The sequence below is a fragment of the Sphaeramia orbicularis genome, chromosome 12 (assembly GCF_902148855.1).
Source record: "Sphaeramia orbicularis chromosome 12, fSphaOr1.1, whole genome shotgun sequence".
NCBI classification, from domain to species: domain Eukaryota; kingdom Metazoa; phylum Chordata; class Actinopteri; order Kurtiformes; family Apogonidae; genus Sphaeramia; species Sphaeramia orbicularis.
The window spans coordinates 9,112,076-9,173,023 of NC_043968.1; the positions used below are offsets into that span (position 1 = coordinate 9,112,076).

The window sequence follows — 60,948 nt, forward strand, 5'->3', positions numbered from 1 at the left end:
ATCAGATCTACAAAGACACTAAACACTGAGTAACAGGCAGAAAATTGTCAAAATTGTGCTTAATTCTCTTTAGACATTTCAGGTTGTTCATCTTTGTTCAGGTTATTCACATTTTATTGGTGCAGGACAGTTTGTAAATGCAAATATTTTCATAGGCAAGGCAGGTTTATTTATAGAGCACATTTCATGTACAAGACAATTCAAAGTGCTTTACATAAACATTAAAAGCATTACAGCAGAAGCAATAAAAAGTACAGGCATGAGAAAAACAAACTCATAATTCAATGTTATTTTTTGCTCTCAAACAAAGACAAAAATTTGAAGTTGTAAATTCAAAATTTTTTGCTTAATTCCAGATTTTTTGCTAAATTTGAGATTTTTTTTTGGGTTTAATTGAAGATTTTTTTTAATTTAATTGAAGATTTTTTTTTTTTTATTAATTCAAGATTTTTCCTTAATTCAAACAATTTTTTTTTTTTTTTGCTTAATTCAATTCAAGACTGGAATTTTTGCACTTTGCAAAAACATCCCAGGGGCCGGATTGGAACCTTTGACGGGCCGCATTTGACCCCTGGGCCGCATGTTTGAGACCCCTGGTTTAATATCTGTTCATCCATTAATCTTATCAATACATGTAAATAATTGGGGTAAAATACAGTTTGTCATCTTTTCATAGTCATCAGATATGACCCATTTGGACGTTCAGAGGCTCTGTAGTTACCATGGAAACACTGTCATCTTCTACATCATTGATTCCCCAGTCAAACCCATGGAGTTGGATCAATGACAGTGGATGGACACACTTGTTTTATGTGCAGTTATTGATGTATTTGTTGAAAATGCCACTTTTTGTTCTTTTTTTTTTTTTTTTTAAATAATCTTTGAATTTACTCTGAACTTTAATGGACATCAACATGATCAGTAAATTAAATACAGGAAAATACACGATTTATACTGAAAAAAATTGACAAAATACAGAGGATAATGTTATAATAAGTGGTGATAAATCACTAAAGAAACGTTAAATAGAGAGAAATACTCATTTTGGAAGTGCCACAAAGCCATACTGGGGTTTTAGGGGTTAAAATCATGTATAGCTGCAACTGATCGATGCTTCACTTTTTTTTCTGTCTTTCTATTAAGGGAATGTGACAGTTGTCCTATTTCTGCTGTTGCTTTGATCCTATTCCATTTTTCATCCTTTGCTCTCATTCATCTCTTTTGCCCAGGGACCGGTGAAAGTGGCAAGAGCACTTTCATCAAACAGATGAGGATCATCCATGGCAAAGGGTACAATGACACTGACAGGCAAGGTTTCACTCGCCTGGTGTTTCAGAACATCATGACGGCCATCCAGGTGCTCATCAAAGCCATGGAGGACTTGGAGATCGTCTACGTCGACGACCACAACATTGTAAGATTTGTCGTTACGTGGCTTTTGAATAACCTGACAGGTTAAATATTCACCACATGGAGGTTTATCAGTCCAAAAAAAAAGAAGAAAAAAAAAAAGGTCTAGAGCAGGGGTGTCAAACATGTGGTCCGGGGGCCAAATCTGGCCCACCAAAGGGTCCAGTCCGGCCCTGGGGCTTAATTTGTGAAATGCAAAAATTACACTGAAGATATTAACAATCCTTTTAGTTCAGGTTCCACATTCAGACCAATTCAGTCTCAAGTGGGTCAGACCAGTAAAATACTATCATAATAACATAGAAATAATGACAACTCCACATTTTTTCTTTGTAAATGTAAATGTTTTCATGTATTTACACTAAAACAAAGTAGAACTTCACAAAAAAATGTGAATAACCTGAACAAATATTAACAACCTGAAATGTCTTAAGAGAAATAAGTACAATTTTAACAAGATTCTGCCTGTTACTAAATGTTTTGTGTGTTTGTAGATCCACTGTGATCTGTAAGTTAGAATGTACATGTGGAAATGATAAACTGAGGCAGAATATTGTTAAAATAGCACTTTTTTTTCCGTTTGTCACATCTTTTGAAAGGATAGCTTGTTGATGTAAACCAGTGGTTCCAACCTTTTTTGGCTCATGACCCCATTTTAACATCACAAATTTCTGGCGACCCCAGACATTCAAAACAGAGACATTTTTTTGCTCAAATTAATTTGTTTTTGATCATGTAATAGTTTGCTATACTATGTTGCAAATAAACGTTAATTTTAGTCGACATTTAGTCTGTATAATGTATATTATTATGGACGGAGGCAGTAAATCCAGGTTTGTCTTTTATGTACTGGGATTGTCTCTGTCAAGTCACCATACATTTTTTTTTTTTGTAAGTTTTTATTTTTATCAGTTACTAGAAATTCCAGGCGACCCCATGTGGGGTCCCGACCCCAAGGTTGAAAAACACTGATGTAAACCTTCTCAAATTGTAAATTTACTTTTTTCGCTTTAAAACATAGAGAAAAGTTTGGAGTTGACATTATTTATATATTATTATGTTATTATTTTACTGGTTCAGTCCACCTCAGATCAAATTTAGCTGAATGTGGAACTGAACTATAATGAGTTTGACACCCCTGATCTAGAGGAAGTCGTGTTCCTGTCAGTTTGAAGGTCTCTACAGGGTGTCCCATAAGTCTCCATACATAGGAAAAATAAACGTTTCTTGACATAAACCATTTTTGTTTCTATAATATGCTCTATATGACTGCCATTTTGTCGGGAACACATTTCAATGCGTGTCCTCCACTGCTGAAGAACTATAAAGAAGAAATATAAAGAAATACATGTTAGAACCATATGTATTATGTCTCCTATGTATGGAGACTTATGGGACACCCTGTATATAGGTCAGTCAAAGATGAAAAGTTTGTGTTTGGTATAATCCCCTGTGGATATTTTGTTTGTATCAGGAACATGCGCGGAGGCTGAGCCAAGTGGACGCAGACCAGGTGTCCACTTTGGACGCCTGGCAGGTGGACGCCATTAGAAAAGTGTGGAATGACCACGGGGTTCAAAGCTGCTATGACCGCAGGAGGGAATTCCAGTTGTCAGACTCTGCGAAATAGTAAGACCTAAATATATGAACCCTTGTATGGTGTTTGGGTCTGTGGGACCCGTTTTCATTTCTTATTAAAAGACAAATGATGAGTAATTTTTAAAAAAAAATTCATTATTCCCTCTCATTTCTTGATTATATTACATTACATTACATTTATTTAAAAAAAAAACTAACTAAAAATGAGTAGGCTTTAATTCATAAATGTGATCCAACAAAGGCAAAAGGAAAATATTAAACATATATGGGTCAGTGATGTGACGCCCATTTTTCTTTATCCCAGCAGTTTAAATACATTTGAAGTAGAGCTGCAACCGATTAATCGATTAGGTGCTTGAAGTGAATGCAAAAATTCACGATTCAATTAATCAACTCAAATTGATTGAAGGGAAATATTCTATTGCAGTTTTCCTGAACTGAAGCTTCTTTGTGCGTCACAATAAGCGTCCGTGTGAAACAAAACAGTGGAACCAATGTTTAACAGCAGAGAAATGAAGGAAACAAAGCTTTGATTCAGGAGAATTGTGGTTGAATGATTTTTTTTTTTTTTTTTTTTATCACTTTGAGTCGATTAATCGTTTCAGCTCTAATTTGAAGGACTTAAAAGTTTAAAATAACTTTACAGAATGGTCAAAGACATCTTTTAAAAGTAGTCTTGAATGGAAAATATAAAGATTTAATCTATTTTGGGTGTATGTTTAACATTTTTGCATGAAAATGTCTAATTGGTGTATCCATAAAAATCTTGCACCAAATAATTTACCTTTATTAAAAAGTGCAAAATTTTTATTAAAATGTGGCAAAATATAGATTGGCATAATCTGACACTGCATTCATGTCACAGGAATGGAAGACAGTTTTAAAATAATTATTTAAATTTCACTATTTATTTGGGGAATGTTGACAGCCAAGTAAACTTTATTCTTTAGTTAAGATTAGAGGCCATTTTGTTAATGCATATGAACCACCTTTAGAGGCCATTTTGTTAATATTCCAAAATAAGATCATGCGACAGGAAATTACATCATCAAGAAGGACACTTATGCTGCGTTCCAGTTCACCCATAACTGGTGTTTTTCCAGCCTTCTACCAGTGAAAAGGCACTGGAATGTCAGTCAAACCTGTGACTTCCCACCCGTGAACTCGTACAATGACAACAAAGGGCATTCTGTTCTATTCTATTACAACTTACGGATCACATCAGATCAACAAAGACACAAAACATTTACTAACAGGAAGAAAACTGTTAAAATTGTACTTAACTCTCTTATGACATTTCAGGTTGTTCATATTTGTTCAGGTTATTCACCTTTTTTGCGAAAGGATAGTTTGTAAACGTAAAGATTTTCATGTAATTTAACTGTTTTACTCTAGAACAAAGAGAAAAATGTGCAGTTGTCAGTATTTATAGGTTATTACGATAGTATTTTACTGGTCTGACCCACTTAAGATTGAATATGATTGTGACATACTTGACTGTTATGCTGTGTTCCAGTCCACCTGTAACTCGTGGTTTTCCAACCTTCTACCGGTGAAAATGCACTGGAATATCAGTCAAACCTGTGACTTCCCTCCCGTGAACTCGTACTGGATCGATGTTCTCCCAGTTCCGAGTTCTGACGTCACGTAGCAATGACGTCCCCCATGGGTGTGGTGTTTATGCAGATTATTTATTAACGCTTTCATGCACGAATTATGAGAACCTTAGTCAAGAATTTTTTCCTTTGTGTTTTTATTCTTCTTTAGGCATGAAAAAAACAATGCAATTGAAAATTTTCTTATGAAAAATAAATAAATAAATAAATAAACAAAAACTAGATAAAAAAACAAAAAATAAAGTTAAAAAAAGACATACTACTACTACTACTAATAATAAAAATGATCTTATGAACCTATTTTACATGAAGTTGCAAAAATGTGCATTCAGCTGGACACCTTGCATTTAATTTTTGAAACGAAGAAACATGTATTTACAGATAAATTGTGTGAAAACTGGGGGGGGCTTGTAGTTCTAGGGGTGAGAGTATGCTCAGGGGAGATCTACACAATGTTACCAATTCATGTCAGAAAAGATATGTAGTGTCTCAAAACTTTAATAAAGATATATGCAAAAACAAAGAAACAAACAAAAAAATCCATGAATATATAAGAGATCAGCTGTAGAATAGCTGTCCACTGGAGTGACCAGTATACATGAAAGGCTTAAACAAGGTATTGCTCTAACATTATTTACCTGCAAATGTTCTGCATTATCAGCAGCTGCTCTAGTGTTAGCTAGTTTTCAGTTCAATGAGTGCAAGAATAAATTAAGACCAAATACGAATCCAAATATACAAATAACATAAAAGGTAGAACAGCTTCTCTTGCCTTATATGCCGTTTTTCCTCCTCTGTTTCCCTCAAATAAGCAAAAAACAATCACCTTTGGGTTAGAAATGATTGTAAATGACCATAACACACAGTCCACCATGCTGGTTTGTTTACATCTAACTCCCACAATTCCTTGCGCTCAGGCAGTTTGGTGTGATTTGCTTGGAATGTTACAAAGTCGGTAGTTGTGGTTTGAAGTTGTGACTTACGGGCTCAAAAAAACGGCCTCGAACGCAGCGTTACTGATCCTACTTAACCTGTGTCATGGTCATGATCTCTCTTATAAATATGAATTATTTGGACATTTTAGGACATGATTTTTGCATGTAATTGGGATGAAATAAACCATCTGTTGAGTATTTTAACAGAAAATTGTTTGATTATGTTAAATTCAAAACCCACAAATGCTCCACCACACCTACAAACACTGACTGAATATATATGAGTATATAAACATGGGAGTGCAGACGTGTCTGTACAGTGGTAGACAATAAACTGGTGTGTATGCATGTGTGTATGTGACTGTATGTGTGTATGTGGAAGTGTATGTGACTGTATGTGTGTATGTAGAAGTGTATGTGACTGTATGGGGGTACAGGTTGGTAGGGGTGTGTTTATAGATAATCACAATCTTATGTTGTATATCAAGTGATTCAGCACTAACAGTCTGAGGACTGGAATTAGGGGGTAAGACTGGATAAGCAGCGGCTTCTTCCTACTCCCTTTCAGGCACAACAGTTGTTCTTTTTTTTCTATTATTTGATTTTTTGTGTATTGTTTATCATTATTATTATTATTTTTCTATTGTTTGATTTTTTATTTGTGTATTGTTTACTATTATTATTATTATTATTTTTATTTTTGTTCCATATGTTTTGTATTATGTCTGTGTCTGAAATAAACTTACCTAAATCTAAATCTAAATAACAAAAATCTGAACACCACTCAAGGGTTAAACGAGACACATCTGATTTCACACATGATGAACTAAATCTATACATACCTTTATTTTGTTGTGCTGCATGAAAATATAATAAATCGGATGCATTTTTGCCAACTTTTCAGTTACCTCAGCGACTTGGACAGAATCACAGCTGCGTTTTACATCCCCACCCTGCAGGACATCTTGAGGGTCCGGGTACCCACCACAGGCATCATCGAGTACCCCTTTGACCTCTCCAAAGTCATCTTTAGGTAAGATGTTCTACTTTATAACCGTGCATGTAAAAATAGGTAGCATGTTACAGTATAGCTTGATAATAACATGGTAATAAATAAATAATAATAAAGTAATAACTCTAGTAGTTATTACAAATGAAAATAGTTGAAAAAAAAAAAACATGCTAAAGCTGATAGCGTGCTAGCATTAGGCGGCTAGCATGGTTAGCAAGAACTAGCTAACAAGAAACTTTAAAAAAAATATCAAACTTGGCTGGATTTTGTCCTGTTGTTCCTGATGAGACTTTTTTTTCTTAATAAATGTTTTGTTGAATTACCTTTTCTCATCATCTCATACAGTATATTGTGTGTTTTTTCTTCTTTTCTCCCATCTGTTCTTTAGCACTGATGACATGATAAAGAAGTACAATCTGATTGGTCGTCTTGTGTGCATTCTAAGTGCTGATTGGCTCTTGATGTTTGCCCGCGTTTAATCTAAAACCATAATATATACATAATAGATTTTTGCGATTTGAAGTACTACCTGTGACCGAAAAACCTCTGAGGGCAAATATCGATCAGGTTTGGGGATTGTATGCAAAACAACAGGAGAACTGTTTAACCCTTTAACCCCTGACATGTCTGTGGTGAGCATTCTGTACATATGATTTATTTTAAATATTCCTAAAAATTCAACCATTTGCTAAATAGGAAATGTGCTGATAGAATATTGGAATTTTTTATTTTTTTTTTGCCATGTTTTCCTTGTCGTTTTTTGTTGTTGTTGTTTTTACTGTTGTTTGCAGCGTTGTTGTGATTTTCCTTCATTTTTACCTCCGCCAAGGAGGTTATGTTTTTGCCAGGGTTTGTTTGTTTGTTTGTTTGTTTGTTTGTTAGCAAGATAACTCAAAAAGTTATGGACGGATTTTTATGAAAATTTCAGGTAATGTTGATACTGGCACAAGGAACAAATGATTAAATTTTGGTGGTGATGGGGGGGGGGGGGGGGGGGGGGGCAGATATGCCTTGGCGGAGGTCTGTGCCCTCTGAGTGTTTTTCTAGTTTATTTTACTTATTTATTTATTTATTTATTTATTTATTTATTTATTTATTTATTTATTTATTACCTCTGCCAAGGAGGTTATGTTTTTGCCAGGGTTTGTTTGTCTGTCTGTCTGTTTGTTTGTCTGTCCGTTAGTGTGCAACATAACTCAAAAAGTTATGGACAGATTTTGATGAAATTTTCAGGGTTTGTTGGAAATGGGATAAGGAAGAAATGATTAAATTTTGGTGGTGATCAGGGGTGGGGGGGCCCACGGGGGGGGCCACTGATCAGCCTTGGCGGAGGTCTGCGCTCTCCGAGTGCTTCTAGTTTATTTATTTATTTATTTTTACTGTGTTTTTACTGTGTTTTTACATTGTAACTGCTTTTTGGAGTTCACATGCCAAAAAGTAGCTGCACTGATTTAGAAAAAAAAGAGCCTCAAAGCCAAAACTACTGGGCCCAAATTCAAATCCTTGTTGTTGATCAGCGTGTTCCAGTTCACAGTTCATGTTCAACATCCTAAACCTCTTACAGATGTACATTCTGAGCGCCTTATTACCTCCGCCAAGGAGGTTATGTTTTTGTCAGGGTTTGTTTGTTTGTTTGTTTGTTAGCAAGATAACTCAAAAAGTTATAGATGGATTTTCATGACATTTTCAGGAAATGTTGATACTGGCACAAGGAACAAATGAGTAAATTTTAGTGGTGATGGGGGGGTGGGGGTGGGGGGGGTGATCTGCCTTGGTGTAGGTCTGCGCTCTGAGTGCTTTTCTAGTTTATTGGTAAAAACCTGTCAAACTTCAGTTCCTCTCTTTGTCTTTTTCTGTTATTCCACTCTGTTTTTTGACCCTAAACCTATGCACTGCTCTCTCTGTTTCGATAATGTTGTTGTATATTACTAAGGTTTCTTCTTCTTCCCTCATATGTGTCTAGGATGGTGGATGTGGGCGGCCAGCGTTCAGAAAGGAAGAAATGGATCCACTGTTTTGAGAATGTCACGTCCATCATATTCCTGGCGGCCCTTAGTGAATACGATCAGGTCCTCTATGAGAATGAGAACATTGTAAGTTCAGATGTTCAGATCATAAACAGATGTTGTCATTTCTGTGTTGTGTAATCAGATGACAGGTTTTCATTGGCTCACATTATTATCTGTTTTCTACAGAATCGGTTAAGTGAAAGCCTTGCCTTGTTCAAGACTATCCTGTCCTACCAGTGGTTCCAGGAATCCTCCACCATCCTCTTTCTGAATAAAACCGACTTGTTAGAAGAGAAGATCACAAAATCCCATTTGGCAACATACTTCGAAGCTTACACCGGTAATGGCTGTCTTTTTTTATATATATACATCTGGGTGCTTCTATGAAACTGGGTACACTTTGGTTCCTGACACTTTACCAGCTTTTTAAACCCAATAGTAAATGACAAATTTCGACATATTCCCCCCAGGATGGATCTAATGATGACCTCAGATAAATGCAAAAAAAAATTATACTCTTGCTCTGATCCATCCCAAAATTAATGAATTTTTAATCAAATATTGGGGGTAAAAATAGGACCAAAATTGGGACATGAAAAGTTACCTAGGTGTCAGTGCATTTTACCTGGATCACATGGTTGTAAATGGCTTTATATAGACTATAAATAAAGACACTGTGTTAAATTTGACGATCCTAGTGGTTTTTCTAATCCAGACGTGGGTTTTTTTCATTCCAGGTTTTGTATGTAACCCATCGTGTCCACTTGCGTTACATGCAGAACCTGCCCAGTCAAACGCATATAAATTGCAAATGATTTTGCAACAGCAGTCATTTTTGTGAAACACTCTGCCTCGCATAATTAGTTCAATTCCCTAAATGTACCTGAGAGAGAATAAAAAAATATTTTAAAAAAAATAGTAGTGCGTAATTTTCATGTCCTTTTGACTGTGTTAGCTGTGGATTTTTGTATTAAATATGTAAAATAATACAAAAATGTGTTTTATCTGAAAAATAGTTTCTCTTTTATCTTAATAAGTATTTATTATTAAAACAGACCCAAAGTGCTTCCAAACTTGCTTCATAACATTAGTCTACATCTGGTTTGAATTTTTAGCCCCATGTCCTGTTTTTAGGACCAGTTTCACAGAAGCACCCGTTCATGTATAGGGCTGTGTTTTGGCAAGAATCTGACGATATGATATGAATCACAATACAAGGATCATGATACGATATATCATGATATATCATGATACTGTAAAAAAGACAATTTTTTTTGTTTGTTTCATTTTTTCAAATGATTATTTCCTTGAAGAATTGAATTACACCAGAAATCTGCACAAATACTTAACACATTTTTATTTGATCAGAACAGGATTTGATGCTATATCACAAAATGTCCCTGTGTTAAAAATTAAATTCTGTTTTACAGACATTACAGTTTCAGATCCTGTTCAAATGTTCATATTCTATTAGTTCGGAACTAACATCAGAACAGTATTTTAGTTCAATCCCAACAAAGGAACTAACATTATTTAATAAAAGTGTTAAATAACAATAAATAAAATAGAAACACAAAAGAAAACCAAAAATGAACCCCCACGATATCTGCATTTGAATAAATACCTAAAAATATTGATTCAGTACTTTTTAATGTCGATACAGTATTGTGAAATGAAATATCATGATATATTGCAGAACCGATATTTTCTTACACCCCTAATCATGAACAGTGACACATTTTTTGCTGCCATTTAGACTCTTTTCACTTTCACAGGACCTAAAGGTGTAGCTGAACCTGCCAAACAGTTCATCCTAAAAATGTACAAGGAGCAGCACATTGGACGCCACAAACCCCTGTACCCACACTTCACCTGTGCCACGGACACAGAGAACATCCGATTTGTCTTCAAGTCCGTCAGAGACACACTGTTTAGAGACAACCTGGAGAAGTTCAACCTGGAATAAGAAGATTTGAACACAGCGATTCCTGACAGACAGCTACACTTGAATGGACCTTGTATGTGTACGTGCTGTTTTAAAAAGCATCAAAGCGACGTCATCAGTGTCATGTGAGGTTTATTTTTCTACGAACTGTTCCATGTAACATGTGCCACTTTCCTGCAACATTACACATCCGTTTTCTTTATTAGTGAGTGCAGTTTTAATTGATTGTCATAGCGAACTTTGTTTCTGTTTGTAATCACTTTTTGTGCTGGTATCAAACTGGTTTGGAAGTCTTATTTAGTAAGAATGCAGCCTACCCTGCCTGACAGGTCTGAGGAGGAAGTGAAAGAAAAGCCTGCCAGGAGCGCCAGTGCCTTAGATTGTAATTTATACTTACGGGGAATTTGTTTTTGTTTTGTTACCTCCGCCAAGGAGGTTATGTTTTTGCCAGGGTTTGTTTGTTTGTTTGTTTGTCTGTTTGTCTGTTTGTCTGTCCGTTAGTGTGCAACATAACTCAAAAAGTTATGGACAGATTTTGATGAAATTTTCAGGGTTGTTGGAAATTGGATAAGGAAGAAATGATTAAATTTTGGGGGTGATCGGGGGTGGGGGGGCCCACGGGGGGGCCCATTTCCAACAAACCCTGAAAATTTCATCAAAATCTGTCCATAACTTTTTGAGTTATGTTGCACACTAACAGACAGACAAACAAACAAACAGACAGACAAACAAACCCTGGCAAAAACATAACCTCCTTGGCGTGGGGGGGCCCATGGGGGGGGCCACTGATCAGCCTTGGCGGAGGTCTGCACTCTCCGAGTGCTTCTAGTTTGTGGGGTTTTTTTTTTTTTTTATGTGTACAAACCATTGCGTTCTGAAATGATTTCTACATTAGTTTTTCACTGTCGAACAACTTCAAATATAGATATTTGTATTTCTTTCTTCTTTGTGCATGGGACATTACTTTGGACAGAGAGACAAAGTTTCAGACAAGAAAATTATGATCCATTGAAAAAGCCTAAATAAATGATAAACACTACTAATATATAACTAACTTGTAAAATATAACTTTATACTTCTTCCTACTCCTTTTTGACCATGTACATACTTGAAGATAGATTCTGTTCATTTAAATGCTGTTTTGTTTTTGTCTTAATTTGCTTTGTTTTATTTTGTTTCTTTGCATGGTTGAAATAAATAAATGAATAAAATAAAATAAAATATAACCCAATAGTTTTGTATTGAAAGTCCAGTGTAGACAACCAATGCAAAAATAGAAGATTCTTTTAGAGAAATGAAATATTAATAATAATTATAGGTGGATAGCACTCGTGCCTCACAACAAGAAGGTCCTGGGTTTGATTCCAAAACCAGTCAATGGGGAAAAAAACAAAAACAGCCCAAAAAATTAGCATTAGCCACATTAGCTGAAGGTCTCAACATTTTCAGCCTATGCTTTTATTTTTTGTGGTGGTCTTAATTTTAGAGCAAGAGACCTTTTGGGTCTGAGAAGGTGGATGATGGGGTTTTTTTTTCTCACAGTGGAAAATTTTTTGGGCTGTTCTCTTTTTTTTTCTTCGTGTGGATAATTTTTTGGGTTGTTGCACCTCTGGGCCACCGTACTATCTGCATGATGAGTAAGTTAAATATAGGAAAATATCAGATTTTTTACTTAAAAATGCTAAATACAGTGCATGATAATAGAATAAATGGTGATAAATCATTGAAGAAAAGTTAAAAATAAAGAAAAATTCATTTGGGAACTGCCATAAAAGAAACACTGGGTCTTTTTGGATTAAATGTCTTCTCTGTAAGATTTAGGAGGATCAGAGTGTTGAAATGGAATTTAGGCTCTGTAGTTACCGTGGAAACACACTCATCTTCTGCAACGTTGATTCACCAGTAAAACCCATGGAGTTGGATCAGTGACAGTGGATGGACACACTCGTTTTTATATTGAGTTATTGATATCATTGCTGAAAAAGTCTACTTTCTCTTTTTTTTTTCTTATACTGGATCATTTTTTGGGCTGTTCTCTTTTTTTCTTATAGTGGATCATTTTTTTTAGCTGTTCTCTTTTTTTTCTTATAGTGGATAATTTTTTGAGCTGTGCTCTTTTTTTTCTTATAGTTTATCATTTTTTGAGCTGTGCTCTTTTTTTTCTTATAGTGGATCATTTTTGGGGCTGTTCTCTTTTTTTTCCTTATAGTGGATGATTTTTTGGGTTGTTCTCTCTTTTTTTCTTATAGTGGATGATTTTTTGAGCTGTTCTCTTTTTTTCTTATAGTGGATGATTTTTTGAGCTGTTCTCTTTTTTTCTTATAGTGGATGATTTTTGGGGCTGTTCTCTTTTTTTTCTTATAGTGGATGATTTTTTGGGTTGTTCTCTTTTTTTTCTTATAGTGGATAATTTTTTGAGCTGTGCTCTTTTTTTTCTTATAGTGGATAATTTTTGGGCTGTTCTCTTTTTTTTCTTATAGTGGATCATTTTTTGAGCTGTGCTCTTTTTTTTCTTATAGTGGATCATTTTTGGGGCTGTTCTCTTTTTTTTCCTTATAGTGGATGATTTTTTGGGTTCTCTTTTTTTTCTTATAGTGGATGATTTTTTGAGCTGTTCTCTTTTTTTCTTATAGTGGATGATTTTTTGAGCTGTTCTCTGTTTTTTCTTATAGTGGATGATTTTTGGGGCTGTTCTCTTTTTTTTCTTATAGTGGATGATTTTTTGGGCTGTTCTCTTTTTTTTTCTTATAGTGGATCATTTTTTGGGCTGTTGCACCTCTGGGCCACCGCAAGACAGTCCACAAAAGCTTGGGTTGTTGTTATCAAAAATAGACAAAACTGAAGAAAACGTGACTTTTTCAATAAAATCTCTCATTAACTGAACATAAACCCAGTGTGTCCATCCACTGTCACTGATTAAACTCCATGGGTTTTACTGGTGAATCAATGCTGTAGAAGATAACAGTGTTTCCACAGTAACTACAGTGCCTCTGAACGTCCAAATAGGTCATATCTGATGACCGTGAAAAGACGACAAACTGCAGTTTTCACCAGTTATTTACATGGATTGATAAGATTAGTGGATCAACGGGTATTAAACAGTTTATGTAAAATATAACAAAAGGAACGTCTTTAGCCTTATTAAACAGTTTATATCAGTGGATTCTTTTTACTGAAATGAAAACCATTCTCCAGAAAAAACAGCCTCTATACTCTCTTGAAAACCCTTTTTTTTTGCAATGTATCATAATTTACGAGCACAGCTGCACGGCACTGATTAACCAGAGTCTTTTGGTGGAGGCCCAGGTGTGGTCACGCTGCCGTAACAACCTTTGTATCAAACAATGGTCGACAGTGTGCAAAGGTCTGACAGGCTGCTCTGTGTCTTCCTGTCTGAGTGTTGAACAGGGCTGAACGGTGGTGAGTGAAAAGAGTCATTCAGTAAAGGTTTAACACTGTGCACCGAACAATACCTGTTTCCACACGGAAGCAGAAACTCTCAAGGTACTATTGATTTTATCAGCTTTGCGGTTCTCATTTGCTTGTGTAAGAGTTGAAAAGTTCAGGGTTAAGGCAGAATATAAAGGAGATGTTAGAAGTTGACTTATAAACAGCAGGGAGGCGAATGTCAGGTATTTGTTTTGGGTCAGCCTTTATTTTTCTATCAGCGTGACGTAAAGTATATGAATACAATCAGCACATGAAGCTGAATGTTCTCGTTTTGTGATTGTTCTTGCTCTTTTTTTTTTTTTTTTTTATTACCTCAAAGGCTAATAAAATCTTATAGCTTCACACTCTGCAAAATCCAAATCTTACCAAGTGTATTTTTCTCATTTCTTGTCAAAATATCTCATCACATTTAACCTCCTCAGACCCAGGAACTGTCAGTAAAGTCCCAGCTTTTTTTGTTTTTTATTAAATAAGTGCCCAAATTAGAAACATCATGATGCAACAGTTTTTTCAGATGCAGTTTTAAAATTTTTATGGAATGTCCTTTGTGGTGGACAGTTTTCTTTTCTTTTCTTTTTTTTTTTTTTTTTGATAAAGTTGTGAAACTCTTGTCCACAAATGTAGACAGAAAACCTATAGCTGGGTCTGAGGAGGTTAAAATAAGAAATAAATACCTAAAGAGTAACTTTTCAGTAACATATAAGAACTTATTTTAGACAAAAGATCTAAAAAAGAAAATCTTATTTCAAGAAATCTTACCAAGATAATTTTCACTTGTTTCATTGGTAGATTTTTTTGTTTGTTTGTTTGAATTAAGCAAAAAAGAAAAAAAAATCTTCCTGTGGAACAAGTGATAATTGTCTTGGTAAGATTTCTTGAAATAAGATTTTCAAGATCTTTTGTCTAAAATAAGTTGTTATATCTCACTGAAAAGTTCCTCTTTAGGTGATTATGTCTTATTACCTCCGCCAAGGAGGTCATGTTTTTGTCAGGGTTTGTTTGTTTGTTGATTAGTTAGCAAGATAACTCAAAAAGTTATGGATGGATTGTCATGAAATTTTCAGGAAATGTTGATACTGACACAAGGAACAAATTTTTGGTGGTGACCGGTGGTGGTGGTGGGATCTGCCTTGGTGGAGGTCTGTGCTTTCTGAGTGCTTTTCTAGTTTTAAGTGTGATAAGATATTTTAACAAGAAATGAGAAAAACACACGGTAAGATTTTGATTTTTGGAGTATATGCCTTGTATTGGAGGCAGTCTACTGCACACGCACCAGGATAATTTTCACTTGTTCCACTGGCAGATTTTTTTTGCTTGAATTAAGGAAAAAACATAAATTTTGAATTAAGCAAAAAAAAAAAAAAAATTTGAATTAAGCAAAAAAAAAAAAAAAAAATCTTGAATTAAGTGAAAAAAAATTTTTTTTGAATTAAGCAAAAAAACCTCTTGAATAAAGCAAAAAAAAAAAAAAATCTTAAAATCTCACACTGTATATACAGACCTTATTTTCAGACAACAGATCTTGAAAATCTTATTTCAAGAAATCTTACGCAGATAATTTTCACTCGTTCTACTGGCAGATGTTTTTTGCTTCATTCAAGATTGTTTTTGCTTAATTCAAGCAAAAAAAAAATCTGCCAATGGAACAAGTGAAAATTATCTTGGCACGTATGCAGTAGACACCCTCCAATACAAAACATATACTCCAAAATCAAAATCTTACCAAGTGTATTTTTCCCATTTCTAGTCCAAATATCTCATCACACTTAAAATAAGACATAATCACCTAAAGAGTAACTTTTCAGTGAGATATAAGAACTGATTTTTAGACAATAGATCTGGAAAATCTTATTTCAAGAAATCTTACCAAAATAATTTTCACTTGTTCCATTGGCAGATTTTCTTTTTTTTTTTTTTTTTTTGGCTTAATTCTTTTTTTTTTTTTTCTTAATTCAAGAAAAAAAAAAAAAAAAAAATCTGCCTATGGAATAAGTGAAAAACATCTTCGTAAGATTTCTTGAAATAAGATTTTCCAGATCTATTATCTAAAAATAAGTTCTTATATCTGACTGGAAAGTTCCTCTTTAGGTGATTCTGTCTGATTTTAAGTGTGATGAGATATTTGGACTAGAAAGGAGAAAAATACTCTTGGTAAGGCTTTGATTTTTGCAGTGCACAATCTCCTGTCAGGCACTATTAACACTGCCACGCTCCTCTTGTGCAGTAATAATAACATATTAGCGCCTTCACGTATCCACAGACTTCACTCCTTCTGCTCCAGGATACTAATGCCACACAAACCCCCTCCTCCAGCCTCATTCATTTGCACTGCCTGGAGGAAGCTGCTGTGCTCAGAGCTGTCAGAGCAGGTGATTGCCCTTATTTGGTAACAGCCCAGATCATGTGACCACAAAATGGTGGAAGCTGTGAGCTGTTTGTAAGCTGAGCATCTCCACCGAGAGGCTGGGAGCAGGAAATAACCAGGGAAGTGTGGAGTCCATCAATGCTTTGAGACTAAAGAGGACAGAGATACCTGTGCCCCAGCAGTGGTGAGTAGACTGCTTTCATTCTGGGACGTTTAAAAGAAGACCAAGAGGAATATGGTTCTTTTTCATCCAGCAGACAGGAAGCAAGAGAGAGAGAGGGAGGGAGAGAGAGAGGGAGGGAGGGAGGGGCTGCTGTCATCAGCACAGTGGTCCTGTGCTCTGGAAGTGGATATGAAGCTGCTCAGCATCTTCTATGGAGGATGCACACAACAGCTGAGGTGGATTTTCATCATTCTGCACTATAAGGCTGTGTACCAACGTGTGTGTGTGTGTGTGAGTGTGTTTATCATCTGTGTGTGTGTGTGTGTGTGTGTGTGTTTATCATCTGTGTGAGTGTGTGTACTACTTCCTACATTCCTGTGAATCGTCAGCATGATAGTCATCTCCACTGTAACAGAATCAACCATTCAGCATTTTGGTTCATTTAGTCACTGAGGCGCTGACATTTTCCTGCAGGCAGAGTCTTGACAGGAGGAACACGGATGTTTCTTTTTCACGTGAACAAACACACGTGACTCACTGTGAATTTGCATCTTTGCCCAATCTGTGCTCAGGCGAGCATGTAGTCATTCGATTTGAATCAGCTCTAGGAAAACGCAGCAGCAGCGAGGAGGGGGGGACTGTTGTGATGTAACAAGCCCCGCTGTGTCTCCAGCCCTCCCCCATCATCAGCCCTCCCCCCTTCCCTCTCTTACATCTCAGCATCCTTCCTCTGCTCCAATTAGAGCGGAGGGATTATTCATAAAGGAAGATGACCTTTCACCTCAAAATCTTGCTCATTTAACTCCCCATCCCCTCCTACTGTTACTGCTGTCCCTCTTGTGTTGTCTTCTGAGATTAAAAAAAAAAAAAAAAAAAAACAGGAGGAAAAATTAATCAAATAGTGTTTTAACACACGTTTATGAGAGTCACTTACAGTATCTCTATGTGATCCTGTTTACTGTTTATGACCAGCTGCATTACACTCTATCCAATCCAATCCAAGGTTATTATCATTTACGAAGACTAACAAAATGACAAAAACTAGAACTGTGAAAACATTTTCATGAACTGAAATAAATAAGAACTACAATTAAAACAAAAAACAGTAACTAAATGAAACCGTATTGTGTGCTTACAAAACTAACTAAAACTTATAAAAATTATGGATGAAATTCCCTTCGTTTTTGTCAGTGTCAGATTGATATGAAATCGATTTATTTCCCTCGAGCAGTTTTAGCTGGTGGCATCGAACGACACTTAACGGTCCGTCACTTCTCAACCCCACTCTACCTGGAAACATGGAGACTAAAGGTGGGAGAAAGCAGCAGAGTCCTGTCTGGGATTTATTTGAATAGGATGGAGAAAAAGATAAAAGATATGAGGAAAAATAAAACTAAACTAAAACTAAGCATTTAGAAAATAACGAAAATAAATAAAAACCCTTTGAAATTAAGAATCTCTTTTAACAAGGGAGTCCAGGCCGAGGTTATTATCGTTAACGAACGAAATGACTAAAACTAGAATTGAAAAAACATTTTTGTTAACTGAAATAAATAAAAACTAGAATTAAAAGAAACAAACGATAACTAACTGAAACTGTATTGTGTGCTTATAAAACTGACTAAAACGTATAAAAATTCTGGATAAAATTCCCTTTGTTTTCGTCTTTGTCAATGTCAGATTGATATGAAAGCGATTTATTTCACTCTAACAATTTTCTCTGCTGGCACCATATAATATTTGACGGTCCGTCACTTGTGGTTTCCAGTCGTCTTCTGGTCCCCACTCTACCTGGAAACATGGAGACTAAAGTTGGGAGAAAGCAGCAGAGTCCTGTCTGGGATTTATTTGAATACGACGACAGAGAAGAAGAGAAAAGATATAAAGAAACTAAAACTAAACTAAAACTAAGCATTTAGAAAATAACAAAAACTAAAAAAAACTAGCAAACCTGCTCTAAAAACGAATTTAAACTAACTGAATTAGAGAAAAAAATCCAAAACTAAATAAAAATAAACTATAATAAAAAAATCCAAAACTATTAGAACCTTGGTCCGGGCCAAAACAGGCAGCAGTGAACACAACACACAGTTACAGGATTACACAGTTAAACACACAGAACAGACACATTCGACAATAAACAGGAAAAATAACATTTACAAACAGGTTAAGAAAAACAAGTGCAAGTTATGGAGTCGGCCTCAAGAACTCTCAGTTTAGACTTAAAAGTGCCCAAAGAAATGAACTCAGTTTCCAGTCTTGGTGCAGCTGCAGTAAACAAAAGCCCTTCCACCCATTTCTGTAAAGGCCAATGGAACAGAAAGCAGCACAGTCACAGAAAACAATTATTAGACCACTCTTGGTTTCTTCAGTTTTATGTTTGTTTTAATGCCTGGTCCAACTAAAGGTACATTTGTTTGGACAAATATAATGATAACAACAAAAATAGCTTGTAAGAGTTTAATTTCAGAGCTGATATCTGTCCATTTAACATGGTTTTCCTCATAAAAACTAAAATCACTTCAGTTCTTACATCAATAGATGACATTTAGTCTATATAATGTATATTATTATGGACAGAGGCAGTAAATCCAGGTGTAGATTACTGCACAAAGGGAGAATTTTATTTTCCTTGGTCAGGATATGTACAGTCAGTCCAGCTGTGATTTACAAGGAGGACAATTAATACTGAACAAACAAGAACTCAAACTATGAATTATGAAAGAGCTGCAGCATCTGAAACTGACCACAGTGAACATTTGACAGATAAACAGAACCACAGTGCTGCAGTTTCACAACCACAGTTTGTCATGTCTGTTATGGATTGGGATTGTCTCTGTCAACTCACCATATATAAATATATATAATTAGAGGTAGAAGCTGTCTCCAGTTACAGACACCTGGGAGTCCAACTGGACAACAAGTTGGACTGGTCCTGTCGTATGGAGACTCTGCACAAGAAGGGGCAAAGTAGACTTTATTTCCTACGGAGATTAAAGTCTTTCAACATCTCCAAGCCTCTTGTGTGCAGCTTCTACCAGATTGTGGTGGCTGGTGCCTTGTTTTTTGGTGTGGTGTGTTGGGGGGAGGGAGCTCGCATTTCTGACAGAAACAAACTGAACAAACTCATTAAGAAAGTGAGCTCCATCATTGGGACTGGACTGGACCCAGTTCAGCAGGTGGCTGGGCTGAGAATGCTCAGGAAACTGGACTCTATTTTGAAGAATGCATCTCACCCACTGCACCACCTTAAGGTGTTCAGAGAGAGCACCTTCAGCCACAGACCGATTCCCCCTCAGTCCAGGACTGAACGCAGTAGAAGCTCCTTGTTGGTTGTTTGTGGGATGTTCATCGGGATGGGTCAGTGTGTTTTTCTTGTACTGCTGCTGTAGTAACAAAACAGTTTCCTACAAAGGATCAATAAAGTATCTATCTATCTATCTATCTATCTATCTATCTATCTATCTATCTATCTATCTATCTATCTATCTATCTATCTATCTATCTATCTATCTATCTATCTATCTATCTATCTATCTATCTATCTATCTATCTATCTGTCTGTCTGTCTGTCTGTCTGTCTGTCTGTCTGTCTGTCTGTCTGTCTGTCTGTCTGTCTGTCTGTCTGTCTATATTTTTTTATTGTTTCATATTTAACATTTTACAATATAAACATTTAGAACATAGTGTCACTTGACATCTGTGTGACGTCTAGTGGAAACCACAGCCACTAAATGTCTAGACCCTAGAGTGGGACTTGGTTAAGATGTAAATCGTTCCTTTTAACAGCTTTAGCACATGTAGGTGATGTAATGGAGGATGAGTATGAGGTCAGATTAGATAATTTCTTGTGTTGGCATGTACCTTTTGTTTTCTTATATGCACATCAATAAAAAAAATATATATTTTTAAAATTTTTATTTATTTATTTATTTTTTATCAATTACTAGAAATTCCAGGCGACCCCATAAAGCTGAAAAACACTAAGTTAAAGTGTCTCACCTGAAGAGAATTTTGTTCTCATTGTTAAGTAAACTACACCAGTATGCAGAAATTACCAAAAATAGTCACTTGCCTGATAAAGGGTTGTTGAAGCCAATAATGTAATAACGGTCAATAATGTAATAAATTTGCCATTTTTAAAATGTAATAGGCCAGTAATGCAATATCTGGCCAATAATGTAATAAAAGTCCTGAACAGAAAATGTGATAACTTTTGGTCAATAATGTTATAACTTATTGGCTGCTTATTACGTTATTGGCCTGGTAAAAAAAAAAAAATAAAAAAAAAAAAATTTGCAAATGTAATAACTTAGCCAATAACATAACGTAGAAATAGAACAATTTAACTTGGAAGTTCAAACAAGCACAACAAACTGGCATTTAAGAATGGTATACAACAGAGGATGAGCATTAAATATAAAATATAAAATACAAACTACTATTACTAAGAGAAAATATGTATTTATATAAATGTGTAATGCATGAGTAATTGTGCAAACTGTCAGAAATAAATAATGTGTTAAATGTGCAAAACTGTCAGAGATGACCGGTGTGATATATGTGCAATTATTGAGTATGAGGTGCATAAACAATATCACAGCTGAAAATGAACAAAGTCAAAAGGAGAAGAAACGGTTTAACATGGATAGCATCCGTCCAAACTCACTGTATTTGTGTTTTTTGAGCAGTTATTTCTAGAGTGGTTTTTAATTTGGCTAAGTTTGACTTTTCATATACAATAAAACACACACTTCCCTTCTGACAACAGTCCAGTCTGTTTGTGTGGATGTTGTTGTTTTCAAATAATCAGATGTAGATGAATACTGAGGTGGATCATCACTGATGTGGGCGTGGTCTCCAGTGGTCATGTGACTGTGTTTGTTTTCCTGCAGGTCCTCCTGCGGATGGACCTGGTTTCAGAGACGAAAATGAACTCTGAAGGGGCTGAAAGCAGACCAGGTGAGAAGGAGACCCCCGTCCACAAGATTTACAGCAGATACACCACATGATAGAATAGAATAGAATAGAATAGAATAGAATAGAATAGAATAGAATAGAACAGAACAGAAGAGAAGAGAAGAGAAGAGAACAGATAGAATAGAATAGAATAGAATAGAATAGAATAGAATAGAACAGAACAGAACAGAATAGAAGAGAAGAGAAGAGAAGAGAACAGATAGAATAGAATAGAATAGAATAGAATAGAATAGAACAGAATAGAATAGAATAGAATAGAACAGAAGAGAATAGAACAGAATAGAATAGAACAGAACAGAACAGATAGAAGAGAAGAGAAGAGAAGAGAAGAGAAGAGAAGAGAAGAGAAGAGAAGAGAAGAGAAGAGAAGAGAAGAGAAGAGAAGAGAATAGAACAGAATAGAACAGAATAGAACAGAATAGAATATAAATAGAATAGAACAGAACAGAATGGAAATAGAATAGAATAGAACAGAACAGAATAGAATAGAATAGAACATAACAGAATAGAATAGAATAGAATAGAATAGAACAGAAGAGAAGAGAATAGAACAGAATAGAATGTAAATAGAATAGAATAGAACAGAACAGAATAGAAGAGAAGAGATAGAATAGAATAGAACAGAATAGAATATAAATAGAATAGAACAGAACAGAATAGAAATAGAATAGAATAGAATAGAAACAGAATAGAATACAATAGAATACAATAGAATAGAATGAATATTTTTATTTCAGTTATGTACAAAAACGCATACATATAAAAAAACCCATAAAATTAACACAATTGGTAACTGAATGAATGAATGAATATGAATGAATGAATTAATGTTTTGTTTTATTTTGTTTCTTTGCATGTTTGAAATGAATAAATAAATAAATAAAAATAAATGAATAAAAATAAAACTATACAGAATAAAACAATAAAAACCCATACAGTCGATAACCCTCTTGTTTTGCCTTCCTGTAGTCCCTCCCACCTCTCTACCGCTACAAGGAGGCTCCACCCAGAGGAAAAAGTTGTCGGCCCCTCGTATCAGCCTGTCACTGGACCAGAGCGAGGACGATTTAGGGGAGACCCCAGACGATCTGGACATCAACGTGGATGACCTGGACACCCCGGATGAAGGCGATTACCTAGACTACACAGACCATGAAACGGACTGGGAAGGTGGGTCCGACTGCAGTCCCACCCCTTCTGAACCCCCAAAGACCTAAAGCACAGGGGTCAAACATACGGCCCGGGGGCCAAAACAGGCCTGCCAGAGGGTCCAACCTGGCCCGTGGGATGAATCTGTGAAATGCAAAAATTATACCAGAAAAAATTATTAGACCACCCTTGTTTTCTTCCTTAGGACAATGTTGACAAAAGCTGGTCACAGTTTTGAGATATTTGGAGTTTTAAAATTTTTGACAAACTTTTGAAATATCCTCCTGAAACCCAGGAAAGTAAATATTTGTAAATGCTTTTTTGTTTGTTTGTTTATTTTTTTTTTTTACATTAAATAATTGTCTTGATTGGAAAAATCATAATGCAACCGTTTTTCAGTCACAATTTTTATTTTATTTTAATTGGAATTTTTTCAGGATTTTTTTCCTAAGTAAAGCTGTGAAACTCTTGTCCCCTACAGAAGACACAAATGCATTGCTTGGTCTCAGGAGGATATAAAAAAATTGCCTTTACTCATAATGGTCCATATTTTAATGGCTTATAACATGGAAATGGTCACAGATATCAATATAGTAACTATAGAGCACTGATAGGAAGTCATATATAGACTTTCATTTGGGTCCATGACCTTTGACCTTGAGTGACCTTGAAGGGTCAAACTCAAGGTCACAACTGTCTACATTTCAACAATCTTCTCTAAAACTAATGGTCAAATTTAGATTCCTTGGTACAATGACTACAAAAGTTGTTCACAGTTTTGAGATATTTTCATTTTTGAATTTTTGACAAATTTTTTAAAATATCCTCCTGAAACCCAGGAAAGTAAATGTTTTTGGCTTTTTTTTTTTTTTTTTTTTTCTTACATTTAATGATTGTCTCGATTGGAAAAAGCATAATGCAACTGTTTTTCCTTTACAGTTTTAATTTTTATTTCATTTTTTTATGGATTGTTCTTTGCAGTGGACAGGATTTTTTTTTCTGAGTAAAGCTGTGCAATGGTTTATAACATGGAAATAGTTACAGATATCAGTATAGTTACTATTGATCACTGATAGAAGTCATATATGGACTTTTATTGAATTATTAGAGTTCTCCTCCAGTGAAAGTAGCACCCACTTCTGTTGGAACATTGATCTCCTGCATCCAGACCACAGGACTGTAACACAGACACAGAACCTGACAACCTCACAGATTCAACCTGTTATTGATTCTTTATAAAACATGCTGCTGAGACACAGGGACACTGGTCCTATTTTTATTTTTAGTGTATGTAAGTCTATATTAACACTCACTTTGCCACCTTTCCAATAAATAAAATCGTAAGCTTCGGTTGTAAACTGTCAATCAGATGTTGACGGTACAGTCCACTAACAGCCTATTAAATGTCTTTACACCAACCACAGGTTTCATTAACATAAACCGCAGCAAAGTAGACGTAAAGTGGTTTAGTAAAGGGCAGATGACTGGGATAAGACAAATGTGTTTATTTTATTGTCTAATTTGGTTGTTTTGTTGATTATTTTCTTCATTTTTCTGGTCATTTTGCTCAGTTATATTAATTATTTTCATTTTTGCGTATTTAATTGGTTATGCTGTTGATTATTTTCTTCATTTTTCTGGTCGTTTTGTTTAGTTGTGTTAATTATTTTCATTCTTGCATATTTTATTGGTTATTTTGTTGATTATTTTCTTCATTTTTCTGGTCATTTTGTTTAGTTGTATTAATTATTTTCATTTTTGTGTATTTAATCGGTTATTTTGTTGATTATTTTCTTCATTTTTCTGGTCATTTTGCTCAGTTATATTAATTATTTTCATTTTTACGTATTTAATTGGTTATGCTGTTGATTATTTTCTTCATTTTTCTGGTCGTTTTGTTTAGTTGTATTAATTATTTTCATTCTTGCATATTTTATTGGTTATTTTGTTGATTATTTTCTTCATTTTTCTGGTCATTTTGTTTAGTTGTATTAATTGTTTTCATTCTTGCATATTTTATTGGTTATTTTGTTGATTATTTTCTTCATTTTTCTGGTCATTTTGTTTAGTTGTATTAATTATTTTCATTTTTGTGTATGTTTTTGGTTATTTTGTTGATTATTTTCTTTATTTTTCTTGTCATTTTGTTTAGTTGTATTAATTATTTTCATTTTTGTGTATGTTTTTGGTTATTTTGTTGATTATTCTCTTCATTTTTCTGGTCATTTTGTTTAGTCATAGTAATTATTTTCATTTTAGTGTATTTTATTGGTTATTTTGTTCATTTTTGTTGATTATTTTATTCATTCTTGTTCATTTTATTGAGTACTTTATTTATTTTAGTGATTATTTTGTTGATTCTGTACATTTAAAGAATTATTTTAACCCATAAAGACCTAAACATCCACTGTCGACCAAAAGCATCTACTGATCTAAACTGTTGATCCACTAATCCTATCAATACATGTAAGTAATTGGTGTAAAATGCAGTTTTTCATCTTTTCATGGTCATCAGATATGACCCATTTGGATGCTCAGAGGCTTCGTAGTTACCGTGGAAACACCGTCATCTTCTACAACATTGATTCACCAGTAAAACCCATAGAGTTGGATCAATGACAGTAGATGGACACACTGGGTTTATGTTCAGTTAATGACAGATTTTGCTGAAAAAGTCACTTTTTCTTCAGTTTTTTTCTGTTTTGATACAATAACCTTTGATTTTACTCTGAGCTTTTATGAACATCTTCATAATTAGTCAATTAAACAGAAGAAAATAGATGATTTTCACTGGAAGAAACAGCAAAATTCAGAGGATAATATTATAATAAATGGTGATAAATCACTTAGGAAAGGTTAAATAGAGGAAAAAATTCATTTGGGAACTGCCACAAAAGTCACAATGGGTTAATAATCTCCGGTCATTGTATTGACTGATTTAATCATTTTGTTGAGTATTTTCTTCATTTTTGTTCATTACTTTAACTAATTTGTCCATTTTGTGCATAATTATTATTTTCATTTTGTTGGTTTTAAGCTTTTTTTATTATTATTATTGATTTATTTCGAATATGGAAATATTACAAGCTTCCTGATTGCTACTAACTGACTTCTTTGCACGACATAATATAGAAATGAAAATTCAAAGAAAGCATAAAATAATGATACACACAAAAGAAAATAAAATAAAAGTCATATTCACAAAGGAGTGAGAAGGAGCATAGATTATTAGCTCTCACCCCTTTGTCTAAACCAACAATAAGTACATATATACGTACATACATACAAACACACATATACGTACATATCTATATACATCAATGAGTAAAGGACAATAGTCAGTGATGGTAATTATCAATTATCATCATCAATTATAACTGATAAACAAAATATTTTTGTTAAATATTTGTTGTTTTTGTAATATATGTTGTTTTTGTAATATTTTCTTAAACTGGTTAATATTTGGACTTTGTTTGAGGTCCTCACTTAGATTGTTCCGTAACTTAACACCAGAAATAGATAAACAAAAACTTTTTAAGGTTGTTGTCCTGTTTTTGATTTTGAACTTATGTTCCCTCTTAATTGATAACCTCCCCCCGATTTCTAAACATTTTTTTGTATATTTTCTGGTAATTGTCTGTTTTTTTGCCTTGTACATGATTATTGCTGTTTGCTAAGTAAGTAAGTAAGTAAATTTTATTTATAGAGCACTTTTCACAGACAGAGTCACAAAATGCTTTATCAAGTCAAGTCAAATCAGAATCAAATCAAATTTACAGAGACCCAACAGAATCCTCCAGGAGCAAACACTTGTGATTGGTGACAGTGGAAGGAAAAACTTCCCTTTAACAGCAGAAACCTGGAGCAGACCCAGACTCCTGAAGGATGGACGACTGCCTTGACCAGTTGGGGTTAAAGAGGGAGAGTAAAGGAGGAGAAAAGAGAGAGCGATAGAGATAGAGAGAGACTGGAGTACTTTATGATGAATACATAGTGTAATCAGTCTGTGGTGGTCCTGGGTCAGGTGGGAGACTAAAAAGCCTTTTTGAACAGGAGTGTTTTGAGGTGTTTTTTAAAGCTCTCTACAGAGTCCATGGACCATAGGTGTAGAGGCAGGTCATTCCATAGACGTGGTCCACAGCTTTAAAAGACTTGTCACCGCGTGTGCTAAAACAGGTGCGTGGAACCATCAGCAGGTGCTGTCCTGAAGACCTCAAGCTACGAGTCGAGCTGTAGGGCTGGATCAGGGAAGCAATGTATGCAGGGGCCTGGCCATGGAGAGCCCAGAAAGTTAGCACCAGAATTTTGAAATGAAAACGATATATAACAGGAGCCAGCAGAGAGATTTAAGAATGAGAGTGATGTGGGTTCTCCTGTTTGTGCGGGTCAGGAGCCTGGCAGCAGAGTTCTGGACAAACTGTAGACGGGCCAGCTCCTTCTGTTTAAGCATGTAAACAGGCTGTTGCAGTAGTCTAAGCCAGAAGATACAAAAGCGTGAACGATCATCTCAAGCTCATTGGTGGACACCATAGACCTGAGTTTGGAGATGTTGCGGAGTTGGAAGAAACAGTTTTTCACTAGGTGTTTGGAGTAGAATTCTAAAAACATGTCCTGGTCAAAGATGACACCCAGATTCCTCAGTTTGGTCTTCACCGCTAAGATACAATGTCGGTGAGTTTCAGTAGTTTGGATTGCCTAAAAAGTGGATTCCTATGTTCCAAGTACTGAGCCTTGTGAACAGTCCTGATTGTTCTTTTCTGCAGGATGGTGAGTGATTGTAATGACGTTTCAGAAGTATTTCCCCAAACCTCAGCACAGTTATGTAAATATGGCAAGACCAGTGATTTTCGTAGTTATTTGGTTCAGTTATTTGGCACGGTCATTATTCCTGCACTGAGGTTATGATAAATGTATTTTTTGATGACACATGACCTGTTCAGACAAACTCTGCGACCCACTTTTAGGCTTAGGAAGCTGGCTCCAACACATCATGTGGCATGTTCTGGTTTCAGATCCCAACGTGGCCAGTAGGAGTGGACCCAGTGAGGTGTACAATCCCATCCCGACGTACAGCGCTGAGGAGGAGCGCCAGGACGGCAGACTATGGAGGACCGTCATAATTGGGGAGCAGGAACATCGTATCAACATGAAGATCATCGAACCCTATATGAAAGTCATCTCCCACGGAGGTGACATTTACACGTCAACATCACAACATGTGTCTAAACTCTTTACACTGTACTTATAGAAATACTCTGGAATACAAAATACACTGGTCTACAAGGAAAATGCTTCCAGAATAAAAATAATGAGATTTTACCACATGAGAGTCACTGATGAAGAAAAATCAAGTCAAAAATGCTGGTTGGCTGAACTTTCCAAGATACAGCCTTGGGTCAAAATGTGAAATTCAAGAATTAACGAGAGAATGCGTTTGACTCAAAAGGAATATTTGTCTCAGAGCTACAAGATCTACTTCAAAACACTGTCTGCACATTAGAATACATTCACTTTACAGGTTCTGTTTAGTGGAAGATTTATGAAACTATTATATAAATGTACATAAACCAATATATATGTGTAATAACACTTAATCATATACCTTGAAAACATCAGCAAACCAGCACTTTTGTCATTTATTTTCCAATTAATCTTATTAAAATATGTAACATTTAGCACATTTAATGTCTGAAGCAAATCATTTCTAAAAAATTGTAGACCAGTGTTATCAACATAGGACATAACTTTATTATTATTAACATAACATTATTACTTTTGAGAAAATTTTTTAGCATTTTTTATTGTCAAGTTCAATGAAGTAACCATATTCAGTTCCTTGCCCATAAGTGGCAAAAAAAAAAAAAAAAAAAAAAAAAATCAAATTTACAAGAACAGGGTTTCTGCAGGTCATTAAAAACATTAAAAGTAATTAAATAGATTTTGTGAAAATTAAGGCCTTAACAGTATTAAACTTGGGGCAGCTGTGGCTCAGGAGGTAGAGCAGGTTGTCCGATAATCGAAGGGTCGGCAGTTCAAATCCTGCTCTGTCTTAGTCATGTGCTGTTGTGCCCTTGGGCAAGACACTTCACCCTCCTTGCCTCCAGTGCTGCTACTCACACTGGTGTATGAATTAAGGTTATTATCGTTAACAAAAACTAACAAAATGACAAAAACTAGAATTGCAAAAACATTGTCGTTAACTGAAATAAATAAAACTATACTTAAAAGAAAAAAATGATAACTAACTGAAACTGTATTGTGTGTTTACAAAACTAACTAAAACTTATAAAAATTCTGGATAAAATTCCCTTCGTTTTCGTCTTTGTCAATGTCGGATTGATATGAAAGCAATTTATTTCGCTCTAGCAATTTTAGCTAGCGGCACCATACGACACCTCATGATCCGTCACTTGTGTTCACTTGTGGTTTCCAGTCGTCTTCTGGTCCCCACTCTACCTGGAAACATGGAGACTAAAGCTGGGAGAAAGCAGCAGAGTCCTGTCTGGGATTTATTTGAATACGACGACAGAGAAGAAGAGAAAAGAGACGACAAAACTGAAATTAACACTAAAACTAAACTAAAACTAAGCATTTAGAAAAAAATGACAAGAAATATAAACTAGCAAACCTGCTCTAAAAATAAATTAAAACTAATTGAATTAGAGAAAAAAAAAAGTCAAAACTAAATAAAACTAAACTATAATGAAAAATCTAAAACTATTATGACTTTGGTGTGAATGCGTATGAATGTTTGGTGGTGGTGGGAGGGGCTGTAGGTGCAAATATAATATATGGGTTTCACTTTCTCAAATGAGTGACAAAAAACATTGAAATTTTTCATGATATTCTAATTTTTTGAGATGTACCTGTATGTAGTTTACCACCACCAGAGTGTGAATGTGTGAGTGAATGAATAATGTACACTGTACGCGCTTTGAGTATACATTCATAAAAAAGCACAATATAAATCAAATCCATTATTATTATTATTATTTTTTTTACACTTAATTTTTATTAGTCAGTTTTCCTCTTTTTTAACACAAAACAAAGGCATAACAATAACATAATAAACATAAATAACATAACAATAAAAAAACAGGCAGCATTCGGCAAGTAAGTATTTGTTACTATTCAAAACAAGGTTAACAATTGGCACATGCATGTAGCATCAGTAAAGCCATGCAAATTCAATCCAATTTGAGCAGCACATCTGTTTTTGTGACAGTACCCACATTAATTGTCCCTAAAAAAGCAATCAATTTTTTTCCATTTCCTCATGTAGAGCATCATTATTATTACTATTATTATTAGTAGTAGTAGTAGTCGTAGTATTAATTTTGATGTCCAGTTAAAAATTTAAATACACTTGATGGGAAAAAAAGCATTGTTATTCACAATTTATTTTGATTACACTGGGTTACAAAAAAATGTTTTTTGCAAGTTGTCTAGATTTTTTCAACTGAATTAGGCCCATTTTGCACCGCTAAATCCAAAAATGACATCTGTTTTTCTCAATCAGGTCAGGTTTTTTTTTGCTAATTTGATTTTGAAAAATTTGATCTTCTCACAAAATATAAGAATTAATACCAAAATAAGATTGGTAAGCACACTTTATGAAACTTGTGACTTGATTCCTGTTAGGTACAATGGTGTATTCAGCGCAGATGGAGCAGAATACGTCAGGCTTAGTTTTGCAAGATCTTCTAGTCGAAGCCATTTCATTCACCTGTAATATTAAAAAAAACATTAATCATAAATTGGCAAAAGTAAAATCTTCAGAACTCGTTTATTGCAAGAAATACGAAAGAATTTTGTATCATATGATGTGAAAATGCCCATAAATGTAAGCAAAAATGTTAAAAAGCCAATATGTAGCATAGTTCAGAAAGTTGACCTGATTGAGAAAATGAATGTGATTTTTGGATTCAGCACACCAGAATGATCCTAAATCAGCTCAAAAAACTTCAACAATAAATTTGTTGTTGACCAGTGTTATATAAACATTTAATAATTTTGATTGGAAGTATAGTGTGATGATTGACAGGCCAAACCATTTAACTGTCTATTGTTTATGGCTGATACACAAAGTCACAACAGCGGATGCTTTTAATGCAACGTGCTGTGACTGTGTTCATGCTGTGGTGAAAGAGCGGAGGGAATATTAGCAAATGTTGGAAAAATGGGAAAATGTAAGTTTCAGCAGAAGTGGTTGGAGGAGGTAACTATTCAGAACCTGGTTAAAGCCTGTGGACGGTAACCCGACATTTATAAAACTGTATCTGCAGTTGGACGTGGGCATTAAATGTGTTTCAAGCGGCATTAAAAAGCATTAAATTAGATTAGCTGATACCTGCAGAAACCCTGAAGAAGTAAATATAAAAAATACAAGAAAAACACATGTAAGGTGAAAGGAACGTGTATTTTAGAACATTAGAACATCATTTTTGGAACATTAGACCAACATGCGTGCTGGTCCAGCCCCCTGTCCACATCCACATGATCCCTTTGAACATCATTCCTTACATTAGTACCATTACTGCATGACCCTGGAGACCACATTGGACCTGAGACTGGTGACTCACTGTCCTCACTGGCACTGTTTTGTAATGTGTGCAGAAAAGAGCCAAAAATAGTCACTTGCCCAATAAAGGGTTAAATTATCTAAAAAAAAAACAAAAAAAACAACATGTTTATTTAAATCCATAAACTAAACTCCATAATGATAGCTTCTCCAATTACTCCATGTTTGCTAAATCTAAAAAATAATTAGAATATTTAGTGAAATTAACCCTTTCATGCATGAATTATGAAAACCTTAGTCGAGATTTTTCTCCTGAGTGTTTTTATTCCTCTTTAGGCATAAAAAAGACAATGCAATTGATTTTTTTATTTTTTTTATTTTTTTAATGAACCTGTTTTTCATGGAGTTAGAAACATGTCCACTCAACTGGACACCATGCATTTAATTCTTGAAGCAAAGAAACATGTATTTAACCCTTTCATGCATTAATTATGAGAACCTTAGTTAAGATTTTTTTCTTGAGTGTTTTTATTCCTCCATAGGCATGAAAAAAACAGTGTGATCAAGTTTGTTTGTTTTTTTCATAGAGTTACAAAAATGTCCATGCATTTAACTTTTGAAATAAAGGCACATGTTTAAAACCCAATATCAGAAAGTGATATGAAAACAATGAAATAAAAAAACCCCAGATGTTTTCTCACATTTTAACATATTCTAATGCTAGTTATTACTATTTTCATGGAGATCATATGAAAAAAAAAAAAAAAAAAATCAAACAAATAACAATTGATTAACGCTGAAACATGTTAGTGCAGATCAGGTTTATCCAGAACAGCAAAGTTTCAGTAATGGTCTGAATGTCAGTGTATGGGATGTTGCATTAGTGTCCACTGTGTTGACTGATATGGAACTAAAACAACAAAACCCATGAATATACAAGAGAACAGCTATAGAATAACTGTCCACTGGAGTGACCACTATGCATGAAAGGGTTAATATGTGAAATATCTGTTTTCGAGTGCAAAACACATAGTTTTCATCTTCAGTTTTATTATTCTTATATAATTCTTGAGTGCTCTGTGTCACCGCTATCTGATGTCTTAGAGCAAATGAGATGAACGATTTCACATTCCAAAGATTCCTCACCTTCCTTCACGCTCCTTCAAGAGGGGAAACTGAAAATAAGGAAATACAGAGTGTACTGAAGGGCAGAAGATGTCTGATTATCATGATATGAATCAGACGGAACTTGGCAAACAATATTCACGTAGGGAAATTTTATATCCGCACAACAACAGTGATATATCCTGTGTAGGTTTTAGACTGGCAGCAAATTAAAGGAATAGTCTAAATAAATAAATAAAAAAATAAAATAAAACAGCAGGGAAACAAAGAGAGGAGGCTAATTAATGAAGGTTTGGATGTGAAACTAATGTGATTCATACACTGTGGCTGTCACCACATCTCAAACCAACTGAGAGATTCTGGACTGACTCCTCCAATATCATCAAAAGAGTAAACATGGAGAAAAATCCCTCTGATGACTGGGGTTTCTGTCTCCTGTGGAGTCATTTATTAAATCAATCCCAAAGCTTATTGCACCAGTGTGGGAGGCTTATGCCGCTATCTTGCAAAGACAATTTGCGTTGGCTTTTCTGTAAGTTGTCGGCCATTTGTTGCTGCTTTAAGGCTGTGTTTAAACATAGCTGGGAATCTGGCAAAACACAGATTTTTCTCTGGGTTTGTTTCTACGGTTTAAGGCGAAGACACACGACCCGATTTTTGTTGGTCAGACGAGCAGAGCAGTGTCACATAAGTGAAGTTACAAGTATTAAATGAGAAAATAAGGAAGTTTGGTGGCAGCTAGGGATGGGAATCATTAAGAATTTAACGATTCTGATTCCATTATCGATTTTGCTTATTGATCCGATTCCTTATCGATCCTCTTATCGATTCTCATCGGGTGAGGGAATAAGAGTACAAACAGGTGTGTTTGTATTAACTGTCTTTTATATTTTCATCTCTGCACAGAAAATATAACATATACCGTATGAACAAATAATAATAACAGATGACATCTGGGGGGGGGGGGTGCAGTGAAAGTGACACTAAAGACGCCGCATTTCTACTACGTGAAACCGGTTCGACTTGGCTCGGCTTGTCTCCTGTTATTGTGCTCCTCATTTCCTTTCCCTTCTTACCTTCAGAAACTTGTTTTTGAGGAGTTACGACGTTTGTTGCCCACACCGGAACCGGAAACGGCCCGGCGTTCACTCTGCCGCTAAGTTCACTAGCGCCGCTAAGTAGCGAATCAAATATGTGACATTCCTGTAAATGGTTCACATGCTGTGGACAAATGTTTGAGGATATTGGAGGGATTCCACCCTTTTGAAGACATGGAAGCTTTGACAGTGTTCCTGTGGACCTGGTGTCGTCTTTTTAGACCGTTTCTGCCTCAACGCCATGTTGGCTACGTTCTGACCAAAACAATGCAACATATGTGTGACGTCATCGCGCATGCACAACGAAGGTGGAATCGATAAGCAGAATCGTTCAGCAGGAAGGCAAACGATTCCAAGGAATCGAGCTACTGGGAACCGGTTCTCAAAAGGAACCGGTTCTTGATTCCCATCCCTAGTGGTAGCGAATATTAGCATCTTAGCTAATTAGCACCCACTACAGGGTTTCCTCCAGGATTTTTTTAAACTGTGGGGGAGGACGTTGAAACTCCAGTGTTCGTTTTTCAAAATTAAGTTATTTGCAGAGCAGTGTCACATTTCATGAGTACAATTTCACACTCTTCTTGTGGTCTGTAAATGTGTGCAAATATAGACTTTATGTTTATGTAGATCAAGGTTAATATAGTTCTGGATTTTTCATTATAGTTTAGTTTCATTTAGTTTTGACTTTTTTTTCCCTCTAATTCAGTTAGTTTTAATTCGTTTTTAGAGCAGGTTTGCTAGTTTTTATTAGTTTTCGATATTTTCGAAATGCTTAGTTTCAGTTTCTTTTTATCTTTTCTCTTCTTCTCTGTCGTCGTATTCAAATAAATCCCAGACAGGACTCTGCTGCTTTCTCCCAACTTTAGTCTCCATGTTTCCAGGTAGAGTGGGGACCAGAAGACGACTGGAAACCACAAGTGACAAGAAGTGACGGAGTGTGAAGTGTCATATAGTGCCGCTAGCTAAAATTGCTAGAGCGAAATAAGTCACTTTCGTATCAATCCGACAATAACAAAGATGAAAATGAAGGGAATTTTATCCATAATTTTTATACGTTTTAGTTAGTTTTGTAAGCACACAATACAGTATCAGGTAGTTATAGTTTTTTTCTTTTAATTATAGTTTTTATTTATTTAAGTTAACGAAAATGTTTTTTCAATTCTAGTTTTCGTCATTTCGTTAGTTTTCGTTAACGATAATAACCTTGGTGTAAACGTAGCCTCAGACTGCTGGAGCCTCAGCGTAAACTGAATCCAGATGAGAAGCTGTTCCACCATATTGATTTCCCAGGCAGGGGCCCATATACTCCTCTCCTTTTCCCCCTGGGGGGCCCACTAAAGCCCCTTGGCTGTTGCACCTTTTGCCCCTGTAAGCCTGTGCCTCTGGTGGAAATCAGCCCCGGTAACTGGAGGAGTCAGTCCCATTTTCTTCTTGGCTTGAAGTGAAACCCAGCCGCTCCATGGAAACAGAGTTGTCAGTCAGTGAACATTAATGTGATCATAAGCTCTGTCATCTCAATAAAAGGCCGTCTGTCTGTCTGAGTGACACCACATCTACTGATGAATGGCTCCAACGCCGAAAATGAAAATGGCATTAATCCTAAAAGTAGTGAGAGGAAACAGGACGGACAGGGAGACAAAAGAGGCCCGGGTTGGGAGATAGATGTGGAAAAATAGGAAAATAACAGAGCAATCAAACGGTGAAAACTATGCTAATTAAGGCTAAGCTCTTACCAACAATGGAGCGAGGTCAAGTTGACTCTTACTGCTTTTATTTTTGTGTGTTTTTGTCAAGGCTACTATGGCAACGGAGTTAATGCCATCATAGTGTTTGCTGCCTGCTTCCTGCCAGACAGTGACAAAGTGGACTATCATGAAATAATGGAAAACCTGTTTCTGTGAGTATTCCATTTCTTATCCATTTATTCTGCAAAAAAGAATTATTGTTAGTGCTTTTAAAGTAAGGTGAACAGGTTGAACCCGCTCTGTGTGGGACGTTACAGCATTTTGATCACTTATCTCCACTTTGTCCCACACATTAAGATACTGAACCGTGTTTAGATGTTGAAGAGATTGCATGAGTTCAAGCAGATTACAGTCAGGTTTATATCCAAACGCAATGACACAGAACGTCTAAGTACACACTATGAAGCATTAGTTAAGCATTAACAAATACTGTATTCATTATTTATAAAGCATATTTCTGACACGAATACTCATTAGTATATGGTTTATAAGCACACTTATAAATTTTTTACTAATCATTCGTAATCCTTCATCATTCAATCATGCAGTTTGTTTGATAATCCCATGTGCTGTGTCTTTCCTTTGTTAGAATAACTCAGACTTTTGTGAGTCTTTAGGCATTGCCAACCTTTAAATCTCATCTGTAAATGCTTTAGATGGCATAGTTTGGCCACACTTTAGATGAGCTCACACCATAGACTTAATTAATGAGTAGTAAGTGCTTTATAACTACCTGAAACAATGAATTCCTGTATTAATAACTGTTTATAGGACATCTATTGGAAAATAAATGTGAGTTAGTATAAAATACCTACTAACATATTCACTAACCATTAGTACATGTCTGAATAGTGTATGTTTTATTTTATTTTTATTTAACCTTTATTTACCCAGGCAAACAATTAAGAACAGATTCTTATTTACAAGTGCAGCCTAATCAAAGAGCAATGGCTCCTTGGGGGTTAGGGGGTGAGGAGGCTAAAAGTAAAAACAAGGTTAAACAATTACAAAAACAAACAGTGCAACTGTGCAAACTGTGCTAGCAGTAATGCACAGCATAACTGGTTCGTAAGTGATGCGATTCTAAATTTTAAATGCTGAATCCACAATTTATAAAGTATGAAAATACAATCATGAAGCACATTGTGGATGAGCTTATGAATGATGAGTAAAACCATTATAACTGCTTATAAACCATATATTAATGAGTATTCATGTCAGAAATAGGCTTTATAAATGATGAATTCAGTATTTGTTAATGCTTAACTAATGTTCTTATTAACCCTTTCATGCATGAATTATGAGAATTTTTCCTGAGTGTTTTTATTTCTCTTTAGGCATTAAAAAACAAACAAACAATGCATTTGAAAAAAAAAATGTATGAACCTGTTTTTCATGGAGTTTCGGCTGAACACCACGCATTTAATATTTCAAGCAAAGAAACATATATTTACTGATATACTGTGTGAAATCTATGAAATAAAAACAAGCACTTTGGGTGTCTAGAAAAGCGCTATATAAATCCAATCCATTATTGTTATTATTATTATTATTATTATTATTATTATTTTTTTTTTTTTTTTTTTTTTAAATTTATTTATTTATTTTTAATGCTGCTAATCTGATGTTTTCTCACATTTTATCATACTCCAATACTAGTCATTACTCACTTCATGAAGATAACATAAAATAATGACTTTTGTTTAAAAAAAAAAAAATTACATTAATTACAGTCTAATAACAGGCATTTGATTTCCAGTCAAACATGTTAGTGCAGATCAGGTCTATCTAGAACACCAAAGTTACAGTAATGGTATGAATTGCGGTGTATGGAATGATGCAAGAGCGTCCAATGCATTGGCTGATATGGAACTAAAACAACAAAACTCATGAATATACAAGAGAACAGCTGGAGAAGAACTGTCCACTGGAGTGACCAGTATCCATGAAAGGGTTAATGATGAGTAAAACATTTATAACTGTGTTTATAAACCATATATTAATGAGTATTCATGTCAGAAATATGCTTTATAAATGATGAATTAGTATTTGTTAATGCTTAACTAATGCTTCATAGTGTGTACTTATTATAAAGTGTTACCAGAATTTCTACTGTTTCCAATAAAATGAATATAAAATATGCAACACTTTAGTTCACAGGTGTCAAACATGCGGCCCGGGGGCCAAATCCGGCCCACCAAAGGGTCCAATCTGGCCCCTGGGATGAATTTGTGAAATACAAAAAATTACACTGAAGATATTAATAATCAAGGATGTTGAAATCATTTTAGGTCAATTCAATCTAAAGTGGATCAAACTAGTAAAATATTATCATAAGAACCTATAAATAATGAAAACTGCAAATTTTTCCTCTTTGTTTTAGTATAAAAAAGTAAAATTAGGGGAAAAAAAGTTACATTTACAGACTATCCTTTTACAAAAAATATGAATATCCTGAAAAAATATGAACAATCTGAAATGTCTTAAGAGAAGTATGTGGAATTTTATACAATATTCTGCCTGCTACTAAATCTTTAAGTTGTGATGCACGTGTATAAATAATCAACTGAGGCGTAATATTGTTAACAATGCACTTTTTTTCTTAAGAATTTTCAGGTTGTTCATATTTGTTCATATTTGTTCAATATTTTCATCATGGAATTTTACTTTTTTCACTCAAAAACATAGAGAAAACTTTGGAGTTAACATTATTCATCAGTTCTTATCCTATTATTTATATCATTTTACTGGTCCGGCCCACTTTATATCATATAAGTCTGTACGTGGCCCCTGAACTGAAATGAGTTTGACAGCCCTGCCTTAGTTGGAGCATTCATTTATCAGATGGATCAGGAAATTATTTAGAATATTTTAATTACTTTGATTTTTTCTTTATTTTTATCAACTAATTTGGTTATGTTGTTGATTATTTTCTTCATTTTTTTGGATAAAGATGCATTTTGTTTAGTTTTATTAATTATTCAGTCATTTTTTGTGCATTTTATTGGTTATTTTGTTGATTTTTGTTGATATTTATTATTATTTATTCATTCTTATTCATTTTATTGAGTAATTTGTTTATTTTATCTATTATTTTTTTGATTCTACTCATTTTATTAATTATTTCAATAATCTCCGAACAATGTATTGACTGATTTAATCATTTTTTTGAGTATTTTCTTCAGTTTTGTTCAATACATTAACAAATTTGTCAATTTTGTTAATTATTTCCTTCAGTTTGTTGGTTTTAGGAAGATTTTGTTGACTTTCTTGGTTATTTGGTTCACTTTTGTTCATTTACTTGATTGGTTTGTTCAGTTTGTGCGTGCTAGCTTTCAAAACATGAAATCCAAATAGACAAAATGTTATTATTATAACATATTATTTTATTTTCTGTTTGTGTTCAGCGATCCAAAGTTCTTGCTGAATACTTTACAGCTTTTGGCGTCATGCTCAGGGAAAAGCCTGGAAATGAAGTGACAGAAATAAAGTGATATAGTCTAGCCTGTTTGCTCAGACTTCCCATGTTGATGTCTCCACTGTTGTGTTTTAGTGTATTTTGATTACTTTGATTTTTTTCTTTATTTTTTATTAACTAATTTGGTTATGTTGTTGATTATTTTTCTTCTTTTTTTTGGGTTAAAGACACATTTTGTTTAGTTTTATTAATTATTCAGTCATTTTTTGTGCATTTTCTTGGTTATTTTGTTGATTTTTGTTGATATTTCATAATTATTTATTCATTCTTGTTCATTTTATTGAGTAATTTGTTTATTTTATTGATTATTTTGTCGATTCTATTCATTTTATTAATTATTTCAATAATCTCCGAACAATGTATTGACCGGTTTAATCATTACCTCCACTAGGACGTATTGTGATCACTTTGCTTTGTGTGTTTGCGTGTTTGTTTGTTTGTTTGTTAGCAAGATAACTCAAAAAGTTATGGACAGATTTTCATGAAATTTTCAGGAAATGTTGATACTGGCACAAGGAAGAAATGATTACATTTTGGTGGTGATTGTGGGGGGTTGGGGAGGGGTGGGGGGCAGATCTGTCTTGGCGGAGGTCTGCGCTCTCCGAGTGCTTTTCTTGTTTTTTTGAGTATTTTCTTCAGTTTTGTTCATTACATTAACAAATTTGTCAATTTTGTTAATTATTTCTTTCAGTTTGTTGGTTTTAGGAAGATTTTGTTGACTTTCTTGGTTATTTGGTTCACTTTTGTTCATTTACTTGATTGGTTTGTTCAGTTTGTGCGTGCTAGCTTTCAAAACATGAAATCCAAATAGACAAAATGTTATTATTATAACATATTATTTTATTTTCTGTTTGTGTTCAGCGATCCAAAGTTCTTGCTGAATACTTTACAGCTTTTGGCGTCATGCTCAGGGAAAAGCCTGGAAATGAAGTGACAGAAATAAAGTGATATAGTCTAGCCTGTTTGCTCAGACTTCCCATGTTGATGTCTCCACTGTTGTGTTTTAGTGCATTTTGATTACTTTGATTTTTTTCTTTATTTTTTATTAACTAATTTGGTTATGTTGTTGATTATTTTTCTTCTTTTTTTTGGGTTAAAGACACATTTTGTTTAGTTTTATGAATTATTCAGTCATTTTTTGTGCATTTTCTTGGTTATTTTGTTGATTTTTGTTGATATTTCATAATTATTTATTCATTCTTGTTCATTTTATTGAGTAATTTGTTTATTTTATTGATTATTTTGTCGATTCTATTCATTTTATTAATTATTTCAATAATCTCTGAACAATGTATTGACTGGTTTAATCATTACCTCCACTAGGACGTATTGTGATCACTTTGCTTTGTGTGTTTGCGTGTTTGTTTGTTTGTTTGTTAGCAAGATAACTCAAAAAGTTATGGACAGATTTTCATGAAATTTTCAGGAAATGTTGATACTGGCACAAGGAAGAAATGATTACATTTTGGTGGTGATTGTGGGGGGTTGGGGAGGGGTGGGGGGCAGATCTGTCTTGGCGGAGGTCTGCGCTCTCCGAGTGCTTTTCTTGTTTTTTTGAGTATTTTCTTCAGTTTTGTTCATTACATTAACAAATTTGTCAATTTTGTTAATTATTTCTTTCAGTTTGTTGGTTTTAGGAAGATTTTGTTGACTTTCTTGGTTATTTGGTTCACTTTTGTTCATTTACTTGATTGGTTTGTTCAGTTTGTGCGTGCTATCTTTCAAAACATGAAATCCAAATAGACAAAATGTTATTATTATAACATATTATTTTATTTTCTGTTTGTGTTCAGCGATCCAAAGTTCTTGCTGAATACTTTACAGCTTTTGGCGTCATGCTCAGGGAAAAGCCTGGAAATGAAGTGACAGAAATAAAGTGATATAGTCTAGCCTGTTTGCTCAGACTTCCCATGTTGATGTCTCCACTGTTGTGTTGGCACAGTTGCATTTCATGCTTGGACAGAGTGGTTGGGATCCCACAGGCTGTTCTCACAAAGATATTGAGTAAGCTGGCATATCCAGAGAGTTTTGGATAGAAATGAAAGGAGGTAAAGCGTAGTGTCTGCAGTTTCTGATGCCAGATGGCTTGAGGTCTGAATCTTCGCGAGGAGGTGGAACTATATATCTCGGTGCCGAATGGTATGCGGTTTGATGTCAGTGGGAGATGATCACAATAGTCATGAAACAGAGTAGATCAGCAGTGTTGGTTTGTAAGCCGGAGAATGACATTGGATCAGCGGGAGAGGAGAGTCCGACTGAGCTCAAAGTCATTGAGGTTAGAGGAGTGATTGAGGAAACTACAAGAAAGAGTATGGAGGCCACAAAAAAAGCGGATGCAGTCTCGACTTTATTGTCAGAAGTTTCTCTGTAGAAGTGAAGAAATGAAACAGCAGCAGCTTCTTTGGGTTACAATTTTGGGTTTTACAAGGAGACGTCTGATTGAGCTGCTGAGATGAAAACATTCAAAGCAACAGCTTGGCCATGAAGTCGACTTTGTACCGTCTTTTGTAGCTGACATCAGAGGACACCAAATAATAAAGGGCTGCTCCCCAACAGGCGGCACTGGTTACAACTGTCGCCTCACTGCATGGAAGTCCAAGACGTAGAAACCAGAGCCGGTCTGCATGGAGTCTGTCTGTGTGGGTTCATCTCAGTACTCCAGCTTCCTCCCAAAGTTTAAGGCTGAATCCAAATTCACCCCTTAGCCCCTCCCCTTTACCCCTACCCCTCTGTTTTGTGCGTACACGTGAAGGGGTAGTGTTGTCCTGATTCTCAGTTAGACAGAGGGGAAGGGCTAAGGCGGAGGGCTGTATGTACCTGGACCATACTACGAACCAAGGGGTAGGAGAAATTTCCCATAATTCTGTTTGAATCATTGGCAGGATGGAGGTAAACAGAACCCAAAAAGTGCAGCAGTGTGGTGAGCGAAACACACAAATGGAACTATTTTCTTCATAAACAACTTAATCTTTTGATCGACCGTTTAATGCCGTTTCAATTTATTATAAATTGCATTTCTGTGGTTTAAAGGTACGGGAGACTTTTGTGAGCAATTTTTCATCAGATCTGTCAAACCTCAGTCATATCCTCTGCTTCATGAATCTGTAAGTCTGTCTGTCATTACTCACCTGAATCTCTTGCATTACGGTGAACAGTTTCTCAGTTCCATCCACCAGAAACAAACCATGTGTTCACAAACAGAGCCGGGAGGGAACTCAGGCATCTGAGGAATTTTGTTGTGACGTGCATTGCGGGAAAGGGAGGTTCACGCAGCCACCCGACAGCGGCAGCGCAAACATATGATATTATATGGATGAAACAAACAGGACGCAGAAACGGCTGAAATGCAGAAACGGCTGGAGGAATATGCATAGAGGGAAGGGAGCTCCTGCCGTTTCTGCATCGTGTCTGTTCCAGCTGCTGCTGTTAGGCGGCTACGTGAACCTCCCTTTCCCACAATGCACGTCGCAACAAAATTCCTCAGATGCCCGAGTTCCCTCCCGGCTCTGTTTGTAAACACACGGTTTGTTTCTGGTGGATGGCACTAAGAAACTGTTCACCATGATGCAAGAGATTCAGGTGAGTAATGACAGACAGACTTACAGATTCATGACACTGAGGATATGACTGAGGTTTGACAGATTTGAGGAAAAATTGCTCACGAAAGTCTCCCGCACCTTTAAAGTTGGTAGCCGCAGTGTATAAACATGTATAAACATTGACAAACATTGATAAACATAAACATTCAAGTCAAGTAGTGCAGTTAAAACATGTGCAATGGTAAAAATGTGCAAGGAGACAGAAAGAGCAGACAACAGGTTGAGGTCATACATGAGGTATATGAATTCTTGTTATATTACAGGTTATTTGTTCATCAGTTCATCAGGCTTGGGAGAAGAAACTGTTCTTGTGTCTCGTTGTTTTGACGTGCAGAGCTCTGCAGCGCCGACCAGAGGGGAGGAGTTTAAACAGTGTGGAAACGCTTCCTGGTCCTGGACCAGTATAAGTCCTGGATGGAGGGCAGGCTGGATCTGTGTGGTCATATTCATTCATTCATTTTCTGAACCCGCTTTATCCTCAGTAGGGTCAGGGGGGTCGCTGGAGCCTATCCCAGCTACTTATGGGTGAAGGCGGGGTTCACCCTGGACATGTCACCAGTCCATCACAGTTCTGACATATAGAGACAAACAATCACTGTCACATTCACACCTATGGGTGATTTAGATTAACCCATTAACCTATCAGTGCATGTGTTTGGATGGTGGGAGGAGTCAGAGTATGTCGTGTAAAATTTACGACCGAAAGTGGGAGACGTCTCTGGTCTCTTTGACCCTCTTCTCCAGTTGTATTTATGTCTGTACTCCATCTATGTAGTGGAACTTTGTTGAGTAACAGTCACACAGAGCCAAAGACAAACTCAGAGATTGAGCAGAATTCAAGTCGCATAAAGTGTTTATTCATACACAAAATAAACACTGAGTTGAAATCTGCAGAAACAACTGACTTTTTCTCTCTGGGAGACCACTTTTATACCATCAAAAGTAGGTTGGGTTTAGCTACAAACCATACCCATTTTTTATCATATTTTGAACATTAATCTAGTCACGTCGGAAACCCCCCTCTCAGCTTGTCCCCGATAGGGTGAGGTTTCATTGGTGTCGGTCAGGATTGGTCAAACATATATAAATATGTAACTTTTTCCCGGAAAATGTAAGGTACTTCCCAGAATGTTCAAAAATTTCTACTCACGTGTTCTTCTTTTGCACACTACGTTTTCCGGAACTTTCCATGAGCTCACATGTTCATTCTGCCCGCCCCGTTTTGTAACTTTGCATGAATTCACATGTTCCTTCAATGGCTGCATGTTTTTATTCTTTTTGTGGGTCTCCCAGGAAAAAAGTCAACCACTCTGTTACAACCGTCACATTGTACTGAAATTTAACTTTTGGCATGCAAATGAGTACTTTTTTGAAAATAAAATGAATACTCTTGATCCTGTGTATATAAAATGAATACTTTTGATTATATAGATATAAAATGAATACTTTGATTATAAAACTAATTTTTTTACTCCACAAGTACCCAGAGAGAACCCACACAGACACAGGGAGAACATACAGAAAGGTCCCACCCCCATGTTGCAATCAAACCCAGGACCTTCTTGCTGTGAGGCACAAGTGCTATCCACTGCACCACCATGTCGCCCATATAATATAGATAATAATGAATCAAAACAAGAATTATTGTGTTTTCACTACCTGACAGTGAGCCTCTTATGGGTAGGTTGTCATTGTACCATATTCCCACACTTGTTGAATTAGACTTCATCTAATTCCTTTTTCTTTTGGAGAACCCACGCAGACACGGGGAGAACATGCAAACTCCACACAGTGGTGTTGGAATCGAACCCAGAACCTTCTTGCTGTGAGGCATGATTGCTATCCACTGCACCACCCTCTGGCCCCATGTGGTCATATGTTATTGTGTAATGGTCCACTGGGCACTGTGCAGTTGAACTGACACATTCTTGATTATAAGAGTGAAGCTGGTTCACTAGATGGAATCAGTTCGATGCTCAGGATTAAATTTGTGGAAAAAGCCTATTTCTGGTAAACGTCAAAATATCTTCTCATCACACAGATCTCTTATCTTGGTTGAGTTACGAATCGCTTTGGATCGTCTTAACCTTTATTTGTAGCTGCTAAATAATAATGATGTCTCAAAAATGTGAAGCTTGTTTGCATCAGATGTTATTATTATTATTATTATTATTATTATTATTATTATTATTATTATTATTATTATTATTATTATTAATTGCTTGAAGCACTGGGATAAATCTTGTACTCTCAGGGTTGTTATAGTGAATTTCCTCATGACACAAACACACCTTGTCAACCGGTCTGGTGTGTATCCTGCCTTCACCCAAACAAAAGAATTAAGCAGTTATGTAAATGAATGAGTGAAAGGTACCTGACGAGTCATTTCCTTCTTCCTCTTTCCATTGGCATAGTAAATAAAACACATTTCTTTCAGTTTTGTTTCACGACTTTTGACACAACTTTTTGTTTTTCTTTGGATATTTCCATTATTGCTCATTAAAATGCATGATAGAACAATAAAAGTGCAGAAAAGTGACAGCTGTATAATGTTTTTACAGGGTGCAGCTGATGTTTTATAATGATTTTTTTGCTAAATATTTTATTAATTAGGACAAGACCATCTTCCTCATGTGTATCCTTTAGTCATATCTAACACCTACCACAGAATTTCCTTTCTATTGGCAAAAACATGAATGTATCTTCTTCATATTTCTTTGATAGTCAGTGTTAACATGACATACACCAGAGGTGTCAAACTCATTTTAGTTCAGTTCCACATTCACCCCAGTATGATCTGAAGTGGGCCGGACCAGTAAAATAATAACAGTGAAAAAACTAAAATTATATTATGATAATGCTTACATCTACAAAGTTTCCTTAAAAATATGAATAACATGAACAAGTTGAAATGTCTTATGAATAATAAGTGCAGTTTTAACAATATTCTGCTTCAGTACAACAGTTTATCATTTACACATGAGAATTATTTTTTCTGTTTCACAGCTTTATACAAAAAAAGAAAAGAAAAGAAAAGAAAACTGTCCACCACAAAGGACCTTCCATAAAAATTTTAAAAACTGCATCTGAAAAAACTGTTGCATCATGATATTTCCAATATAGGCACTTACTTAATAAAAAAAAAAAAAAAACAAGCTGGTACTTTGCTGACATTTAATGGGTCTTAGGAGGATAAAATTACATATACACAAAACATTTAGTAACAGGTATAATATTGGTAACATTGCACTTCTCAAGACATTTCAGGTTGTTCATATTTGTTCAGGTTATTCACATTTTTTTTGTAAAAGGATAGTTTGTTATTGTAAACTTTTTCATGTAATTTAACTTTTTTACACTCAAAGACAAAATTTGCAGTTGTCATTATTTAAAGGTTATTATAATATTTTACTGGTTCTGACCCACTTGAAATCTAATTGGACTGTATGTGTCTGTATGTGGAACCTGAATTCAAATGATTTTGACACCACTGATAGTTAATATCTTCAGTGTAATTTTTGCATTTCACAAATCCATCCCACGGGCCGAATGGACTCTATGCACAGCTCCACTACTTCCTGAATTGCTCTAACCCCAACTGGTCAAGGCAGACGGCCATCCTTCAGGAGTTTGGGTCTGCTCCAGGTTTCTACTGTTAAAGGGAAGTTTTTCCTTCCACTGTCACCAGTCATAAGTGTTTGCTCCTGGAGGATTCTGTTGGGTTTCTGTAAATTGGCTTAAAATTTGATTTGATTTGATCTATCTCCCCTTTATGTGAAGCACTTTGTAACATGTTGTTTTAAAAAGTGCTATATAAATAAAGCTTTACTTACTTACTTCCTGAATTTCAGGTGGGTCCTTTATTTCCTGTCTTTCATTGGTGGACACACTGATTAATCCAGGTGTGTCTGCTACTTGTTATTGTGACCACTGATTAATTAGGCACACCTGGATTAATCAGTGTGTCCAATAATGAAAGACAGGAAATAAAGGACCCACCTGAAATTCAGGAAGTAGTGGGGCTGTGCATAGAGTCCATTGGACCCTTTGTTGGGCTGGATTTGGTCCCCGGGCCGCATGTTTGACACCTGTGACATGTACTATTATTCTCACATTAGTGACGGAGCCTCTGGGTGTCTTCCTGTGTATCTCTGTGTGTCTTCAGTTATGTGATCAGCACCCTGGAGCTGATGGTAGCAGAGGATTACATGATTGTGTACCTGAACGGTGCCACTCCCCACAGAAGAATGCCAGGCCTCGGATGGTTGAAGAAATGCTATCAGATGATTGACAGAAGGTCTGTCCTGTTCACTTCCGCCTGTAATCTGATAATACAAGGATGTCGTTTCATATGTTTGTTTTTTTTTTGTTTGTTTGTTTTGTTTTCTTTTTTTTACTTGAATGAATGAATGAAATCTTTATTTGGAACATGTCAACAGTGAAATCAAAACAAAAATCAATCAACAAAATATAAGTACTGGTATATAAATGGTTGATAAGCAAACAAACTACAATAAATAACTAAATAATTAACTAACTAACTAAAGAAAGAAAGAAAAGTTTAAATAAATAAATAAATAAATAAGATAAATAAAACAAATGAAATGAAATTATACATGCTCGAAAAGCAGTAGGTAGAAATAAAAACTTATGTACTCCTACCCCCAATTTCTATTTCTTATGACCACTATATAGCAATTATTATTTTGTACGAATATCAATATACTACTAATAATAATAATAATAATAACGGTATAACAATATCACACATCCTTTTTCCTCTATACACTAATATGATAATACCCATTTACAACTTATCCTACCAGATATTAATAAAAACTAAAAAAGAAACAAACAAAAAACCAAACAAAAACACATATACATATATAATATAAATACATTTAATATTCTATACTATCCTATATAGTAATATAATAATAACATATTCATATATCCATATTTAAACTAGATATTATCAACACATATGTGGCACATATGTGGCCCCACTATGAAAAACAACTTTATTTTTATTGTTTGATTTCTGCACATTACAAAACAAAACAAACATAAGGGACAAAAAATTCATGGGAAGGAATAAGTCTCAGACCAAAAAAGAGTTTGTTCGAGGTGCTCTTTGGAAAAAGGGATTCATAAAGTAGATATCAAACTGGAAGAAAAATCCAAGGCACTCTCTTAAAACATGAAAATGCCTTCTATGAAAATAGATGAATATCTCTGGAATGTTCTTTTGGCAGCAGGGAAAAAAGCAATAACAAAAAAATGGATGGTGCAAGATGAGCCAACTGTTCAGCATTGGGTTCAAATAACATGGGATATTTACAAAATGGAAAAAATCACCTTCACTGTTAATCTGAAATTACAAATCTTCGTCAAACATTGGGAGAAATGGGAAAATTATGTGAAACAATACATGCCAAATATTACCATGATGTTATAAAAGGAGACTATTCGATTTAATATGTACTTACTTTTTTTTTTTTTTTTCAGTCTGTATAAATATCACTTGTAATCTTTCTTTTCTATTGAATGTTATACAAAGCTACATATGTCCATGCTGTTTTCTCTCTGGATGTTTGGAAAAAAAAAAAAAAAAAATCATTTCCAATACCTAAGACAATGGGACAGAGACAATCAGAAATATATTAGCCTCACTGAACCTTTTTTTTTTTTTTTTGATGGAGAATGTTCTTGAATGTGAACACTACGAGGAATGTGTGGCAGATTGATGTAACTGTAAAATGTTATGTCTCTTCTGCTTCAATAAAAAAAAACATGAAAAAGTCCCTTATTAACATGTTACAGTCATATGTAGACCCCCCAAAATATAGGAATAATAGGAAATATAGGAACCCACAGCTTTCCAGGCTCCTGTTTGACTTCCTGATGACGGCCTGAAGCTGAGACGTGTAGAAGTGTTTTTGGGTCTGGATACGACCGTGCCATGATCATAAAGGCATTTTAATGTTTAAAGAGAGTACTTTGGATTTTTCTTCCAGTTTGATAAACATAAGGGACATTTGGGATGCTTTGACCATAAAAAAAAACCCTTTGTGACTAACTATTGGTTTTAGTCATGTGACACTGAAATGAAAATGGTCCATTTCTTCCATTTATCATGACGCTGTTCTTCAGTCCTCAGTCTATGGGTCAGAACCTCCGTCTCAAATATTCCATTCACAGTTTGTATCCAGTCGTTTGTCGTAGGTGGTTCTAATCGACACCATTTTTTGGTGATAGCCTTTTTATAGGCTGCTAATAGTATTTCAATCAAACATCTATCATTTTTTCTTACATTATTACCAATAACACTGGTCAACAACAAATTTATTGTTGAAGTTTTTTGAGCTGATTTAGGATAATTTTGGTGTGCTGAATCCAAAAATCACATTAATTTTGCTCAATCAGGTCAGCTTTCTGAACTATGCTACATATTGGCTTTTTAACATTTTTGCTTACATTTATGGGCATTTTCACATCATATGATACAAAATTCTTTCATATTTCTTGCAATAAATTAGTTCTGAAGATTTTACTTTTGCCAATTTATGATTAATGGTTTTTTTAATATTACAGGTGAATGAAATGGCTTCGACTAGAAGATCTTGCAAAAATAAGTCTGACGTATTCTGCTACATCTGCGGTGAATACACCATTGTACCTAACAGGAATCAAGTGATCAAATGATTTTTTTTCTCTTAAAACCTATTTTGGGTGAGAACTATATAAAAAATCAACTGATAAAGTCACAAAAATGTCATCAATTTTGTGAGAAGATCAAATTTTTCAAAATCAAATTAGCAAAAAAAAAAACCTGACCTGATTGAGAAAAACAGATGTAATTTTTGGATTTAGCGGTGCAAAATGGTCCGAATTCAGTTGAAAAAACCTAGACAACTTGCAAAAAACATTTTTTTGTAACCCAGTGTAATACATCTGAAGTACATCACCAAATATGTTTTAGGGATTGCATAACCCAATATCTTAAAAAATCATTGAATATACATTATCCCAAAATGATGCAAGTCTAGGACATAACCAAAAGACATGAGCATGATTTACATTGACATCCCCACATTCTGTCTGACAAGGTGTAACTCTGGACACATATTTAGCTGTAATTGTAGTAGTAGTAGTAGTTTTATTTCGAGCACATAGAGTCATCAGATAACAAAGAATCATACAACATGGTCAAAAAATAGATAAATACAATTTTTCTGTGCTCAAAAAGGAGTGGGCAGAAGTATAACTTACTGACTCCACCCCCTTTTTACAAACTAATAATCAAACTAGATCCGCTTCCTTTGCTTTGTTAACACACATTTTCCTCTGTATATTTTTACAATAACGCAAAACATCCATAAAAAACATTCACATACACTTTTTTTTATTATAATACTATATACTATAATATTTATTTGCACTTTAAATATTTACTCCAAATACAATGATCTATACAGGGTGGGGAAGCAAAATTTACAATGAACATTTAGTTGTTTTTTCCCAGCAGGCACTACGTCAGTTGTTTTGAAACCAAACATATATTGATGTCATAATCATACCTAACACTATTATCCATACCTTTTCAGAAACTTTGGCCCATATGAGTAATCAGGAAAGCAAACGTCAAAGAGTGTGTGATTTGCTGAATGCACTCGTCACACCAAAGGAGATTTCAAAAATAGTTGGAGTGTCCATAAAGACTGTTTATAATGGAAAGAGGAGAATGACTATGAGCAAAACTATTACCAGAAAGTCTGGAAGATACTATTAAAGAAGAATGGGAGAAGTTGTCACCCCAATATTTGAGGAACACTTGCACAAGTTTCAGGAAGCGTGTGAAGGCAGTTATTGAGAAAGAAGGAGGACACATAGAATAAAAACATTTTCTATTATGGATATTTTCTCGTGGCAAATAAATTCTCATGACTTTCAATAAACTAATTGGTCATACACTGTCTTTCAATCCCTGCCTCAAAATATTGTAAATTTTGCTTCCCCACCCTGTAAATGTGATAATATATTCTTATCATGATAACCAATTAACTACAATAATATCTTATTGTATGCATACTTCTGTGTTATAACTAGATTTTCACTTATTCATACACTGAACAAAAATATAAACGCACCACTTTTGTTTTTGCTCCCATTTGTCATGAGCTGAACTCAAAGATCTAAAACTTTTTCTGTGTACACACAAGGTTTATTTCTCTCAAATATTGTTCACAAATCTGTCTAAATTTGTGTTAGTGAACACTTCTTCTTTGCTGAGATAATCCATCCACCTCACAGGTGTGGCAGATCAAGATGCTGATTAGACAGCAGGATTTTTGCACAGGTGTGCCTTAGGCTGGCCACAATAAAAAGCCACTCTAAAATGTGCAGTTTTATCACACAGCACAATACCACAGATGTCACAAGTTTTGAGGGAATATGAAATCGGCATGCTGACTTCAGGAATCTCCACCAGAGCTTTTGCCTGTGAATTGAATGTTCATTTCTCTGCCATAAGCCATCTCCAAAGCTGTTTCAGAGAATTCATGAAGAAGACTGTGTGAGGAAAATGGTGGTCACACCAAATACTGACTGGTTTTCTGACCCCCCTGGACCACCCAATACAGTAAAAGTGCACATTTTAGAGTGGCCTTTTATTGTGGCCAGCCTAAGTCACACCTGTGCAATAATCCTGCTGTCTAATCAGCATCTTGATCTGCCACACCTGTGAGGTGGATGGATTATCTCAGCAAAGGACAAAGGAGAAGTGCTCACTAACACAGATTTAGACAAATTTATGAGCAATATTTGAGAGAAATAGGCCTTTTGTGTTACATAGAAAAAGTTTTAGATTGTTGAGTTCAGCTCATGAAAAATGGGAGCAAAAACAAAAGTGGTGCGTTTATATTTTTGTTCAGTGTATAATGTTCTATATTTTGTTATTATGGTGGAGTTATACATTCTTTTAAATGCACAAATTGAAGAAGACATTTGTAAGTTTTGCTCCAGATTATTCCACAGATGAACCCCTCTGACACAGATATACTGGCTTTTTATATTTATTCTACACTTCATTTTCTTGTAGATTTCAGTTCAGTAATTTTAGGTGTTATGAAAAATCAAATTACATTTTTCAACAATGTTCCCTCCATGTTCTTGAAGAGGTGGTTGACTGTTGAGTTCTCCAGATATTGATCCATTCCTCCTCTGAGACACACATTCCCGTTTCATACAGTTTCATACGTTTCAGAATATCCATAGTTTTCTAGGCGATGAGAATGACCACATTTTGTTTTGTTTTCTTCTTCAGGCTCCGAAAGAACTTGAAATCCTTTATTATTCTCCATCCGTCTTGGTTTATCAGGACTATTCTAGCCATCACAAAACCCTTCATCAGGTAAGAGACACTAAAAAAAGAAACATAAAACAACATCAAATTTCTTCATTTTTTGTGTCAGTTTCTATCCATCCGAAAGATATGATCACGAGTTATTTAAGAATATGTCAACAAAGTCTGACCTAAAATCTAATGTTATCTAATGTTGGTGAAATTATTTTTGGTGGGGCGCAGTATGCAAGTCAGTTTTCAGATGCGCTATAACCACATATCACCACTAGGTTACGCCAAAGCACATGCACCATTATTTTAAAACGTTGACAAACATTAGAAGACGTAGAGACGACTTTGGAGACGACATCATGGTCTACATCACGCTAAATCTGGTGGCAGAAAAACACTGTACATCAACGAACACACTGAGAGACCGGAGAGAATAGAGAGAAAAGAAGAGGATAAATGTCTTGTTGTGCTGTAGGTTGTCAGAACAGAAATGCTGAAAAAAAACAACCTTCACTTTTGCTAAATACCGTCACTGAAGATGCCCTTTGAGGTAAACTGTAGACGCTTACGGTTGAAGCCATTAAACGAACAGACTGGACTGATGAAACTGAATCAGCAGTGATTTACATTGTTTTAATGTACATGAAACAACACTTAGCCAGCCATGCGAGTGCAGTTCGCTGCCAGTATAGAGTTGTCAATATGAATGAACAAATGAATGAATGAATGAATTTTTATCATTGTGTCCTGCATAAGAACATGCCCAGCCCATACATGGCTTATAAGACACCAAAAATACAAACCAAAGACCAAATACCAGACCATAAGCACAATAGATATTAACAAGACCATGTTCTGACCTATTGAAACAAACACATCTGCCGCTTTTCCAGGCTTTACAAACAAATAATGCTAATTTATTTGTCGATAATTGCCCATGTCTTGTAAAACTGAGTTCTATGTCCTTGTCGCTGACTAGGCAGCACGTCGGTCCTCACCACACAAAAACCATCAGACAAGTCTCAGTATTCAGTATCCTGGACATGACCAGACTGACCTCATGAAATCGCGCTGTATGTCACGCCAGTTCTTATGGCATTTGCCATGCTATATGTATGCATTTTCATCCTTTAGCATGTTATTCAATGCCATTTGATCGCGTGTCAGTGTACGCCAAGATCTGTGGTTTACATATCCGTAGCAGCTAATTGCTGTTGCTAATGCTGTGTATTCTGTGTGTGTGTGTGTGTGTGTGTGTATTAGGTTAGGTAAAACGCAGACTGAAGTTCCCTATGGGGATAATAAAGCAAGTTAACCTTTAAGAAATATGCAGGAAACTGTGCACAGTATTGAAACACACACACAATCAGGACTAAACAGCTTGTGAAGGTAAAGTCAGTATTTATTGTGATTTGGATTCAGGAAGTCAACCCTGTTGTATTGACTGTCTGGATGTTTGTTTGTTTTTTTAAATAATCTTATAACTCACACCTTCAGAGGCTTTCATGATCTTTTTTCCTTTTCTCTGTCTACATGATCCCATATCACTTCTACAATATTCATATACTTTTTTTCCCCCAAAATACATATCCACACACATGCATTTCTCAGTGTTTTCACTAATATACCTACAACTTGAATATACAGCAAACATATAAAGAGTATTGAAAAGATAGAAATGGACAGAAAATCCAGTGTATAAAATGAAACAATCATGACAGCATCAAACTAAAAAAAGCATTTTAGATGACATATGTTGTGTTCAAATGTTTTAAATGGAAGCGGCCTCTCATGTTGGCCTTCCTTATTTAGTGTGTTAACACAGTTAAACATCTGTGCTGTGATGGTCATGAATCATGATTATCCAGGTGTGACAGTCAACGTGCTCTGAATGTTGACATGATGATATGCGTACTGACATACATTTGCTATCTAGTCTATTTTTGAATAATATTTTCAGTTGTTTTCAATTCTGTATCGGTGACTTAATGACTTTGGGAGAATCTGCGTCTCAGGATGAAACCAGAGGAGAACCAGTGGAGCAGCAAATGCATCAGACCAACATAAACAACTCTTCAGCTGCTCCTGAATCATCAGGAACATATGCATTTCTCAGTGTTTTCACTAATATACCTACAACTTACATATACAGCAGAGATATAAAGAGTATTAAAAACAAAAATGCATTTGAGAGAGAAAAATGAGTGATGAAAGCACTAAATACCGAGTTTACTATAGAAGTAGTTTAGTTCTGAATTTCATGTAGTCTTAGTGTTAACTAGAAAAGCACTCAGAGAGCGCAGACCTCCACCAAGGTAGACCAGCCCCCCCTACCCCGATCATCACCAAAATGTAATCATTTCTTCCTTTTGCCAGTATCAACATTTCCTGAAAATTTTGTGAAAATCCATCCATAACTTTTTGAGTTATCTTGCTAACAAACAAACAAACAAACACACAAACAAACACACACGCAGAGGTAACAAACCTGATGAAAACATAACCTCCACCATTCCTTGGTGGAGATAAAGATTAATGAATGAAAAATAGATTAAAAAAGTCTAAACTAGAAGCACTCGGAGAGTGCAGACCTCCGCCAAGGCTGATCAGTGGCCCCCCCCGTGGGCCCCCCCCACACCAAGGAGGTTATGTTTTTGCCAGGGTTTGTTTGTTTGTTTGTTTGTTTGTTTGTCTGTCCGTTAGTGTGCAACATAACTCAAAAAGTTATGGACAGATTTTGATGAAATTTTCTGGTCTGCGCCCCCCCCATGGGCCCCCCCCACCCCCGATCACCACCAAAATTTAATCATTTCTTCCTTATCCCATTTCCAACAAACCCTGAAAATTTCATCAAAATCTGTCCATAACTTTTTGAGTTATGTTGCACACTAACGGACAGACAAACAAACAGACAGACAGACAAACAAACAAACAAACCCTGGCAAAAACATAACCTCCTTGGCGGAGGTAATAAGATCACATTGCTATGGAAGTAAATCTGTGTCATCAGATTTTGAATGATAAAAAAACATTGAATTTCTAGCACTGATTTTTTTTTTTTTGCACTGAAATTAAGTATCTGCATTTTTTGCATCTGAATTTTTGCACCTGAATTTTTTGCACCTGAATGTTTGCATCAGAATTTATTGCATCTGAATTTTTTAAATCTGTCCATAACTTTTTGACTTATCTTGCTAACAGACAGACAAACAGACGAACTATGGAAGTAAATCTGTGTCATCAGATTTTGAATTATAAAAGACATTGAATTTGAAGCACTGAATTTTTTTTTGCACTGAAATTAAGTATCTAGATTTGTTTTTCCACTGACATTAAGTATCTGAATTTTTTTTTGCACTGAAAAAAGTATCTGAATTTTTTTTGCAGTTGAAATTAAGTATCTGGATTGTTTGTCTCTGAATTCAACTATGTTCATAAATTTAGAATTAAAAAAAGTCAGATGCAATAAATTCAGATGCAAACATTCAGGTGCAAAAATTCAGGTGCAAAAAATTCAGGTACTTAATTTCAGTTAAAAAAACAAAAAAATCAGTGCTAGAAATTCAACGTCTTTTATAATTCAAAATCTGACGACACAGGTTTACTTCCATAACAAACCCAGATGAAAACATACCCTCCGCCGTTACACTTGGCGGAGGTAACTAACTCCTGTCTAATTTTTTACAGTGTAACTGAACTTTTTCCAGATCAGCTTGTATTCATCAGTATACTTTATTTGTGTGTATTTGTGTTTACTCTTTGCACTTTTATGACTGTGTATGTTTGTGTCTGTGCACACGTTCCCCACACAGCGCCAAGTTCAGCAGTAAGATAAAGTATGTCAACAGTTTAGACGAGCTGCACGAACTCATCCCTATGGAGTACATCCAAATCCCAGAGTGCATCATTAGGTGAGTCCCTTTAAGGCCACCGACGCTCTTCAATCTCCCTGACTTCTTCCTGTGCGTCTCAGTCGTCTTTTAAATGACATATTCATCTTGTCACTTGAACTCTCACCTTTCTTTCAGACTTGACCAGGAGCTGAAGGAAGCGGCGGAGAACTCAAAGTAAGCACCGACTCCCTCTTCTCTCCTGCCTCTCATTACTTCCCTCCGTGGAGGCAGTGCCCCCCCCCCCCCCCAGCTTCATCCTTGGCTGGAGCGCTCATTTATCAGATGGCTCACTTTTAGATCACAGCGACTCTTCAGCTGGATGACGACCAATTGGATTTGGCAACGGCCGCGATTACTGGAAGGAGACAAAAAGTTGCTAAAGATGCTAAATGCATTCCTTTTATCTCATTTATCATTACAGTAATATAAACAAGCCTGTCCTTATTACCAAGTGATCTATTAAAGCCATAATGAATGCAGGAATGAAGCTGGAGCGTTCACACTTCTCGCTGAGTGATTGTGCATTAAATCATAAGTTGCATGTCTCTTCAAATTTATAACCAGTGTTGTACAAGTTACTTCCAAACTATAACACCCCGACACACTCACCTCATTCAAAAGCCACCTCAAATCCCACCTCCTCAGATCATCATTCGAAAACTGACCGCCCATTCTACCTCCTCCACTCTCATCTACCTTCGTTTGTGTGTTTTTCTTTTGTCAGTATTTGTCTCTGTATTTGTTCGTTGATTACCATTTAGTATTAACTTCATATCTGTTTATCTGTTGGATGTATGTATGTCCCTTGGTTGTTTATTGTAAAGCGTCTTTGAGTACTTAGAAAAGCACTATATAAAACCGATGTAGTATTATTATTATTATTATTATTATTATCCATTACAGATTACTTGTTACTGTTATTTAAAAGTAATTCCTTACCTTACAACAGGGGTGTCAATCCCATTTTAGTTCAGTTCCACATTCAGCCTCATTTGATCTCCAGTGGGCCGGACCAGTGAAATAATAACAGTGAAAAAAATAAAATTTTATTATGATCAGGTTTACATCTACAAAGTTTCCTTAAAAATCTGAATAACATGAACAACTTGAATTGTCTTAAGAAAAAGAAGTGCAATTTTAACAATATTCTGCCTCTGTTGATCAGTTTATAATTTACACATGTGTATTACAGTCGCACAAAACATTTACTAACAGGCAGAATATTAGTAAAATTACATTTACTTTTCTTAAGACATTTCCGTTTGTTCATATTTGTTCAGGTTATTCACATTTATAGCTTGGTAATGTAAACATTTTCATGTAATTTTACTTTTTTACACCAAAAAAACAAAGAGAAAATTTGGGGTTGTCATTATTTATAGGTTATTATGATCATATTTTTCTGGTTCTGACCCACTTCAAATCTAATTGGACTGTATGTGTCTGTATGTGGAACCTGAATTAAAATGACTTTGACACCACTGATTGTTAATATCTTCAGTGAAATTTTTGCATTTCACAAATTCATCTCGAATTGGATCCTTTAGTGGGCCGGATTTGGCCCCTGGGCCGCATGTTTGACACCTGTGCCTTACAATATTACTGTCTCAGAATTGTAATGCGTTACATGACTCCTGCATTACTTTTGAGTTACATACAGACTCTCCTCATAAATGGCATGTGCGCAGTAGAACCCCCCCCCCCCCCAAAGACAAATAAATAATAACCCCCCCAAAACGAGACAGCAGAGCCTTTGGACACATAAATTTGTGCCCTGAAGTACACATGGATGGATAGCTCAGTAGTTTACGCTACTGTCTACGATGTTCGAATCCCAGCAGGAACACTTGTGTTTATTTCAACATTTTCCATGTTCAAACAGGGGGCGCTGTGCTGAGGACGCTGGCAGATAAATCCACAGTTGATCAAGAATTCAAACTAGTCATAAACGTTATCTCCCCTTGTCATTGCTGATCACAGGGATCATGCTCACTGTCTTCTGTAAAGCAGGGTTAGGGTTAGTAATGAACATACGTCCATGTGGACAGTGGACTGTCTTCTGCCGTCTGCACCCATTGGCTGAACACCAACAGGAAATAGAACTGTACAGATGCATTTTGGATTCCCTAAAGCTGTGTATGACTGTCACCAATTTTTCATCAGATCTGTAAAACCCAAGTGATAGTCCAGTATCACAAGTCTGTTAGTCTTTCTGTGATTACACACCTGAGTCACTTCCCTCACGGTGAACAACTTTGAAGTGTACTCCATCACAAACAGTCCGTTTGTTTACATACCAAACCGAAACCATCACTTGGGTTTTTTGGGGATTCCACGCAGCTGCAGTATGGCCGTAGCTGCAACAAACACAGAAACGGCTTCATTGTTTCTTACTACTGCCACTGTGTGGAATCCTGAAAAACCTGAGTGACTGTTTCATTTAGGTTTCGCTTTGGTATGTAAACAAATAGAGTATTTGTGATGCATTAGTGATATGTAGGCTATCACTTGGGTTTTACAGATTTTATGAAAAATTGGTGACGAACGTCATACGCAGCTTTACGGTCTCACAGTCTTTGCGGCTTTTTGGTTTGTTTGTTTTCATTTGAGCTATTAAATTATGGGTGAAAAGTGTGTTGTAACACAAGCGCTATTCAACATGCACTGATTAAAATATTACTGAAAATTGATTAGTAATGCCTTACACTACTGCGTTACAACAAAAAGTCCTACTAATAATAATGGATTAGATTTCTATAGTGCTTTTCAAGGCATCCAAAGTGCTTTACTGTAATGCATTACTTTTGTAACACATTACTCCCAACAATTTGCATCATACCACCTATAAATTCTGCCCTAACAACCTGGGTGTAAGAAAATACTGGTTCTGCAATATATCGCGATATTTCATTTCACAATACTGTATCAATATATAAAAAGTACAGTATCGATATTTTTATGAATTTATTCAAATGCAGATATTGTGGAGATTCATTTTAGTTTTTCTGTTTTTCTTTTAATTATTATTATTTAACACTCTTTTATTCAATAATTTTAGTTCCTTTGTTGGGATTGAACTAAAATAATGTTCTGATGTTAGTTCTGAACTAATAGAATATGAACATTTGAACAGGATCTCAAACTGTAATGTCTGTAAAACAGAATTTCAGTTTGAACACAGGAACATTTTGTGATATAACATCAGATCCTGTTGTGATCAAATAAAAATGTGTTTAGTATTTGTGCAGATTTCTGTGGAATTCAATTCCTCAAGGAAATAATCAATGTAAAAAAAGAAACAAACAAAAAATTGCCTTTTTAACAGTATCATGATATATCGTATCGTGATCCTAGTATTTTGTATCATATCGTCAGATTCTTGCCAGTCCACAGCCCTACTAACAGCCTCTCCGTTGTTGTTTTTTCCACTGTAGAATGAATAGTTTTCTGCAGGGACCGCAGCCAGCGACAGACAGGACACAGTAAGTCCTCTAAAGACTTTAAATCCACACATAGGATGAAAAATAGCCTTGTTTCAGATGTCTGCCACTCACACATAAACACCAGTCTTAAATGTCTCTGTTTTGCTCTTTTGTCTTCCCACCAGACCAGACGAAGCCCGTGCCAGCAGCTCGTAAAGCCAAACATCCGAAAATGGATGGGGTCACTTCAATGTTCAAGAATTCACTATTGTGTTGTTACGGGTGAAGTTGGAAACTAAAACAAAACAAACAAACAAACAAAAAAAAAAAGTGGCGAAGGCTTGTTAAGATAGTGTGCGTGTTGATTTTGTCAAGTAGACACTAAAGTTGAATATAAAAGCTGAATATTCCAGTAGTAGCTGTTACCACTCAGATCTCATTCTTTATGGTCGCTGTAGCATTTCCACCTGCAGTCCAGACTACTACTGCTATATAGTCCCAGCTGTGACGCTTGGATGCACCCACAGTGTAGCATCACTGTCCGCAGTAAGGTAGGAAATACAATTACATACCAGACTGTGCACTGCACCTTTGATCCATTCGTAGTCTATAGTGTTGTAGATGTGTGCATGTGAAGCAGTGGAGCAATAATATCTTTTTTCTGGTCACACTGTCTCAGTATTTCTGCAAAGGAACGACTTGTGTCAGCAGTCTACAATAAAAACACAAGGCGTGGAAAAAGAACCTTGTGCCATAGAAGATCACCCACTATTTCACTTCAGCAGTTCAACCATTATTCCTAAAATTAAACTGCATTTAGGCTTTTTTTTTTTTTTTTTTTTTTAACAAATAGCTCTAAAATTAATGAAATGAAGTTGTGTGTGCTAATGTTAGAGCATGTCCTTTTAGACCATGTTCTGCTAAGAAGTATGTCTGTGTGGCTGTTTCTCCATCTCTGTGGGGACTGCACTGATTTATGAGGCCAAATATTTTTTTTAGGATGTGCTGTTTTTAGGGTTTGGGGTCGTAGGGTAGGACAGAAATGACAGACATGTAGCGGTAGAAAACATTTGACTGAAAATACAGTAGTGTGCAAAAGTCTGATGCAGCCTTTACTTTGTTGTTTTTGCAGGGTTATGAGATGAGCCGGTGTGTGTCTTTATTTCTAACAAGAATGCTAATTGCTAATGCTATGTACTGTATGTGTGTGTGTGTGTGTGTGTATTAGGTTAGGTAAAATGCAGACTGAAGTTCCCTATGGGGATAATAAAGCAAGTTAACTTTTAAGAAAGATGCAGGAAACTGTGCACAGTATTGAAACACACACACAATCAGGACTAAACAGCTTGTGAAGGTGAAGTCAGTATTTATTGTGATTCAGGAAGTCAACCCTGTTGTATTGACTGTCTGGATGTTTTTTTTAATAATCTTATAACTCACACCTTCAGAGGCTTTCATGGTCTTTTTCCCTTTTCTCTGTCTACATCAGGGCTGTCAAACTCATTTTAGTTCAGAGGCCACATATAGACGAATATGTTATAAAGTGGGTCGGACCAGTAAAATAATATAAATAATAGGATAAGAACTTATAAATAATGTCAAGTCAAAAGTTTTCTCTTATGTTTTTGAGTGAAAAAAAGTCAAATTCCATAATGAAAATCTTTACATCTCCAAACTGTACTTGAACATAACATGAACAAATACAAACAACCTGAAAATTCTTAAGAAAAATAAGTGCAATTTTAACAATATTACACCTTAAATTACACTGGGTTATAAAAAAATGTTTTTTGCAAGTTGTCTAGTTTTTTTCAACTGAATTAGGACCATTTTGCACCGCTAAATCCAAAAATGACATCTGTTTTTCTCAATCAGGTCAGGTTTTTTTTGCCAATTTGATTTTGAGAAATTTGATCTTCTCACAAAATATTATAATTAATACCAAAATAAGATTGGTAAGCACACTTTATGAAACTTGTGACTTGATTCCTGTTAGGTACAATGGTGTTTTCACCGCAGATGTAGCAGAGTAAGTCAGGCTTATTTTCTGCAAGATCTTCTAGTCGAAGCCATTTCATTC

General features: G+C 35.4%; 2 protein-coding genes across 3 annotated transcripts in view; both read left to right on the top strand.

The window, feature by feature from the left end:
* LOC115429385 (guanine nucleotide-binding protein subunit alpha-14-like) overlaps positions 1–11,049 on the top strand; it is a 29,938-nt gene extending 18,889 nt beyond the window's left edge. Inside the window, exons 2-7 of one of the 2 annotated variants that reach the window (XM_030148760.1) lie at positions 1,230–1,414; positions 2,885–3,039; positions 6,465–6,593; positions 8,536–8,677; positions 8,768–8,921; positions 10,357–11,049. In XM_030148760.1, the coding sequence (XP_030004620.1) occupies positions 1,230–1,414; positions 2,885–3,039; positions 6,465–6,593; positions 8,536–8,677; positions 8,768–8,921; positions 10,357–10,547 (956 nt within the window). In that variant the 3' untranslated portion in view covers positions 10,548–11,049. The remainder of the gene's footprint in view (positions 1–1,229; positions 1,415–2,884; positions 3,040–6,464; positions 6,594–8,535; positions 8,678–8,767; positions 8,922–10,356) is intronic. The other variant, XM_030148761.1, reaches the window with a different exon arrangement.
* A 5,310-nt stretch (positions 11,050–16,359) lies between these two features.
* Positions 16,360–59,612, top strand: prune2 (prune homolog 2 with BCH domain). Its single transcript, XM_030148762.1, has 11 exons — positions 16,360–16,525; positions 21,400–21,466; positions 22,454–22,654; positions 27,646–27,822; positions 35,171–35,273; positions 46,364–46,495; positions 51,524–51,610; positions 55,366–55,464; positions 55,582–55,620; positions 58,881–58,928; positions 59,054–59,612. Exons 2-11 carry the CDS (start codon positions 21,412–21,414, stop codon positions 59,082–59,084), a joined length of 972 nt encoding a protein of 323 aa, XP_030004622.1. The 5' UTR covers positions 16,360–16,525; positions 21,400–21,411; the 3' UTR covers positions 59,085–59,612.
* The last annotated feature ends 1,336 nt before the right edge of the window (positions 59,613–60,948 follow it).

Bases quoted from the DNA above. Each gene is read 5' to 3' on its own strand.
- prune2 (XM_030148762.1), top strand. From the start codon at position 21,412: ATGGACCTGGTTTCAGAGACGAAAATGAACTCTGAAGGGGCTGAAAGC. The intron at 35,274-46,363 runs GTGAGTATTCCA...GTGTGTCTTCAG, and splicing joins ATAATGGAAAACCTGTTTCT to TTATGTGATCAGCACCCTGG. The intron at 58,929-59,053 runs GTAAGTCCTCTA...TCTTCCCACCAG, and splicing joins CCAGCGACAGACAGGACACA to ACCAGACGAAGCCCGTGCCA.